This window comes from Plecotus auritus (assembly GCF_963455305.1).
Source record: "Plecotus auritus genome assembly, chromosome: 8".
NCBI classification, from domain to species: domain Eukaryota; kingdom Metazoa; phylum Chordata; class Mammalia; order Chiroptera; family Vespertilionidae; genus Plecotus; species Plecotus auritus.
In genome coordinates this window covers 99,560,361-99,632,449 of record NC_137782.1, presented here as the reverse complement: position 1 = coordinate 99,632,449, position 72,089 = coordinate 99,560,361, and the positions used below count along the sequence as shown (strand labels likewise).

Below are 72,089 nucleotides of genomic sequence, written 5' to 3'. Positions count from 1 at the left end.
GAGGACTTGGGAAGCAGAGGGTGAGGAACTCCTCTGGATAAAAAGTGCACTGGTTAAGGTAAGGGAGGAGCAATTTTTTGATAGTGGGGAGTAAAGCATGGGACAGCTAGAGTCTAGGGAAAATGCCCTTTATAGGCAAATGTTGAAGACTATGCGATCATAAAATAATGTGGTTTCTTATTCAAGTTAAAATCTTAGTTTGTATTTGGAATTTAAAATCTGTAATAAGTGAAACTCCACTGCTAAAACCGCCTCTGGTACAGAGAAATTCAAAGGTGGCAGGAGAGGGCAGAGCTATCTGCTCTCCCGCAATAAGATTACTTAAGGTTTCATTTAAAAATTATAGAAGAACTCAGAGGGAAATACAAATCTTGGCCAAATTGGGTATTAGTTATTACTTCAGAAAGCGAAAAAGAAAGAAGAAATTTAAGATCTGTCTATCTTTTAAGCATGAAAAGAAATTCGGCCAGATCTGTTACTAAAACTTCTCCCGAAGTAAGCAGGATGTGGAGGAAGGGAGACATGTGGAGAGCCAATATAGAAGCCCACTCTCCCAGTATACTAATTTAAAATTTCCTTTCTCGCCATGAAAAAGTAAAGATGGCATAAAGGAACCAAAAGGAGAAGACACAGGCTAGGTTCTAGCAGCAGGATTGGCATTTCCATAATAAAGAGTTTTTAAAATGCTAATAAACCTTGTTAAAAAGTTAACTTTTAAGGCCTTCAAGAAAATAAGTAAATTTGTCTCTGTTATAGAATTTATCCATAGTAAATACTTTAAAATAATTATAATTAACTCTAGAATCTCAAAAAAATTGTTAAAATATAGATAATATATTAATTATAAAAATCTAAATAGCCCAGGTGAGGGCTGGCTATACCTTTTGTAAATAGAGGAAGGGTAGACGCCCTTCCCCCAGGCAGGACAGGTAGACCAGTTCCTGCCAGTAGTCATTCTTTAAGGACAAATTTTGCATTTGAATACTTGCAGGCTTGCTACTCAATTTCCCCAGGCAAAGAAAAATCATAGCTGTTTTAAAAGGTCAAGCTGCTAGGCTAGGCCTGTTAATCAAAAGATAAAAACTTGTTTAATAATCTGAGTTTATTTCCTCATAAAAAACCTAGAGGACAGAATTAAAGCTATTAATTGATTGAGAAAATAAAAGCGTTATTAATCTAGGAACTACTGTTTAATTTACCAGCTTTAAAAGTTCAAAGTGCAAATTAAATTAGGAGAAATTATATAGTTATAGTAATTAAATATCTAAAGTATAAAAAATTATTAAGAAAATAAAAGATGATGTTTTCTCTAAAAATAATTAGGAATTTAAAATAAGTTACTTATTAGTCTAATTAAAAAAGAGTATTAATTCTGAAATCCCAACCAAAATTTTTCTATACAAAAACTAGTTTAAAATCTAATTAATATCTTAAAATAATTATAAAAGGTATTATAATCTTTAAATCATATATAGATATAGATATATATTTGATAGTTTTTTCCATGTTAAAAATTCAAGGTTTTAACAGAGATAATTCTTAGAAAGCTCCAAGGGCCCGGAGTAATAAAAGAAATTTATTCTCTCTTCTTAAAGGAAAATTTTAAATTTAACAGATCTAATATACTTGAAATTACATAGAAAGCCTTATCAAATAAAAATTAATAACTATATTTTAAATGTTATAAAGGTTTTAGCCTCTAAGCAGGGCAAAATATTTCTTAAAATTCAATAGCAAAATTTTAAGACAGAATTTAAAGTAACAAAAACCCTCCATTAATGAAAAAAAAAAGGGGGGGGGGAAATAGTGGAAGAATATCATATAAGGAAAAATATCCTGTAAGTAAATTACATCTAGAAAATTTTTACTTTAAAAAATTAGTTTTCATTTGTAATGCTAACAGCAAGACACCAATGAAAAACATACATGGTGTCAAAACAGGCAAAAGGAAAATTGTTTGGGCAAAAATAAAAAGAATCCCAAGTAAAATTTATAGAAAAGATTCCTTTATTAACTTTTGGTCGAGAATATGTTTGTATATTTTCAGAAAACAACTTCAGGACCATGTAGATTCCTACAACAGAGAGGAATTGAAGGTCTACTGCAACCACGAAGACAAGAGGAGAAACAGTCCAGAGATAGAAGATGCTGACGACACCTTGCCATGCTAGCAGTCAGCAGCTGCACATCGCTGCAGGTTACCCAGGACCAAACCAGAGAGGGTCGGACCTACATTGCCACCATTTGTCCACCATCCAGATATCAACTATTGTCTGTTTGCTTCCAGTTTGCTTCCGAACCGTCGGATCTAGCATCCGATCCCTACAAATAAGACTACATGAACTCCGCCTAAAACACAAAGAAGGGGAATCTGTTGGAGACCAGGTGTAAGCTGACAAGGTCCTTGCACCTGAGGGGACTACCAAGGCTGTCCCCTACCCACACAGTTTTCCCAGACTTGTTTGGATGGTGGTTATCAGTAGAATGAGAGCAACCTTTCATATATTACCAAGAAGTCTGTAACTATTTACTGAGATTTGCTGTACTGGGAATTTGTCCTTCTGCTCTGTCTCTCCCTTAGAGATTAAGAGGAACAAAGAATACATTCCTCTTGACAGACCGCCTATTCAGTGTTTTATGTATAAAAAGCATTACGCAGTTAATAAACTTGCTGCAGTCTCTCGATGACCTGTAGTTCTCCAGATCCCGCTTTCCTGTCTTTCTTTCTTTTCTCAATTCCCACCTCCCTACCTCAGCTCGGTTCATCCTGTCAGGCTGGCCCTGGCACCAGGGTTGTCTTAAAGGAGTGATGGGGGCACACTGCTGGCCACCATCCCACCGGTAAAGAGGCAGTCTGTGAGCACAAGGTTACCTGGGGCTGTGGGTGTTAGGCCCTTAAGCCCACTTCCAGAGATTGGGAAATCACCCCTGTTCTTATGAGCTAAGCGCCCGCCGGTGTGGTTAATTGGTGAGGTGATCCAGGGCCAGGGGAACAACGGTATATAGTCACATGACGAAGGGTTGGGACCCCGTAACCAGTTTAAAGTGTTCATATCCTCAATGGGGATGTGCCAGTTGGACAATCAGAAGGGCTGGGGTGACCAAGGATATGTTCAGGCCCAGGTGAACTGCCGGAAGAGCTCTGGTAAATAAATGGCTGGGGATCAGGGACAGGCTGGAAGTGCTAACGTCCTCATGGAGTAGGGGCCACGTGTAGAGGCTGAAGTGCTCAGGTGCTTATAAGTTTGGGGCCCGGGGACAAGCCAGAAGTGCTGACATCATTAAGGGGGACGGGCCACATCGCGAGGCTGAAGTGGTCAGGCGTTTATGGGATTGGGGCCAAGGTACCAGCCGGAAGTTGTGACGTCATCAAGAGGGAGGAGCCACGCGGACAGCTCGAGGTGTCCAGGTGTTTAAGATTTTGGGGCCTAGGACCAGCTAAGACTGCTGAGGTCATCAAGGGGTGGGGCCACGTGTACAGATAGAAGTGGTAAGGAGGCCGATTATTTGGGCTTCTCCAAGTGAACAACCAGAAATCCTCAGATAGACCAGGGCTTCCTGCCAGGTCAACAGCTGGAAGTGGTCAAGTGTAAAGTCTTGTAGAGCCAGGTGAATGCATTGGAGGATTCCAAGAGGTCGGAAAATCCCCAAATTCCTGTAGTTTATAATCTGGAAGGCAGCGAGAATGTACCTGTCCTCATGGAAGGACAGATCCCCAGGAATTAAGCAAAAAGCTGGCCCTCAGTTCGCTACAAAATTTGAGTGATCATGGAGGGGTCAGGTCTTTGCTCCCATTTTGGAAACGTTTTTCAGGGCCTCAACACTGCTGTTTCCTGAATTTCAAGCCCATATGCAGGGCTGTTATAGTCGCAGGTCACTGCAGGGTGTGATGCCCCCAGTTTGGGGAGCATGGGGTATCCCAGGTCATGGACACCCAGAGTTGTCTTAAAGGAGTGCTTGGGGTGCACTGCTGGCCACCATCCCACCTGGGAAGAGGAAGTCTGTGAGCATCAGTTTACCTGGGGCTGTGGGTGTTAGGCCCTTAAGCCAACTCCAGAGATTGGGAAATCACCCCTGTTCTTAGGAGCTATAAGACAGCCAGTGTGGCTCATTTGTGAGGTGAACAAGGGCCAGGGGAAAAACGGGAAATAGTCACATGATCAAGGGTACGGAACTGGTAACCAGTTTAAAGTGTTCATATCCTCAATGGGGATGTGCCAGTTGGACAGTCAGAAGGGCTGAGGTGACCAAGGATATGGTCAGGCCCAGGTGAACAGCCAGAAGAGCTCTGGTAAATAAAGGGCTGGATCAGCGACAGGCAGGAAGTGCTCATGTCTTCACGGGGGAGGGGCCACATGTAGAGGCTGAAGTGCTCAGGTGGTTATGGGTTTGGGTCCCGGGGACACACCGGAAGTGCTGAAGTCACTAAGGGTGAGGGGCCACATCGAGAGGCTGAAGTGGTCAGGTGGTTATGGGATTGGGGTCCGGATACTGGCCGGAAGTGCTGAAGTCATCAAGGGGGAGGGGCCACGTGGACAGCCCGAGGTGTTCAGTTGGTTAAGGTTTTGGGGCCTAGGACCAGCTGAGACTGCTGACGTCATCAAGGGGTGGGTACACGTGGCCAGGCAGAAGTGGTAAAGAGGCTGATTGGTTGGGCTTGTCCCAGTGAACAACCAGAAATCCTCAGGTAGACCAAGGCTGCCTCCAGGTCAACATCTGGAAGTGGTCAAGTGTAAGGCTTGTAGAGCCAGAAGAATACTTTGGAGGATCCCTAGAGGTGGAAAACTTCCGAACTTCCTGTCATCCAGAATCTGGAAGGCAGTGAGAAGGTAGCTCTCCTCACAGAAGGACAGTTCCTCAGGAATTAAGCAAAAAGCAGGCCCTCAGTTCGCTACAACATTTGAGTGATCATGGAGGGGTCAGGTCTTTGCTCCCAGTTTGGAAGGGTTTTCAGGGCCTCAACCCTGCTGTTTCCCGGATTTCAAAGCCCACATGCAGGGCTGTCAGAGTCGCAGGTCACTGCAGGGTGAAATGCCCCAGTTTTGGGGAGCATGGGGGATCCATGGCATCATGGTTATCCAGGATTGTCTTAAAGGAGTGCTTGGGGCGCGTTGCTGGCCACCATCCCACCAGGGAAGTAGGATTCTGTGAGCACAAGGTTACCTGGGGCTGCGGGTGTTAGGCCCTTCAGCCAACTCCAGAGATTGGGAAATCACCCCCTTTCTTAGGAGCTAAAAGACAGCCAGTATGGCTCATTTGTGAAGCGAACAAGGGCCTGGGGTACAGGGGGAAATAGTCACATGAACAAGGGTAAGGAACCGGTAACCAGTTTAAAGTGTTCATATCATCAATGTGGAGGTGCCAGGTGGAGTCAGAATGGCTGTGGTGACCAAGGATATGTTCTGGTCCTGGTGAACAGCCGGAAGTGCTCTGGTGGAAAAAGCGTTGGGGATCAGGGACAGGCAGGAAGTGCTGAGGTCCTCACAGGGGAGGGGCCACGCGTAGAGGCTGAAGTACTCAGGTGGTTATTGCTTTGGGGCCCAGGTACCGGCTGGAAGTGCTGAAGTCATCAAGGGGAGGGGCCCGGTGGACAGCCAAAAGTGATAACAAGGCCCAGTGGTTGGGCTTGTCCCAGTAAACAGCCAGAAATCCTCGGGTAGACCAGGGCTATTTGGAGGTCAACAGCTGGAAATGGTCAATTGTAAAGGTTGGTGGAGCCAGGTAAATTCATTGGAGGATCCCAAGAGTTCGGAAACTGCCGAACGTCCTGTGGTTTATACTCTGCAAGGCAGCAAGAAGGTACCTGTCCTCACAGAAGGACAGTTCCCCAGGAATTAAGCAAAAAGCTGGCCCTCAGTTCGCTATGAAATTTACGTGACCATGGAGGGGAAAGGTCTTTGCTCCCAGTTTGGAAAGTGTTTTCAGGGCCTCAACACTGCCTTTTCCCGGATTTCAAAGGCCATATGCAGGGCTGTCAGAGTCGCAGGTCACTGTAGGGTGAGATGCCCCCGTGTTGGGGAGCATGGGGGATCCCTGGCCTCATGGACACACAGGGTTGTCTTAAAGGATGCTGGGGGCACGCTGATGGCCACCATCACACCGGACAAGTGTGAGTCTGTGAGCAGAAGGTTACCTGGGGCTTTGGATGTTAGGCCCTTAAGCAAACTCCAGAGATTGGAAAATCACCCTTGTTCTTAGGAGCTAAGCGCCAGTCAGTGTGGCTCATTGGTGAGGCGAACAAGGGCCTGGGTTGCTGGGGGAAATAGTCACATGAACGAGGGTTGGGACCCGTAACCAGTTTAAAATGTTCATATCTTCACTAGGGAGGTGCCAGGTGGACCGTCAGAAGGGCTGAGGTGACCAAGGATAAGGTCAGGCCCAGGTGAACATCCGGATGTGCTCTGGTGGATAAAGGGTTGGGAATCTGGGACCTGCACGAAATGCAGAGGTCATCACCGGGGAGGGGCCACGTGTAGAGGCTGAAGTGCTCAGGTGGTTATGGGTTTGGGTCCCCGGGACCCACGGGAAGTCCTGATGTTATCAAGAAAGAGGGGCCACATGGAGATGCTGAAGTGCTCAGGTTGTTATGGGATTGGGGCCCAGGAACTAGCAGGAAGTGCTGACATCATCAAGGGGAGAGGCCACGTGGACAGCCAGAAGTTGTAACAGGCCTAGTGGTTGGGCTTGTCCCAGAGACCAGCCAGAAATCCTCAGGTAGAGGAGGGCTTCCTGCCAGGTCAACAGCTGGACGTGGTAAAGTGGAAAGGCTGTTGGATCCAAGTGAATGCATTGGAGGTACCCAAAAGGTCAGAAATTCCCCAACTTCCTGTGTTTTATACTCTGGAAGGCAGCAAGAAGGTACCTGTCCTCAGGGAAGGACAGTTCCCCAGGAATTAAGCAAAAAGCTGGCCCTCAGTTCGCTTCGAAATTTAAGTGAACATGGAGGGGTCAGCTCTTTGCTCCCAGTTTGGAAAGGGTTTTCAGGGCCTCAACCCTGCTGTTTCCCGGATTTCAATGCCCATATGCAAGGCTGTCAGAGTCGCAGGTCACTGCAGGGTGAGATGCCCCCATGTTGAGTAGCATGGGGGATGCCGGCCTCATGGACACCCAGGGTTTTCTTAAAGGAGTGCTGGGGGCGCACTGCTGGCCACAATCCCATCGGGAAAGAGGCAGTTTGTGAGCAGAAGGTTACCTGGGGCTGTGGGTGTTAGGCCCTTAAGCCCACTTCCAGAGATTGGGAAATCACCCCTTTCTTATGAGCTAAGCGCCAGCCAGTGTGGCTCATTGGTGAGGTGAACCAGGCCCCGGGGAACAACTGGAAATAGTCACATGAACAAGGGTTGGGACACGGTAACCAGTTTAAAGTGTTCATATCCTCAATGGGGACGTGCCAGGTGGACAGTCAGAAGGGCTGAGGCGACCAAGGATATGGTCAGGCCCAGGTGAACAGCCAGAAGAGCTCTGGTAAATAAAGGGCTGGGCATCAGGGACAGGGAGGAAATGCTGACGTCCTCATGGGGGAGTGGCCACGTGTAGAGGCTGAAGTGCTCAGGTGCTTATGGGTTTGGGGCCCTGGGACCCGCTGGAAGTGTTGATGTCATCAAGGGAGAGGGTCCACATCAAGAGGCTGAAGTGCTCTTGTGGTTATGGGATTGGGGCCCGGGTACCAGCAGGAAGTGCTGATGTCAACAAGGGGGAGGGGCCACGTGGACAGCCAGAAGTGGTAATGAGGCCGAGTGGTTGGGCTTGTCCCAGAGAACAGCCCGAAATCCTCAGTTAGACCAGGGCTGCCTCCCAGGTCAACAGCTGGAAGTGGTCAATTGTAAAGGCGGGTCTAGGCAGGTGAATGCACTGGAGGATCCCAAGAGGTCGGAAACTTCTCAACTTCCTGTGTTTTATACTCTGGAAGGCAGCAAGAAGGTACCTGTCCTCAAGGAAGGACAGTTCCCCAGGAATTAAGCAAAAAGCTGGCCCTCAGTTCGCTTCGAAATTTAAGTGACCATGGAGGGGTCAAGTCTTTATTCCCAGTTTGGAAATGGTTTTCAGGGCCTCAACATTGCTGTTTCCCGGATTTCAAAGGCCATATGCAGGGCTGTCAGAGTCGCAGGTCACTGCAGGGTGACATGCCCCTGTGATGGGGAGCATGAATGATTCCTGGCCTCATGGACACCCAAGGGTGTCTTAAAGGAGTGCTTGTGGCGCACTGCTGGCCAATATATCACCGGGGAAGAGGGAGTCTGTGATCAGTAGGTTACCTGGGGCTTTTTGTGGTAGGCCCTTAAGACAACTCCAGAGATTGGAAAATCACCCCTCTTCTTAGGAGGTAAGAGCCAGACAGTGTGGCACATTGGTGAGGCGAACAAGGGCCTGGGGTACAGGGGGAAATAGTCACATGAACAAGGGTTGGGACCCGGTAACCATATCATCAATGGGGAGGTGCCAGGTGCACAGTCAGAAGGGCAGAAGTGACCAAGGATATGGTCAGGCCCAGGTGAACAGCTGTAAGTTTTCTGGTGGATAAGGGATTGGGGACCAGAGACCTACTGAATTGCTGACGTCATCATGGGGGAGGTGCAACGTGTAAAGGCTAAAGTGCTCAGGTGCTTATGTGTTTTGGGCCTGGGAATTGGCCGGAAATGCTGACATCATCTAGGGAGAGGGGCCACATGGAGAGCCTGAAGTGTTCTGGTGGTTAAGATTTTGGGGCCTTGGACCAGATGTGACTGCTGACGTCATCAAGGAGAGGGGCCATGTGGACAGCCAGAAGTGGAATCGAGGCTGAGTGGTTGGGCTTGTCCCAGTAAGCAGCCAGAAATCCTCAGGTAGACCAGGGCTTTCTGCCAGGTAAACAGCTGCATGTGGTCAATTGTAAAGGCTAGTGGAGCCAGGTGAATTCATTGGAGGATCCCAAGAGGTCGGAAACTCCCCAACTTCCTGTGGTGATACCCTGGAAGGCAGGGAGAAGGTACCTGTTCTCTCAGAAGGAAAGTTCCCCAGGAATTAAGCAAAAAGCTGGCCCTCAGTTCGCTAAGAAATTTAAGTAACCATGGGGACTCAGGTCTTTGCTCCCACTTTGAAAAGGGATTTCAAGGCTTCAACACTGCTGTTTCGCAGATTTCAAAGCCCATATGCAGGTTTGTCAGAGTCGCAGGTCACTGCAGGTTGAGATGCCCCCCAGTTGGGGATTATGGGGTATCCCTGGACTTATGGACACACAGGGTTGTCTGAAAGGAGTGCTGGGGGCACCCTGATGACCACCATTCCACCGGGGAAGAGGCAGTCTGTAAGCAGAAGGTTACCTGAGGTTGTTGGTGTTACGCCCTTAAGCCAACTTCCAGAGATTGGGAAATCACCCCTGTTCTTATGAGCTAAGCGCCAGCCAGTGTGGTTCATTGGTGAGGCGAACAAGGGCCAGGGGAACAGCAAGAAATAGTCACATAAACAAGTGTTGAGACCCGGTAACCAGTTTAAAGTGTTCATATCATCAATGAGGATGCGCCAGGTGGACAGTCAGAAGTGCTGAGGTGACCAAGGAAATGGTCAGGTCCAGGTGAACAGTCTGAAGTGCTCTGGTGGATAAAAGCTTGGGGACCAGGTACCAGCAGGAAGTGCTGATGTCCTCACGGAAGAGGCGCCACATCGAGAGGCTGAAGTGCTCAGGTGGTTATGGGATTGGGGCCCGGGTACTGGCCGGAACTACTGACGTCATCAAGGGGGAGGGGCCACGTGGACAGCCCCAGGTGTTCAGGTGGTTAAGATTTTTGGGCATAGGACCAGATGAGACTGCTGACCTCATCAAAGGGTGGGGCCACGTAGACAGCCAGAAGTGGTAAGGAGGCCCATTGGTTGGGCTTTTCCCAGTGAACAAGCAGAAATCATCAGGTAGACCAGGACTTCCTCCCAGGTCAACACCTGGAAGTAGTCAAGTGTAAAAGCTTGTAAAGCTAGGATATTGTAGGATCACAAGAGGTGGGAAACTGCGGAACGTCCTGTGGTCCATACTCTGGAAGGCAGCGAGGAGGTAGCTCTCCTCAGGGAAGGACAGTTCCCCAGGAATTAAGAAAAACCTGGCCCTCAGTTCACTAAGAAATTTAATTGACGTTGGAGGGGACTGGTCTTTTCTCCCAGTTTGGAAAGGGTTTTCAGGGACTTAACACTGCTGTTTCCAGATTTCAAAGCCAAAGTCAGGGCTGTCATATTTGCAGGTCACTGCAGGGTGAGATGCCCCATGTTGCAGAGCATGGGCGATCCCTGGCCTCATGGACGCCCAGAGTTTTCTTAAAGGAGTGCTGGCGGCTCCCTTCTTGCCACCCTCCCACCAGGGAATAGGTAGTCTGTGATCAGAAGGTGACCTGGGCTGTGGGTGTTAGGCCCTTAAGCCAACTTCCAGAGATTGGGAAGTCACCCCTCTTCTTAGGAGATAAGTAGCCAGCCAGTGTGGCTCATTGGTGAGGTGAACAAGGGCCTGGGGAACAGCGGGAAATAGTCACATGAACAAGCGTTGGGGCCCGATAACCAGTTTAAAGTGTTCATATCATCAGTGGAGAGGAGTCAGGTGGAGAGTCGTAAGTGCTGAGGTGACCAAGGATGCGGTCTGGCCCAGGTGAACCACGGGAAGTACTCTAGAAGACAAGGGCTTGGGAACTGGGGACCGGCAGAAAATGCTGAGGTCATCAAGGGTTAGGGGCCACGTGGAGAGGCTGAAGTGCTCATGTGGGTAAGGGTTTGGGGACCGGGGACCACCTGAGACTGCTGACGTCATCAAAGGGAGAGGCCACGTGGACAGCCAGAAGTGGTAACAAGTCCCAGCGGTTAGGCTTGTCCCAGTGAACAGCCAGAAATCCTCAGGTAGACCAGGGCTTCCTGCCTGGTCAACAGCTAGAAGTTGCTAGTATAAGGCTTGTAGAGCCAGGTTAATGCATTGGAGGATCCCAGGAGGTCGGCAACTCCCCAAATTTCTGAGTTCCATACTCTGGAAGGCACAGAGAAGGTACCTATCCTCAGGGAAGGGCATTCCCCATGAATTAAGCAAAAAGCTGGCCCTCAGGGCGCCGGGAACTGTAAGTTACCCTGGAGTGTCAGGAGTTTGCTCCCAGTATGGAAAGGGTTTTCTGGGCCTCAACACTGCTTTTTCCCAGATTTCAAAGTCCAGAGACAGGGCTGTCTGCGGCGCAGGTTAGTCCAGAATGAGATGTTCCTATGATGGGGATCATGGGGCGTCCCTATGGTCATGTACGACCATGATTGTCTTAAAGGAGTGCTGGCGGCCCCATGCTTGCCACCCTCTCCACTGGTGATTAAGAAGTCTGTGAGCAGAAGGTGACCTGGGGCTCTGGGTGTTAGGCGCTTAAGCCAAATTGCAGAGATAGGGAAGTCACCCAACTTCTTAGGAGCTAAGTAGCCAGCCAGTGTTGCTCATTGGTGAGACGAATAAGGACCTGGGGAACAGTGGGAAATAGTCATATGAACAAGGGTTGGGGCCCATTAACCAACTGAAAGTGTTCATATCATCAATGGGGAGGGGCCAGGTGGAGAGTCTGAAGTGCTGAGTTGACCAAGGATATGGTCTGGCCCGGGTGTATAGCCGGAAGTGCTCTGGTGGATATATGGTTGAGGATTGGGGACAGGCAGGAAGTGCTGACGTCATCACTGGGGAGGGGCCACGTGTAGAGGCTGAAGTGCTCAGGTGGTTATGGGTTTTGGGGCCTGGGGACCTGCTGGATGTGCTGAAGTCATGAAGGGGGAGGGGCCACATCAAGAGGCAGAAGTGGTCAGGTGGTAATGGGATTGGGACCCGGGTACTGACCGGAAATGCTGACATCATCAAGGGGGAGGGGCCACGTTATAGCCCCAGGTGTTCAGGTGGTTAAGATTTCGGGGCCCAGGACCAGATAAGACTGCTAGTGTCATCAAGGGGAGGGACCACGTGGACAGACAGAAGTGGAAATGAGGCCAAGTGGTTGGGCTTGTCCCAGTGAACAGCCAGAAATCCTCAGGCAGACCAGGGCTTGCTTCCAGGTCAACAGCTGAAGTGTTCAAGTGTAAAGAGCCAGAAGAATGCATTGGAGGATCCCAAGAGGTCGGAAACTGCCGAACTTCGTGTGGTTTATAATCTGGAAGGCAGCGAGAAGGTACCTGTCCTCACGAAGGGTGTTCCCCAGGAAGTAAACAAAAACCTAGCCCTCAGTTTGCTACAAAATTTAAGTGACCATGGAGGGGGCAGGTCTTTTCTCCCAGTTTGGAAAGGATTTTCAGGGCCTCAACACTGCTGTTTCCCAGATTTCAAAGCCCAAAGGCAGGACTGTCATAGTTGCAGGTCACTCCAGGGTCAGATGCCCCCATGTTGCAAAGCATGGGTGATCCCTGGCCTCATGGACGCCCAGGGTTGTCTTAAAGGAGTGCTGGCGGCTCCCTTCTTGCTATCCTCCCCCAGGGAAGAGGCAGTCTGTGATCAGAAGGTGACCTGGGGCTGTGGGTGTTAGGCCCTTAAGCCAAGGTCCAGAGATTGGGAAGTCACCCCTCTTCTTAGGAGATAAGTAGCCAGCCAGTGTGGCTCATTGGTGAGGTGAACAAGAGCCTGGGGAACAGCGGGAAATAGTCATGAACAAGGGTTGGGGCCCAGTATCCAGTTTAAAGTGTTCATATCATCAGTGGAGAGGGATCAGGTGGAGAGTCGTAAGTGCTGAGGTGACCAAGGATGCGGTTTGGCCCAGGTGAACAGCTGGAAGTTCTCTGAGGACAAGGGCTTGGGGACTGGGGACCAGCCGAAAATGCTGAGGTCTTCAAGGGTGAGGGGCCACGTGGAGAAGCTGAAGTGCTCATGTGGGTAAGGGTTTGGGGTCCGGGGACCACCTGAGACTGCTGAAGTCATCAAAGGGAGGGGCCACGTGGACAGCCAGAAGTGGTAACAAGGCCCAGTGGTTAGGCTTATCCCAGTGAACAGCCAGAAATCCTCAGGTAGACCAGGGCTTCCTGCCTGGTCAACAGCTCCAAGTTGTCTAGTGTAAAGGCTCGTAGAGCCAGGTGAATGCATTGGAGGATCCCAAGAGGTCGGAAATTCCCCAAATTTCTGAGTTCCATACTCTGGAAGGCACAGAGAAGGTACCTATCCTCAGGGAAGGGCGTTCCTTATGAATTAAGCAAAAAGCTGGCCCTCAGGGCGCCGGGAACTGTAAGTTACCCTGGAGTGTCAGGAGTTTGCTCCCAGTATGGAAAGGGTTTTCTGGGCCTCATCACTGCTTTTTCCCGGATTTCAAAGTCCAGAGACAGGGAAGTCTGCGTCGCAGGTTAGTTCAGAATGAGATGTTCCTATGATTGGGAGTATGGGGCATCCCTATGCTCATGTACACCCATGATTGTCTTAAAGTAATGCTGGCGGCCCCCTGCTTGCAATCCTCTCCACTGGAGATTAGGCAGTCTGTGAGCATAAGGTGACCTGGGGCTCTTGGTGTTAGGTTCTTAAGCCAAGAGATTGCAAAGTTACCCCTTATCTTAGCCTGAAAATGTGGCTCATTGGTCAGGCGAACAAGGGCCTAGGGTACAGCCAGAAATAGTCACGTGAACTAAGGTTTGGGCCGGATTACCAGATTAAAGTGTTCATATCATCAATGGGGAGGGCCCAGGTAGAGAGCCTGAAGTGTTGAGGTGACCAAGGGTATGTGCTGGCCCAGGTGAACAGCTGGAAGTGCTCTGGTGGACAAGTGCGTGGGGACCTGGGATCGGCCGGAAGTGATGACGTCATAAGGGGAAGGGGCCACATAAACAGCCCAAAGTGCTAAGGTGGTTACGATTTTGGGGAACAGGACTGGCTGAGGCTGCTGACTTCAGTGAGGGTGAAGGGCCACCTGGACAGCCAGAAGTGTTAAGAGGCCTAGTGGTTGGGCTTGTCCCAGTGAACAGCCAGAAATCCTCAGATAGACCAGGGCTTGCTTCCAGGTCAACAGCTGGAAGTGGTCAAGTGTAAAGCCTGGTAGAGCCAGGTGAATGTATTGGAGGATCCCAAGAGGTCATAAACTCCCGAACTACCTGTGTTCTATAATCTTGACCTCAGTTAGAATGTACCAGTCCTCTCAGAAAGACGTTCCACAGGAAGTAAGCAAATACCTGGCCCTCAGTTCACTACGAAATTTAAGTGACCATGGAGGGGTCAGGTCTTTGCTCCCAATATGGAAGGGGTTTTCAGGTCCTCAACACTGCTGTTCCCACATTTCAAAGCCCTTAGGCAGGGCTGTCAAAGTCTCAGTTTTCTCCAGGTTGAGATGCCCTCATGTTGGGCAGCATGGGGGATTCCCTGGCCTCATGGACGCCAAGTGTTGTCTTAATGGAGTGCTGGCGGCTCCCTGTTGGCCACCCTCCCATCAGATAAGAGGCAGTCCTTGAGGAGAAGATGACTTGGGACTGTGAGTGTTAGGCCATTAAGCCAACTTACAAGATTTGGAAGTCACCCCTCTTCTTGGACCTAAGTAGCCAGCCAGTATTGCTCATGGGTGAGGAGAACAAGGTCCTGGGGAATTGCGGGAAATAGTGACATGAACAAGGGTTGGGGCCCCTTAACCAGTTTAAAGTGTTCATATCATCAATGCAGAGAGGTCATGTAGAGAGGCGGAACTGCTGAGGTGACCAAGGATGCGGTCTGGCCAGGTGAACCGCGGGAAGTACTCTAGAAGACAAGGGCTTGGGAACTGGGGACAGGCCGAAAATACTGAGGTCATCAAGGGGGAGGGGCCAGGTGGAGAGGCTAAAGTGCTCATGTGGGTAAGGGTTTGGGGACCGCGGACAACCTGAGACTGCTGACATCATCAAGGGGAGGGGCCACGTGGACAGCCAGAAGTGGTAACAAGGCCCAGCAGTTAAGCTTGTCCCAGTGAACAGCCAGAAATCCTCACGTAGACCAGGGCTTTCTGCCAGATCAACAGCTGGAAATGGTCAATTGTAAAGGCAGGTGGAACCAGGTGAATGCATTGGAGGATCCCAAGAGGTCAGAAACTCCCCAACTTCCTGTGGTTTATACTCTGGAAGGCAGCGAGAAGGTGCCTGTCCTGATGGAAGGACAGTTACCCAGGAATTAAGCAAAAAGCTGGCACTCAGTTCGCTACGAAATTTAAGTGACCATGGACGGGGTCAGGTCTTTGCTCCCAGTTTGGAAAGGGTTTTCAGGGCCTTAACACTGCTGTTTCCCGAAATTCAAAACCCATATGCAAGGCTGTCAGAGTCCCAGGTAACTGAAGGGTGAGATGCCCCCGTGTTGGGGAGCATGGGGGATCCTGGCCTCATGGACACACAGGGTTGTCTTAAAGGAGTGCTGGGGGTGCACTGTTGGCCACCATCCCACTGAGAAAGAGGGAGTCTGTGAGCAAAAGGTTACCTGGGGCTTTGGGTGTTAAGCACTTAAGCCAACTCCAGAGATTGCGAAATCTCCCCTATTCTTAGGAGCTAAAAGGCAGCCAGTGTGGCTCATTAATGAGGCCTACAAGGGCCTGGGGTACAGGGGTAAATAGTCACATAAAAAAAGGTTGAGACCCGGTAACCAGTTTAAAGTGTTCATAACATCAATGGGGATGTACCAGGTGGACAGTCAGAAGGGCTAAAGTGACCAAGGATATGGTCAGGCCCAGGTGAACAGATGGAAGTGCTCTGGTGAATAAAGGGTTGGGGATCAGGAACCAGCAGGAAGTGCTCATGTTATCACAGGGGAGGGACCTCGTGTAGAAGCAAAAGTGCTTAGGTGGTTTTGTGTTTGGGCCCTGGGACCCTCTGGAAGTGCTAATGTCATCAAGGGGGAGGGGCCACATTGAGTGGCTGAAGTGCTCATGTGGTTATGGGATTGGAGCCTGGGTACTGGCAGGAAGTGTTGACGTCATCAAGGAGGAGGGGCCACATGGACAGCCCGAGGTGTTCAGGTAGTTAAGATTTTGGGGCCTAGGACTAGCTCAGACTGCTGACCTCATCAAGGGGTGAGGCCACATGGACAGCCAGAAGTGGTAACGAGGCACATTGGTTGGGATTGTCCCAGAAGACAACCAGAAATCCTCAGGTAAACCAGGGCTGCCTCCCAGGTCAACAACTGGAAGTGGTCAAGTATAAATTCTTGTAGAGCCAGGAGAATACACTGGAGGATCCCAAGAGGTCGGAAACTGCCGAACTTCTGTAGTCCATACTCTGGAAGGCAGCGAGAAGGTAGCTCTCCTCTCAGAAGAACAGTTCCCCAGGAATTAAGCAAAAAGCTGGCCCTCAGTTCGCTACGAAATTTAAGTGACCGTGGAGGGGTCTGGTCTTTTCTCCCAGTTAGAAAAGGGTTTTCAGGTCCTCAACCCTGCTGTTTCCCAGATTTCAAAGCCCATATGCAGGGCTGTCAGAGTCGCAGGTCACTGCAGGATAAGATGCCCCCATGTTGAGTAACATGGGGAATCCCGGCCTCATGGACAACCAGAGTTGTCTTAAAGGAGTTCTGGGGGTGCACTGCTGGCCACCATCCCACGGGGAAAGAGGCAGTTTGTGAGCAGAAGGTTATCTAGGGCTGTGGGTGTTAGGCCCTTAAGCCAACTTCCAGAGATCGGGAAATCACCCTTGTTCTTCTTAGCTAAGTACCAGGGAGTGTGGCTCATTGGTGAGGTGAACCACGGCCGGGGGAAAAATGGGAAATAGTCACATGAACAAGGGTTGGGACCCGGTAACCAGTTTAAAGTGTTCATATCCTCAATAGGGAGGTGCCAGGTGGACAGTCAGATGGGCTGAGGTGACCAAGGATATGGTCAGGCCCAGGTGAACAGCTGCAAGAGCTCTGGTAAATAAATGCTGAGGATCAGGGACAGGCAGGAAGTGCTAACGTCCTCACCGTGGAGGGGCCAAGTGTAGAGGCTGAAGTGCTCAGGTGGTTATGGTTTTGGGGCCCGGGGACACGCCAGTAGTGCTAACGTCACTAAGGGGGAGGAGCCGCATTGAGAGGCTGAAGTGGTGAGGAGGTTATGAGATTGGGGCCGAGTACTGGCCGGAAGTGCAGACGTCATCTAGAAGGGGGGGCCATGTAGACAACCCAAGGTATTCAGGTGTTTAAGATTTTGGCGCCTAGAATCAGCTGACACTTCTGATGTCATCAAGGGGTGAGGACACGTGAACAGCCAGAAGTGGTGACGACGCCGATTGATTCAGCTTGTCCCAGGAACAACCAGAAATCCTCAGGTAGACCAGGTCTGACTCCCAGGTCGACAACTGGAAGTGGTCAAGTGTAAAGGCTTGTAGAGCCAGGAGAATACATTGGAGGATCCCAAGAAGTCGGAAACTAACGAATGTCCTGTGGTCCATACTCTGGAAGGCAGCGAGAAGGTAGCTCTCCTCACGGAAAGACAGTTCCCCAGGAATTAAGCAAAAAGCTGGTCCTCAGTTTGCTACGAAATTTAAGTGATTGTGGAGGGGGCTGGTCTTTTCTGCCAGTTTGGAAAGGGTTTTCAGGGCCTCAACACTGCTGTTTTCTGGATTTCAAAGCCCATATGCAGGGCTGTCAGAGTCGGAGGTCACTGCAGGGTGAGATGCCCCCATGTTGGGAGCATGGGGGATCCCGGCCTCATGGACACCCAGGGTTGTCTTAAAGGAGTGCTGGGGGCGTACTGCTGGCCACCATCCCACCGGGATAGAGGCAGTCTGTGAGAAGAAGGTTACCTGGGGCCGTGGGTGTTAGGTCCTTAAGCCAACTTGCAGAGATTGGGAAATCACCCTTGTTCTTATGAGCAAAGCGCCAGCCAGTTTGGCTCATTGGTGAGGTGAACCAGGGCCAGGGGAACAACAGGAAAGAGTCACATGAAAAGGGGTGGGACCAGTTAACCAGTTTAAAGTGTTCATATCTGCAATGGGGAGGTGCCAGGTGAACAGTCAGAAGGGCTGAGGTGAACAAGGATATGGTCAGGCACAGGTGAAGAGCCAGAAGAACTCTGGTAAATAAAGGGCTGGGGATCAAGGACAGGCAGGAAGTGCTGACGTCCTCACAGGGGAGGGGCCACGTGTAGATGCTTAAGTGTCAGGTGGTTATGGTTTTGGGGCCCAGGGACACGCTGGAAGTGCTGATGTCACTAAGAGGGAGGGGCCACATCGAGAGGCTGAAGTGGTCAGGTGGTTATGAGATTGGGGCCCTGGACCCGGCCGGAAGTGCTGACGTCATCAAGGCAGGGGGCTACGTGGACAGCCCGAGGTGTTCAGGTGGTTAAGATTTTGGGGCCTAGACCAGCTGAGACTGCTGATATCATCAAGGGGAGGGGACACGTGGACATCCAGAAGTGGTAACGAGGCCGATTGGTTGGGCTTGTCCCAATGAACAACCAGAAATCCTCAGGTAGACCAGGCCTGCCTCCCAGGTCAACAACTGGAAGTGGTCAAGTGGAAATGCTTCTAGAGACAGGAGAATATATAGGAGGATCCCAAGAGGTCGGAAACTGCTGAACGTCCTTGGTCCATACTGTGGAAGGCAGCGAGAAGGTAGCTCTCCTCTCAGAAGGACAGTTCCCAAGGAATTAAGCAAAAAGCTGTCCCTCAGTTCGCCACCAAATTTAAGTTACTGTGGAGGGGGCTGGTCTTTTTTCCCACTTTGGAAAGGGTTTTCAAGGCCTCAACACTGCTGTTTCCCGGATTTCAAACCCCATATGCAGGGCTGTCAGAGTCGCAGGTAACTGCAGGGTGAGATGCCCCCATGTTGGGAAGCATGGGGATCACGGGCCCATGGACACCCATGGTTGTCTTAAAGGAGTGCTGGGGGCGCACTGCTGGCCACCATCCCACCGGGAATAAGGCATTCTATGAGCAGAAGGTTACCTGGGGCTGTCGGTGTTAGGCCCTTAAGCCAACTTCCAGAGTTTGGGAAATCACCCCTATTCTTAAGAGCTAAGCGCCATCCAGTATGGTTCATTGGTGAGGAGAACCAGGGCCGGGGGAACAATAGGAAATAGTCACATGACCAAGGGTTGGGACGCCATAACCTTTTTAAAGTATTCCTATCTGCAATGGGGAGGTGCCAGGTGGACAGTCAGCTGATTCTAGGCGCCAGCAGTGACCAAGGATATGGTAAGGCCCCGGTGTACAGCCGGAAGAGCTCTGGTAAATAAAGGGCTGGGGATCAGGGACAGGCAGGAAGTGCTGATGTCCTCATGGGGGAGGGGCCACAAGTAGAGGCTGAGGTGCTCAGGTGGTTATGGGTTTGGGGCCCTGGGACATGCCGGAAGAGCTGACGTCATTAAGAGAGAGGGGCCACATCGAGAGGCTGAAGTTGTCCGGTGGTTATTGGATTGGGGCCCCGGTACTGGCCAGAAATGCTGATGTCATCAAGGTGGGGGGCCATGAAGACAGCTCTAGGGTTTCAGGTGGTTAAGATTTTGGAGACCAGGACCAGCTGAGAATGCTGACATCATCAAGGGGTGGGGACTCGTGGACAGCCAGAAGTGGTAACGAGGTCGATTGGTTGGGCTTGTGCCAATGAACAACCAGAAATCCTTAGGCAGACCCGGTCTGCCTCGCAGGTCAACAACTGGAAGTGGTCAAGTGTGAAGTCTTGTAGAGCCAGGAGAATACATTGGAGGATCCCAAGAGGTCGGAAACTGCCGAACTTCCTGTAGTCCATACTCTTGAAGGCAGCGAGAAGGTAGCTCTCCTCTCAGAAGGACAGTACCCCAGGAATTAAGCAAAAAGCTGGCCCACAGTTCGCTACAAAATTTAAATGACCATCGAGGGGTCTGGTCTTTTCTACCAGTTTGAAAAGTGTTTTCAAGTCCTCAACACTGTTGTTTTCCAGATTTCAAAGCCCATATGCAGGGCTGTCAGAGTCGCAGGTCACTGCAGGGTGAGATGCCCCCATGTTGAGTAGCATGAGGGATCCCTGCCTCATGGACAACCAGGATTGTCTTAAAGGAGTGCTGGGGGCGCACTGCTGGCCACCATCCCACCGGGAATAAGGCAGTCTGTGAGCAGAAGGTTACCTGGGGCTGTCGGTGTTAGGCCCTTAAGCCAACTTCCAGAGATTGGATAATCACCCCTGTTCTTATAAGCTAAGCACCAGACAGTGTGGCTCATTGGTGAGGTGAACCAGGGCCGGGGGAACAATGGGAAATAGTCAAACAAAGGTTTGGCCCAGGTAACCAGTTTAAAGTGTTCATATCCTCAATGGGTACGAGCCAGGTGGACAGTCAGAAGGGCTGTGGTGACCAAGGATATGGTCAGGCTCAGGTGAACAGCCGGAAGTGCTCTGGTGGATAAAGTCTTGGGGACCTGGTACCAGCAGGAAGTGCTGACGTCATCACCGGGGAGTAGCCACATGTAGAACCTGTAGTGCTCAGGTGATTATGGGTTTTTGGCCCGGGGACCTGCCAGAAGCACTGACGTCATCAAGGGGGAGGTGCCACGTGGACAGCCCGAGGTGTTCAGGTGGTTAAGATTTGGGGGCCAGGACCAGAGGAGACTGCTGACCTCATCAAGGGGAAGGGCAACGTGGACAGCCAGAAATGGTAATGAGGCCGAGTGGTTGGACTTGTCCCAGTGAACAGCCAGAAATCCTCAGGTTGACCAGAGCTAGCTGCCAGGTCAACAGCTGGATGTGTTCAAGTGTCAAGAGCCAGAAGAATGCATTGGAGGATCCCAAGAGGTTGGAAACTGTTGAACTTCCTGTGGTTTATATTCTGGAAGGCAGCGAGAAGGTATCCGTGCTCACGGAAGGACAGTTCCCCAGGAATTAAGCAAAAAGCTGGCCCTCAGTTCGCTACGAAATTTAAGTGACCATGGAGGGGGCAGGTCTTTGCTAGCAGTTTGGAAAGGGTTTTCAGGGCCTCAATACTGCTGTTTCCTGGATTTCAAAGCCCATAGGCAGTGCTGTCAGAGTCGCAGTTCTCTCTAGGGTGAGACGCCTCCATGTTGGGCAGCATGGGGGATCCCTGGCCTCATGGACGCCAGGTGTTGTCTTTAAGGATTGCTGGCTGCTCCCTGCTGGCCAACCTCCCACTGGGGAAGAGGCAGTATGTGAGCAAAAGTTGACTTTGGGCTGTGGGTGTTAGGCCCTTAAGCCAACTTCCAGAGATTGGGAAGTCACCCCTCTTCTTAGGAGCTAAGTAGCTATCCAGGTTCGCTCATTGGTAAAGTGAACAAGGGCCTGGGAAAAAGCAGGAAATAGTCACATGAACAAGGGTTGGGACCTGGTAACCAGTTTAAAGTGTTCATATCTTCAATGGGGAGGGTCCAGGTGGAGAGTCAGAAGTGCTTAGGTGACCAAGGATATTGTGTGGCCTAGGAGAACATCCGGAAGTGCTCTGGTGGATAAGTGCTTGGGGACCACAGACTGGCCAGAAATGCTGATGTCATCAAGGGGGAGGGGCTATGTGGTCAGCCCAAAGTGCTAAGGTGGGTAAGGGTTTGGGGCGTGGGGACCTGCAGGGAGTGCTGACATCATCAGGGGGTAAGGGCCTCGTGGACAGCCTGAAGTGTTCAGGTGGTTAAGATTTTGTGGCCCGGGACCGACTGAGACTTCTGACGTGATCAAGGGGAGGGGCCACCTGGACAGCCAGAAGTGGTAATGAGGCCGAGTGGTTGGGCTTCTCTCAATGAACAGCCAGAAATCCTCACGTAGACCAGGGCTTGCTGCCAGGTCAACAGCTGGAAGTGGTCAAGTGTAAATGCTTGTAGAGCCTGATGAATTCATTGGAGGATCCCAAGAGGTTAGAAACTCCCCATCTTCCTGTGGACCATACTCTGGAAGGCAGCGAGTAGGTAGTTTTCCTCACTGAAGGTTGATCCCCAGGAATTAAGCAAAAAGCTGGCCCTCAGTTCGCTACGAAATTTAAGTGACCATGGAGGGGGCAGGTCTTTGCTCCCAGTTTGGAAAGGGTTTTCAGGGCCTCAACACTGCTGTCTCCCGGATTTCAAAGCCCATAGGCAGGGCTGTCATAGTCGCAGGTCACTCCAGAGTGAGATGCCCACATGTTGGGCCGTATGGGGGATCCCTGTCCTCATGGACACCCAGGGTTGTCTTAAAGGAGTGCTGCTGGCTCCCTTCTTGCCATCTTCCCACCAGGGAAGAGGCAATCCGTGAGCACAAGGTGACCTGGGGCTGTGGTTGTTAGGCCCTGAAGCAAACTTAGAGATTGGGAAGTCACCCCTCTTCTTAGTAACTAAGTAGCCAGACAGTGTGGTTCATTGGTGAGGCAAACAAGGGCCTGGGAAACTGGGAAATAGTCACATGAACAAGAGTTGGGGCCGGTAACCAGTTTAAAGTGTTCATATCATCAATGGGGAGGGGCCAGGTGGAGAGTCGGAAGTGCTGAGGTGACCATGGATATTTGCTGGCCCAGGTGAACAGCCGGAAGTGCTCTGGTGGACAAGGGCTTGGAGACCAGGACGGGATGGAAGTGCTGATGTCATCAAGGGGACCGGCCACGTGGACAGCCAGAAGTGGTGACGAAGCCAAGTGGTTGGGCCTGTCCCAGTGAACACCTAGAAATGCTCAGGTAAACAAAGGTTTGCTGCCAGGTCAACAGCTGGAAGTGGTCAAGTGTAAAGTCTGTTAGAGCCAGGAGAATGCATTGGAGGATCCTAAGAGTTCGCAAACACCCCAACTTCCTGTGATCCATACTCAGGAAGGCAGTGGGAATGTACCTTTCCTCACGGAAGGACATTCCCTAGGTATTAAGTAAATAGCTGGCCTTCAGTTGGCAGCGAAATTTTAATGACCATTGAGGGGCCAGGTCTTTGCTCCCAGTATGGAACTGGTTTTCAGGGCTTCAACACTGCTTTTCCCGGAATTCATAGTCCAGAGGCAGGGCTGTCTGTGTCGCAGGTCACACCAGAAGGAGATGCTCCTATGTTGGGGAGCATGGGGCATCCCTGTGTTCATGTATGCCCATGATTGTCTTAAAGAAGTTCTGGCGGCCCCCTGCTTGCCACCCTCCACACCGGGGATTAGGCAGTCTGTGAGCCTAAGGTGACCTGGGGCTGTGGGTGTTAGACCGTTCAGCCAACTTCCAGATATTGGGAAGTCACCCCTTTTCTTAGGAGGTAAGTAGCCGGCCAGTGTGTCTCATTGGTCAGGCGAACAAGGGCCTGGGGAACAGCCGGAAATAGTCACATGAACAAGGGTTGGGCCCAGGTGACCAGCTCAAACTGGTCATATCATCAAGGGGGATTGGTCAGGTTGACAGCCGGAAGTGCTGAGGTGACCAAGGATATGGTCTGGCCCAGGTGAGCAGCCAGAATTGCTCTGGTAGACATCGGCTTGAGGTTCTATGACCAGCCTGATGTGTTGATGTCATCAAGGGGGAGATGCCACGTGGACAGCCAGAAACGCTAAGGTGGATAAGGGCTTGGTGCCCGATGTTGGCCCAGAAGTGCTACAGTCAACGAGGGGGAGGGGCCACTGGGACAGCCAGAAGTGCTCAGGTGGATAAGGGCTTGGGGTCCATGGACTAGCAGGAAGTGTTTATGTCATCAATGGGGTGGGGCCAGGTGGACAGCCGGAAATGCTGAGGTGACCATGGATATGGTCTGGCCCAGGTGAGCATCCAGAAATGCTCTAGTGGACAAGGGCTTGAGGTTCGGTGACCAGCCTGAAGTGCTGATGTCATCAACGGGAAGAGGCCCACATGGACAGCCAGAAATGCTCAGGTGGATAAGGGCTTGGTGCCCGATGTTGGGCCAGAAATGCTGCCATCCTCAAGGGGGAGGGGCCACTTCGATAGCCAGAAGTGCTCAGGTGGATAAGGGTTTGGGGCCCAAGGGCCAGCAGGAAGTGTTCACGTCATCAAGGGGGTGGGGGCACGTGGACAGCCAAAAGTGCTCAAGTGGATAAGGACTTGGCCCAGGGACCAGCCGGAAGTGGTGACGTCATCAAGGGGTGGGGCCACATGGACAGCCTGAACTGCTCTAGTGGACAAGGGTTTGGGGCCTGGGGACCGGCCAGAAATGCCGACGTCATCAATTGGAGGGGCCACGTGGAAAGCCAGAAGTGGTGACGAACGCTAGTGGTTGGGCTTGGCCCAGTGAACAGCTAACAGTGCTCAGGTGGCCAAAGGCTTGCTGCCAGGTCAACAGGTGGAATTTGAATTCACTCACCTCATGCGGCTTTCTTTCTGATGACTCATCAAGAATGTAGCGGCATGTCAGGTGTCCCTTGTCTGGCTATCAAGACCACCAAGAAGTGTCTCCAGGGCCCTGGTACTTCATCAGGTGGTACCTCCCCTTAGAGATCTTCATGGCCTGGTAGCCAGGCGGGCAAGGCCGTCCATCCAGGCATCTGAGACCAGGTGCCGAAAGGCACCTGTCTCTTATCTTGCTGGGGCCTCCAAATGTTGGATCATAAATCAGCGAGCTAGACAAGACACCATAATGGGTCAATTAGTTAGGAGTCATCTTTATTTCACACAGGTTCCGAGCAGAATACCTCTGTCAAATTCTGAACAATCACAGGAAGGAGTATTCTCTTTTTATATCATTCTAGGTCTTTGTGTAAGTTTTTTTTTTGCAGACAGCTTATAACCTTGAGTATATATCATATCTAACAAACACCTGTCATATCTATACAGACAACTTGTAACCCTGAGTACATATCATATCTATACAGACACCTGGTATGGGAGTACATATCAGTATCATTGTTTCAGCCCCTTATGTTGGATGGCTAGCCTAGAAGGTCAGGTAGTTAAGTTTATCTTTCCTATTACTTAAGCTAAAAAGCAAAGTTATTTTATAGAATAAAAGATCATCTAAAAATGACAGAGTTGACTTACAGAGCAAGGGACTATCTAAAAATATCAGAGAATTTCAAATAGCAGGTTTTCCAGAGGAGGAATTACTATTATGCTTCACTCTACCATGTCCCAAAACGTTTTATATACCAAATGTTTCCTCATTGTTTTTCACATTCATTTGTACGTGAATTAATTGAACAGAATAGAAGGTTTAGTAAGTTACCGAAATCCGTCAGTAAATTTTGTAAGATAAAGATGTCTCCTTAGATCAGTTGTGAAAATGTGCCTTTTAAAATAAGTGGTGTTGGGACACTGGGCAAACAGCAGGTCACAGATACAGGACAACCAGCAGGATTTTTTCTGATTTGAGAGACGGGGTAGCCATTAGTGAGCATTTCCTGTGGGAACACTTTTCATGAGCATATACTGCAGGCTGAACACCAGAATTCTGGAGTGTACTGCTTACCTGAGCTGCGTGGTCCCATCTTACAGTCTCTCTGGAGGCAGAGCCAAGGTGCTAAGGCTTGGATTGTCAGCAATGAATGAACTACACTATAAAACAAGAGAATTTGGCCTGATTGGTGTTGCTCAGTCGTTAGAAGGTCAGCCCGCACTGCGAAGAGTTGCAGGTTTGATTCCCAGTCAAGGACATGTACCTGGGTTGCAGGTTTGATACCCCATGAGTACAGGAGGCAACCAATTGATGTGTCTCCCTCATATTGATTTTTCTCTCTTTTTCCTGCTCCCTCCCTCCCTTCCACTCTCTAAAAGATCAATGGAGAAAATATCCTCAGGTTGAGGATTAACCAAAAAAAGGGGGTTTTTTTCCATGTTACAAAATGAAAACTTTGAGAAATCTGTTCTGTGTTAAAAAGAACATTGCTTGTGCCCTAACCGGTTTGGCTCAGTGGATAGAGTGTCGGCTTGCGGACCGAAGGGTCCCAGGTTTGATTCCAGTCAAGGGCATGTACCTTGGTTGCGGGCACATCCCCAGTAGGGGGTGTGCAGGAGGCAGCTGCTTGATGTTTCTCTCTCATAGATGTTTCTAACTCTGTCCCTCTCCCTTCTTCTCTGTAAAAAATCAATAAAATATAAATAAAAATAAAAACATTGCTTGTAAATCTTAGAACCAGGCTCAGGTAGATTCCAGGGACCCCAAGCTTTAGGGTTTCCCTTTCTCAGAACTGCTGGGATTGCACAGGAAGAGGTGCAGATTATGAAAGGAGCCACTTTGGGCTAAAAAATTAGGAAGAATTTTTATTCTCTTTAGTCTAAGAGAGCAGCTTTGGTGAGCAAAGGAAAAACTTGTTTTGCTATCACAACAGTCTATAAACTAGAGGCTCAGTGCATGAAATTCATGCATGGGGGCGGAGGTTTCCCTCAGCTCAGCATGCTCCCTCTCGCAGTCCAGGAGCACTTAGGGGATGTCCGACTAAGGGACCTAAGCTGGAAGTTGCACATCCTTAGCACTGCTATGGAGGCAGGAGAGGCTCCCGCCAGCACTGCTGCACTGGCCAGTGGTGAGCCCAGCTACTGGCTGACGGGCTCTCCCACTGTGAGAGCACACGGACCCCCAGGGGGCAGCTCTTGCGTTGAGCATCTGCCCCCTGATGGTCAGTGCGCATCATAGCGACCAGTCGTTCTGCCATTCAGTTGATTTTCATATTAGCCTTTTATAATATAGGATAGGACTAGGGGGCCGGTACATGAAATTCGAGCACTGGGGGTTGAGGTGTCCCTCAGCCCAGCCTGCACCCTCTGCAATCTGGGACATCCCTCGCACAATCCGAGACTGCTGGCTCCCAACTACTCACCTGCCTAGCTGCCTTATTGCCCCTAACAACTTCTGCCTGCCAGCCCGATCACCCCCAACTGCCCTCCCCTGCAGGCCCGGTCCCCCACAACTGCTCTCCCCTTCTGGCCATCTTGTGGCAGCCATCTTGTGACCACATGGGGGTGGCCATCTTGTGACCCCATGCGTGAGGCCATCTTGTGACCACATGGAGATGGCCATCTTCTGATGACATGGGCATGGCTTACTTATGACCACATTGGGCAGCCATCTTATGACCACATGGGGATGGCCATCTTGTGTGAGGGTGTGATGATCAATTTGCATATTATCTCTTTATTATCTAGGATTATCCCATGTTTTCCTCTAAAACATTTTTCCTAAAATGAAAATGGCTTTCTGTGTGCAGTTTACTTAAGCAATAAAATATGGAGTTAATTCAAAATTCTACCCCAAGAGTTAAAAAATACTGCTATCATTTTAAGTATATCTCCCTTCAGACATCTCTACGTGCACACATTTCCTTTCTTCTGTTTTATCTCTATATAATTTACTATTTTAGGTTCTTAATATGGATGCAAAACATGTAAATTTTCAACTTTTATTCCTAGTATGTGCATTTATGAGTGCACATTTTTTCATAAATTTTGGTATGTGGTATTATCATTTAGTTCAACTTATTTTCTAACTTGAATTGTGATGTATTGTTGGGGTTAGAAGTGTATTTGACAACTTTTAAATATAAGGAGTTTCTAGGTACTTCCGTTCTTGATTTCTGGATTAACTACAATGACAACAAGAAACATATTGTGTATAATTTCAATTCTTTGAAGTTAGTTTACACCTGCTTCATAGTCCAGCAGGTTCACTTGAAAAATAATTGAAATGCTGCTCCACTGCCATCTTGTGTGCATCTTGGGAGTAGCATGTCAGTGCAGGTCAGCAGGATAAAGGGGTGGCTATAGTGGAGCATCTCTAAGAGCTGAATGAAATGCTGTTTAGGAGTGTATTTCAGAACTTTTAAAACTAAGAACTTTCCTATCATCAACCAATCAAGAAAAGACAAGTGCTGGCAAGGGTGTGGAGTAAAAGGAACCCTCGTGCACTGCTGGTGGGAATGCAGACTGGTGCAGCCACTGTGGAAAACAGTGTAGAATTTCCTAAAAAAACTTAAATATGAAACTCCCATTTGACCCAGTAATCCCACTTCTAGTACTATATCCCAAGAAATCAGAAACACCAATCAGAAAAATTATATGCACCCCTATGTTCACAACAGCACAATTTACAATAGCTAAGATTTGGAAACAACCTAACAGCCCATCAACAGATGAGTGGATTAGAAAACTATGGTACATTTACAAAATGGAATACTATGTAGCTGTAAAAAAGAAAGAACTCTTACCATTCACAATAGAATGAATGGACCTGGAGAGCATTATGCTGAGCAAAATAAGCCAGTCAGGGAAAGATAAATATCACATGATCTTACTTATTTGTGGAATATAATGAACAAAATAAACTGATGAACAAAAATAAATCCAGAGACTTAGAAGCATCAAACAGACCGTCCAACCTCAGAGGGAAGGCAGGGGAGGGTGGGGGTAAGGGGAGAAATCAACCAAAGGAGTTGTATGCATGTGCAACTTGGGAATAATACCTTAGTGCCTTTCAGCAGGAAAGGTTGTTGGGTACAGTGGGTTATCTGATTGTTGAATGCAGTTTGCTGCTCAGGTTGTTGAAGTGTTTTACATCCTTACTGAAGTCTTTGTGTGAGGCTATTGGTTCTGAAAGAGGTATGCTCTGTCTCTGAATGAGAGAGGTGTGTTAAACTTATTACGATTACAAATGTATCTAGTTTCCCTTGTAGGTCTCTTCTATGTACTTTGATTTCATGTTATGAAGTGCTTGTGAATTTGGATATTCCTGGTAAAATGCAATTATTCATATGAAGTGCTCTTTATTTATAGTAATGCTTTTTGCCTTCAAGTCTCCTGTGTTATCATATACTTTTTATTTGGTTTATATTCGCTTAATATATTTTTTTCTGTTCTTTCACTTTTGATATCTTTGTGCCCTTAGGTTTTCGGTAGCTTTCAGTTTTTATATTAGTTATGAGTAAAATGAGTTAATTTTTGGTTCAATATTTTTCACCATTCAGTTGTTCCAACACTCTTTATTAATATAATGCATATTTTCCCACTGATCTAAGGAGATATTTTTATTTTACCAAATTTCCATATGTATTTGAGTCTATCACTGGACTTTGTTGTCCGTTCCATCAGTTTATCTATTCACAGGACATTATCCAAGTTTTTTAATTACTGTGGCATTATAACACAACTAGAGGCCCGATGCATGAAGATTCGTGCAAGAATGGGCCTTCCTTACCCTGGCTGCCAGCACTGCCTTAGCTCTGGAACTGCCTTTTTGCTCTGGCCTGGAGCCGCCTTTCTGCCTTGCCACACTGCCCAGAGGCCCGGAGTGGCTGGGGCAGTGCAGAACACCTGCATCGTCGCCATGGCAATGATGCAAGTGTCCCACCCCACCCCCGGCTGCTTGGTGCCTGCAAATTAACCCGCCATCTTTGTTGGGTTAATTTGCATACTCACTCCTGATTGGCTGGTGGGCATCACAAAGGTATGGTCAATTTGCATCTTACTCTTTTATTAGTGTAGATACATTATTCTATCTGTTTGGGTAGCTTTTATTCATTCATTTTTTTCAGAATTTTATTTAAAAAATATTTTTATTAATTTCAGAGAGGAAAGAGAGGGAGACAGAGAAACATCAATGATGAGAGAGTATCATCGATCAGCTGTCTCCTGCATGCTCCTCACTAGGGAGATCAAGCCAGCAATCAGGACGTGTGACTTGACCAGGAATCAAACTGTAACCTCCTTATTCATGGGTCAACTACTGAGCCATGCTGGCCAGGCCAGAATTTTCTTTTACGATTTTCATTTGAACATGTGAACTTAAATGAGCTTGTTTTGGTCTTAAAAATCTTGCTGATATTTTAATCAAATCATAATAAATTTATAATCAACATAGGGAGGTTGACACCATTATGGTTTGTTGTTGTTTTTTACCCAAGAATACGATGTTACTGTCCAGTTGTTCAAGTGTCAGTTATTGGGTAGCATTTAAAAATTTTATTTACCCAGATTGTGCACATTTTTGTTAAGATCATTCCTAGGCATCTTATGTTTTGTTGCCATAGTACATTTTCTTTGGTTATATATTTCATGTACTGTTTTAAAGGCTATGTATTTATATGCATGTTATCTCTCTCTTTCTCTCTGAAATAAATGAAAAAATATGAAATGAGTAAGATTATTGATTGTTAGCAAAAAAATCAATATGAACTTTTGTTTCTTCACCATATAAGCAAGTATTCAGACATTTTGGGAGTACATGTCTATCACCATTTTCTGAACAAAGATTTTAAAAAATATATGGTAATACTGATTTTCAGAGAGGGAGGAAGGGAAAGGGAGAGAGAGGCTGAAACATTGATGAGATAGAGATATCACTTCAATTGGCAGCCTCCTGCATGCCCCTTTCTGGGGATTGAACCCACAACCCTGGCATGTGCCCTGACCAGGAATCAAACCAGCAGCCTCTTGGTGCCTGAGAGAATACTCAATCCACTGAGCCACACCAGCCAGGCCGAACTGAGATTTAACAATTAAACTAAAGTAACTTATTCTCAACTGAATGATTATGTCAATGAATGAGGACCAATCTACTAATTTATCTTGTGGATGTAAAACTTTTATTTAAAGTTTCAAAGGTGGGAATGCAGCATTGGACTTGTAAGGATATGGGCTGCTTGAGGAAGGGGGCAGGCAGACCGCCTGGGACAGCGCCGGAATTGGTCGTGCTGAGTAGAGGTAGGGAAGAGGCGGCCAGCCAGTTCATTTGGCTGCAGCTGGCCACTTGGTAAGATGCGCTTTCATTCCCCTTTGAGAGCTGGCCCATTTTATCCAGTTTGGTCAACATGGATTTCAGGGAAATTCTCATGATAGCTTCTAAAGGACAAGGAGCCAACAGCATACTGAAAAGGTATAGTTTGGCAGTGGGTCCTCCCCCAAAAGACCCCAAAGTTAAGGGTGTCCAATCAGCAGCATACAAGCTTTTCTCAGAAGAAAAGTGGAGGAACTCAGACAAAAAGCCTTAGAGAAAAAAAAAAAGGAGAAAAGAAGAACTAGTGAAAAAGTGAATTGAGCTAAAACATGAGAAGAAAGCAAGAGCTATAGCCAAGAGGACAAAGGAAAATTTTCATGGTTAAATGGGATTCCTGTTGAGGAAAAGTTAAAGAAAAGACAGGCAATGGAAAGCCACTAGTCAGGGAAAAGACCAAGAGTATGAAACGGAAGAATTCTTAGAATACAATCAAGCAGCACCAGAGCAAGAACCTCCTCCCAAAGTTGAAAGTAAACCAAAGGTCCCCCTTAAAAGTTCCCCACCATCATGAACTTCACTGACCTACTCAGTCTGGCTGTGAAAAAGCAGTGTGATGTGAGAGTCCATGTCCCACTTGGTTCTGGGTTTGGGATCTGCAGAAGGGCTGTGGGAAAATAATGAGACAAGACAATAAATAATAATTTGGAAATAATGGGGGCCAGGCGGAGAGTCCAATGCAAGTGCAAGGACTTCACTGGTGCCCAGGCCCTGACAGCCTTTTATTCAATTTTAGATACACATATGGCCCTTAGGCAGGCAATTCTGGTAACAGACAGACTATCTTAAAGGTCAGTAAATATTAGTAAAGATTTACTTTGAGACTATTTGGTCAGGAAATTGCTTGAGCCAGCATTGTCTCAACTAAACAATCAGTGCATAGCTTTGGCCCTTGCCAGAGCTCAAGGTTCACGAGCCTTCTGCATTCCTTGTTTACACTTTTCTGATAGGGAAGGCAATGGGTAGCTTCCAACATCTCCCCCTTCTCTTTTTCTTAATAAATGTTGAAAAGTGCATGCCACCTGAAGGGTTCAAGTCCTTTTAAGACTCTTCATTCCACATCTGCAGACTAAAAATAAACATAAGAATAAAAATGAGACAAGCAATAGTGGTTATGCTGAGAGGCAAATGTAAGGAGATCCAGTGGAAGAGATTAAATTCATTCATGTCTTTTTAAAATTTCTGCCAGGCATCTAAGGAATTAGTTTATAAGTTTGCTTGGGATAATTGTACAATATGCTGTTGTAATTCTAAAATATCAAGGGTTGTGTTATTTTACCTCAAGCACCAAGGTGATTTTTTATTGATTCCCAATAGGGAACGGGGCAGGGGGCGGGGTGGGTGTGTAACACAAATCTGGGGAAAATTATAATGACACTACAAAGATATTCTTTGCTCTAAGCTGTGGATTTTATCACCCATCCACAAGACTGTAGACTTTAATGCTGATAATTGTATCTCAACATGGCTATCAATTATTTTTTGTATAGACCGGTTGTACAAACTGAGAAGTTTGAACATTTTGTACTATGCATGAAGCAGCAATGCCCACAGAAGTCAGGAATGTTATGAGGGCAAAGAGTCCTGCAATTAACATTCCAGGAAATCTTTTTTTGTCTTTTTAAGATTTTTTTTCTTTTCTTTTATTTATTTATTTAATTTCTTTCTTTCTTTCTTTCTTTCTTTCTTTCTTGCTTTATTTTAATAAAGCTTTATTTTTCAGATTATTACAATTGTTCCTCTTTTTTCCCCCATAGCTCCCCTCCACCCGGTTCCCACCCCACCCTCTGCCCTTACCTCCCCCTCACTGTCCTCATCCATAGGTGTATGATTTTTGTCCAGTCTCTTCCTGCACCGCCCATAGGGAATTATCAGTCCGCTCCTTTTCTATGTCCCTGATTCTATTATATTCACCAGTTTATTCTGTTCCTCAGATTTTTAATTCACTTGATTTTTAGGTTCACTTGTTGATAGATATGTATTTGTTGTTCATAATTTTTCTCTTTACTTTTTTCTTCTTCCTCTTCTTAAAGAATACCTTTCAGCATTTCATATAATACTGGTTTGGTGGTGATGAACTCCTTTAGCTTTTTCTTATCTGTGAAGCTCTTTATCTGACCTTCCATTCTGAATAGTAGCTTTGCTGGGTAGAGTAGTCTTGGTTGTAGGTTCTTGCTATTCATTACTTTGAATATTTCTTGCCACTCCCATCTGGCCTGCATAGATTCTGTTGAGAAATCAGCTGACAATCGTATGGGTGCTCCCTTGTAGGTAATTAACTGTTTTTCTCTTGCTGCTTTTAATATTCTCTCTTTGTCTTTTGCTCTTGGCATTTTAATTATGATGTGTCTTGGTGTGGTCCTCTTTGGATTCCTTTTGTTTGGGGTTCTGTGCGCTTCCTGGACTTGTAAGTCTATTTCTTTTACCAGGTCGGGGAAGTTTTCTGTCATTATTTCTTCAAATAGTTTTTCAGTATCTTGCTCTCTCTCTTCTTCTGGCACCCCCAAAATTCTGATGTTGGTTCGCTTGAAGTTGTCCCAGAGGCTTCTTACACTATCTTCAACTTTTTGGATTCTTTTTTCTTTTTGCTTTTCCAGTTGAGTGTTTTTTGCTTCTTTGTATTTCAAATCTTTGACTTGATTTTTGCTTTCCTCTAGTCTGCTATTGGGTCTCTGTATAATATTTTTTATTTCAGTCAGTGTATGTTTAATTTCTAGTTGGTCCTTTTTCATATCTTTTAGGGTCTCGTTATATTTATCGGCTTTTTCTAGGATATTCTTGAAAAGCCTTATAACCGTGGTTTTGAATTCTATATCCAGTCGTTTGTTTTCCTCCATTTCTTTCGTTTGTGATCTGTTTCTTTGTCTCCCCATTTTTCATTGCTTCCCTGAGTTGGTAGGGTAGCTTTGTGTGCTAGGTTTCCTATATGGCCCAGTGGGTCAGCCTCCCCAGTTAACCTGAGGTGGACACTCTTGGTGCACCCCTTTGTGGGCTGTGTGTACAGCCTTGTTGTAGTTAAGTCTTGATTGTTGTTGGTATCACTGGGAGGAATTGACCTCCAGGCCAGTTGGCTGTGAGGATCAGCTGTGTCTACACTGGGAGATTTTCAGTGCTAGAGACAACCTTATAGGATTAGCCTTGCCAGATTTCAAAAGCCTCTGTGCTCAGCTTGGAAGGGGTGGAGTCTCAGGGTGGAGTCTCAGGGCGGAGCAGACAGTCTTGGCTTCCCGTCAGCCCTGCCCTTGCACGCGCGTCTCCAGACCTCTGGCTTCCACGGTTCCCGAGTTTCCACCTTACAGTCCAGATTTCCATCGTAAGAGAGTGGGTCCCCAGGGGCTTGCCCGGAACCAAGGTTCAGTGCAGTCAGAACTGGGGTTCAGTGCAGTCAGGAGCTTCCGACTCCCTTCCACTAGGGAAAGCCTGCGGCAACCTCCGCAGTCAGTCTTTGTGCGCACTCGCGCATCCAGACACCTGCCGCCATGGGCTCCCCTGAGTCTCCGAGTCTCTGAGTCTCCGTGTGCCTTTCTCTCTACCTGACAGTCCAAACTCCCCCTGAATGAGCCTGGGTCCACAGGGTTTCGCCCGGAACTGAGGTTCAGTGCAGTCGGAACTGGGGTTCAGCACCGTTGGGGGCTTCCTTCCCCCTACCACCAGAGAAAGCCAGCCAGGCACTCCGCCGCCCTTCCTCTCTGCGTGCACGTGTCTCTGTACCTCAGCCCTTTTCCGCTCCTTCTCTGTGAGCTTTCCTCTTTTCTTCTAGTTGTAGAATTTCCACTCAGCCAGCTTTCCTGTGGTTCTGGATGGTGTCTGTTCTGTCTTTTAGTTATAGTTTTGAAATTGTTGTGTGGGTCAGCAGTTTAGGTGCTTACCTATGCCGCCATTTTGGTTTCTCCTCTTTTTAAGATTTTTACCAGATCATGTAACAGTTAGTAGGTTTGATGAGATTCCCAAGGCTCGGTTAGGTTAGTAGGAAACTAAGCGAAAGCCGGTTGTTTTAAAATCATGAGGGAATCCTTTTGAAATGTGAAATTAATACAATGGGATATTGTGCAGCCTGTGCATGACACCTCATACAGATCACTTGTAATATTAAGATGCATCTGGATGGGGCCTGAGAGGAGTAAAAACGGATCAAATACACAGGCAGTGGCAAATACTGTCTTATTGGGAGTTCCCCATAAGGTACGAATGGAATTATCTGAGCTATAGTTAAAACTATACTATTTAATAGGTGCAAGTGCAGCAGCTAATTTCCATTATGTATTTTTTAGGGGCCAATTGTCATGTTGAAATTGAGATCCAACAAATCCTCCTCCATGCCATGAAATGGAGTGATTAGCTTCAACATATGGATAGGATGCATTCCCCTTCCATTTAGGGTGTGATTGTTACTATATGCAAAACCTTAGGGGCTCCAACCCACAAAGGAAAAACTGTTATTAAGTTTGCTGCTGGTGGGGTGGTCACTATAACAGTCTTGCCAATTAATTTCTTCCTCGGTAGGGTGCCATTCATAAGACTTTTTACATAACGGCTTAGTGTGGTGGGGTGTCTTAGTAAAGTTACATTTTCTGCACCTCTCCCCAGAGCAAGTAGTGATAGTAGATATACTTCGGCTTTTGCTTCCCCCTTCTTTGGTGTCCATGTTAGTCAGAAGCCTCTTTTTTAATTTTACACACAAAGGAGCTGTGGTTTGGTTCTGTGTCATACAAAAGGGAAGCTAGGTGGTGATACCCATGTAATTATACTTTGCCCATATACTTCCTTGCCCCACCCGTGGTCCTCTTGGGTGACCAAGGTGTTTGGTGTTATTGGTGACTACATTAGGTGGGGGATCAGCCCTCGTAAGGTGTCTTACCCATGGAGGGTCAGGAACATAAGTCCAAAATACTTCCCCATTTGCCCCAGTAGCATTACCGCACAGCTGATGACTGCTAGCAGGGCAAGAAAGACGTTCTCAGGCATTCTTGGGGTTCTGGTCTCCTCACAAATTCTCTCAGCTTTCTGGACCATCTTCTTCACCATCTCGCAGGTGACCTCTGGGCTATTTGTCTCGTCCTCCTCCCATTCCTTATCTTCAGTGGGTTGCTTGGGGCTGCTGCTATCTGCGGCTGGGGTAGTCGATTGTCTGCAGCTGTTAAGACATGGCTCCAGGTACAAGGTCCTCATTAACCTGGCCAGTTCCTCCCTCGGATCCATGTTGAAGTTTAATATTTCTTGTGGGAATCCACATGGGCTTTGAGAAATTTTCTGGAAATATACAAGTGTAGCCTTGACCAAATGTTAACAGGGGGATGGGGCCCTTCCATAAACCAGACACGGGATCTTTCCATTTAACCAGACCATTTTCCTTTGGCTTCTTCTGACACCAATTTATTTCCATGGGTGTCTTGCCATCGGCATCACAAGTGAAAAAATTTAAAGCAATTAAGGCTTAGTGTAGTCTACCTACAGGCGATTTCTCCATATTCCCCCTTTTCTGTTTTTCAAGTTGGGATTTTAGCCTATGATGCTGGCGTTCTATAATTGCCTGTCCCTGCAAATTATATGGTAGTCATGTAATGTGCTGAATTTTCCACTTTTTACAAAATTGCTGGAAATGACAGGTTGTGTAAGCTGGTCCATTGTCAGTTTTAATGATTTTTGGAATTGCCATGACGGCAAAAGCATCTAGGCAATGATTAATAATCTGTTTTGCCATTTCCCCTGTAGATGCAGTATCCCATAAGCCCTTTGAAAAGGTATATACAGAGACATGCAATGCCCCAAGGTGTCCAAAAGGAGTATAATGTGTTACATCCATTTGCTAGATATGTTCCCTTATCAATCCTCAAGGGTTAATTCCTATATTAGACCCTTGAGGCAGATGTAATATGCAAGTGGGAAATTCTCTGATAATCTGTTTTGTCTGCTGTCGAGTGATCGAGAATTGTTTGGACAACATTTTGGCAGGTTGATGAGATTCTGAGGCCTGTTTTAATAAAGCAACCAATTGATCAGCATGTGCATTTCCTTTTGTTAGCCGGCCAGGTAATACACTGTGAGCCCTGATGTGAGTGTACAATCTGCTGAACTTGTTTAAATAGTAAAAAATAAACTTTGGTCACTGAGCCATTTTAACTGAGCAGTTTCAATTCTATTCACTAGGCCCACAGCATAAGAAGAGCCAGAGATAATATTAAGAAGCTCTTGGAAATCCTGCAATGCAGCCTTAATAGCCTCTAATTTAATTCTTTGTACAGAAGTATGACTGGTCAGTATGACTCGGTCTGAATTCATTGTATGATAGGAAGCTTTACCATTCGATGATCCATCAGTAAAAACAGTTAATGCTCCAGGAATAGGTTCCTGCCTAGTATTTTTTGGTATAATAAGGAGGTATAATATAAAAATTGTAGTAATTTGTCTTTTAATAGGTGACAACTAAGTTCCCCTGAATATCCACTTAGTCCAATTTGCCAATTCAAATCAGTTTGAAATAGTATTTTTAATTGCTTCCCAGTGAGGGAAAGGTAAATGCATTGGGGTTCTTCTCCTCTAAGCTGCCTGCAGCACTTTCTAAATTGAGGTATCAACTGAGCCATAAGTTCTACATATTAACCGCAGTTTTAGAGGATTGATGCCCTAGGTGGACCCATTCAATAATAGCAGGAGAGTTTTTTGGAAGATGACTCCAGTGGGACTATTTGCAGTAGGGTTAATCTGTCCCAATAAAGGCAATTCAGACTCTACCCATGCTACTTGGGCTGAGGAGATTGCCTGCTCAATTCTTAGCAACTCCTTTCTAGCTTCATCTGTAAATGTTCAGGATGAGGAATTGTCATTTCTCCTGTAGAGATTTTCAGATAAGGTCTTAACCAGTTAATGTACCCTAATACTTTTTGAAAATCAGTTAAACTTTTAAGGCAATCTTATTTCCACCTTTTGAGGCCTGATACGTTGCTTTTCAATTATGGTTTCCAGATATTTGAAAGGCGTTTTTTTCTGTACCTTTTCTGGAGCAATTTTTACATTGCCAAAGTCTGCTCTTCCCATGGACTTGCTAAGAGCAAATCATCCATGTAATGAATAATGTAACATCGGGAATATTTGTCCCTTAAAGGCTGAACAGCTTGAGCTACATATTTTTGACACTAGGTAGGGCCATTGGCCATTCCTTGAGGCAAAACTTTCCATTGATATCTTTTCATGGGTTCTATATTATTAATAGCTGTCACTGAAAATGCAAATCTCTGTTTATCTTGAGGTGCCAAGGGAATGGTCAAGAAATAATCCTTAAGATCTACTACTATAAGAGACCAATCTAGAGGGATTTGCAAAGGCGCTGGGAATCCAGGCTGTAAAGCTTCCATAGTATGCATAGTAGTGTTAACTGCTCTAAGATCATGTAACAATTGCCATTTTCCTGCTGCCTTCTTAGGTATAGTAAATATAGGTGTATTCCAAGGAATATTGGAAGGCTCTACGCTCTATTTGTTCCTGTATTAATTCATGAATATGACCTAATTTCTCCTTGGTTAATGGCCACAGATCCACTCATATAGGTCTATCATCTTCCCATTGTATAGGATCTGCATGAGGGTGAGGAGATTGAGCAATAACCACTCCTCAAAATGTTGATACCCTAATCTTCGTCTTTCTAGGTTTCCTTTGGCTTCACTGGGCTCTTTAATTCCCTGATTATTTTTTCCTAAGCTTTGACCAGTCTGATATCCCATCTGAGTTATTAACTGCTGTCCTTTGCCGGTAATAATACAAGCTTGTAAACCTTCTAAAACATCCCGGCCCCATAAGTTGACTGCAATCCCAGAGACTATGTAAGGCTGAAACCATCCTGTCTGTCCTTCTTCATCTTGCCACCTTAACACTGCAGCACTGCATTGTGTATTATCAGGAACTCTAACCCCCATGATAGAGCTTATAGCTTCTACCATGGACCAACTTGGAGGCCAGAATTCTTTGCTGATAATGCTGACATATGCTCCAGTGTCTCTTAAACCTTTAAACCGTTTTCTCTCTATTCTTAAATTAATCATAGGATGGGTTTTGCTAATTTCATGTATCCAATAGCGATCTGAGCTTACAAATCCTTGTGTTCCTCCTTTCCTATTTATAGCTTCACCTTGCTGAATAAAAGGTAGAAGTAGTATCTGAGCAATTCTTTGTCCTGAAGTAAGTTGCATAATATGATTATATTCTAATATTACCTTAATTTCTCCCTCATAGTCTGAATCTATGACTCCAGGCAGAACAGTTAGTCCTTTCAGAGTTTTTCCACTTCTCCCTAAGATTAATCCTAAAGTTCTTGATGGTACAGGTCCCCAGATTCCTGTAGGAACAGCTTGCCGAACCATATCAGGGGTCAAAGTGACCGCTATAGTACTGTTAAAAACTAGGCCTGCGCTCCCTGGAGTGGCTCAGATGAGGGAGTCCACTGTGGGCCTTGCAGGGCAAATTTCCCCTATTGATGATGGGACTGGGGGGCCGTTTCCCTGTGGCTGTCCATTCCCTATGTCTTGATCTAATGGCTGCCCATTTTTATGAAATTTCGATCTACGTTAACCAACCCAATGGTTTCCCTTCTGACTTCTAGGACACAGAGAGGTTTAATCTGTGTTGATTGAATTGGGAGGCAGAATGCTCACGCCTTTCACTAGATCGCCATCTTGTGTCCTTCTTGGTTGCTTACATTCTTTTTTAAAATGTCTTGTTCTTCCACAATTATAACACCTTTTATTCCCCACTGTTATGGCGGCAGCGAGTAAGTTTGATTGAAAAGTGCCTCACCCCACATTCTGACATGCTCAAATCATTTCTGTAATGGTACTATTTTTTCTCAGAGGCGTCAGGCATTTCTTACAATCAGCATTGGCATTTTCATAAGCTAATGGCTGAATTAAAATGTCTCCTGCTGTTTCATGTTGAATCTGTCATCTCACTGTTTGAGTGAGGCAAGCCATAAAGTCAGAAAATGACTCTGTAGGCCCCTGCATACATTTACTAAAAGCTCCCTCAGGGTCCCCTTTTGATGGTAAAGCCCACCAAGCTCTTCTTCCACAAAGTCTAATTTGCTCATATGCCTGTTGCACATAATTTAGCTGATTTTGCATGTCATTATATTGTCTCAGTCCTGACAGCATTTCATAAGTTATTTGAGCATTCAGCCCGCAGTTTGCATGGGCTTGCTCCTGACATTTCTCCAAAAATTCTCCCTTCCATAGTAAATAATCTCCTCCATGAGCCAGAGAATACCAATCGTAAGAAGCTAAGAATGCTTCAGAAATATTAGTCATAATTTCTCTGGTAAAAGAGCTATAGGACCATTCTGGACTATGCTTTCACGCAAGGCCTTTATTATTTTAAAGTCAAATTTTTCATGCTATCTTATTATATGATTTAGGAGCTGTGGGTCAGCTACTTGTATAATAGGAAAAGCGAGTTGGTCCTCCACCGTCATGTCCTTTAATCCTTCTCGGATAGCTCTTTGCATAGGTGATTCTATTAATGGTGAATTAAATGTTTCAGGATTAGGACATGGAGGTGGAGGGGGCCATGAAGGCCATTCCTCCAATTTTTCTTTTTGCTCCTCTTTAGGAGCGGAAGGTGCAAGGGGAGGGGGTTTATCCTGTTTTGTTTCTCTAGAAGGCTCTAGCAAATGCAATACCATGTTCCACAAGGAGAAACAATTTGGAGGAAAATTTTTCCCTGCTGCTGAGGTTTTTTCAAGTTATGACTAACTCTTTCCCAACATTCAACATCTAATGTACCTTCTTCAGGAAACCAGTGATTATGTTCTATAATAACATGCAAAAACTGTAAGAGAACACCTTCTGACACTTTAATTCCTTTATCCTTAAGCATGCAAACCAACAGTCTACAATAAAGCTTCTCCCTTTTTGACAAATTCTGCCCATTAGCCTGACTAAAAAAAGATGTTCCCACCCTACTTACAGATCTCGACTTCTGCAGCTGGCTGTGGGCTTTGCATGCGGTGAATTTCCCCACCTATCTGGTGAATTCTTTTTCCCCACCTCGCTGGTGAAACTTTGTTTTTCTGCTCCAGCATAAATCTTCTTTTCCAGATATCCATCATTCAAGGTGCCAGATGTGAGAGTTCATGTCCCGCATGGCTCAGGGTTTAGGATCTGGAGAAGGGCTGTGGTCAAATGATGAGACAAGATAAGAAATAATAATTTGGAAATAATGGGGGGCCAGGCAGAGAGTCCAATGCAAGGGCAAGGACTTCACTGGTGCCCAGGCCCTGACAGTCTTTTATTCAATTTTAGATACACATATTGCCCTTAGTCAGGCAGGCAATTCTGGTAACATAAAGACTATCTTAAAGGTCAGTAAATATTAGTAAAGATTTACTTTGAGTCTGTTTGGTCAGGAAATTGCTTGAGCCAGCATGGTCTCAACTAAACAATCAGTGCATAGCTTTGGCCCTTGCCAGAGCTCAAGGTTCATGAGCCTTCTGCATTCCTTGTTTACACTTTTCTGATAGGGAAGACAATGGCTAGCTTCCAACAGTATGAACCAGTGGAAATCAAGGTAGTGGAAAAAAAACACAGAAAAGTGGCCTATGATTGCACAAGAACTTAGGGAGTGAAAACTTCTTGAATGAAGACATATGAAAAAGAAGCCTGAAGCAGATGCAGGACTACCTCTGACCAAAATGGTGCCCTCTCATACAGAAAGTATGGGCACAATACCTAGCAGAGTTTCCAGGGACAAGCATCCTTCTCCCAAAGGTACTCCCCTTCTTCATACTGAGAAGAAATCCAGACCCAGCACAGATAAGAAGAAACATTTAGGTTTGTTTTCATCCAAATCCATGCCAGGAGAGAGGACCAAAGTAAGATCTAGCAACTGCTCCTAAGCCTCACTTCGGAAGGACCATGACAGGCCTGTTGACAATGGGGCTGGAAAGACCCACTTGAGCACCTTTTCACCAAGTGTTCCAAAGACTTCTGCTAAAGGGACTCAGAAATCTGTTACTGAGCACACAGTCAAAAATCTCCTCTCTATCCTAGCCATTCCAGACCTGGACCTGTGGTCTCCCCACATAAGGCTAAGAGTCCAAGTGTCAGGCCATCAGGCAGCAGCTCCAGCCTAGCTCCTGGGCAGCCCATCACAGGGAGTCTTCAGCCTATGGTTAGTTCTGGCTCCGTGCCCAGGCACCAGAATGGCAGCTCCAGCTCAGAACCTGAGCGATCAATCAGTGGGACCAAGAGGCCAGCCAGTGACTTAAGTCCTCCTGGAAGGACAGTCAGCAGTACAGGTGGCTCTGGATGACCCATCAGTGGCCCAGGTGGTTCTAGGAAGTCAGTGGTCAGTTCTGGTGACTCTGGGTGGCCTGTGCACAATCCACATAACCGACGACCAATGAGTGGCTCAGTGCCCCCCAAGCGGTCAGTCAGTGGCTCTGGGCGATCAGTAAGTGGCACAGTTTCAGCTGGACAGACTGTCAGCAGTTCAGGCCCTAGAAGACCAGTGAGCACCTTGGGACCTGGGTGATTAGTTAGTAGCTTAGATCCCCCCATAAACCCAAATGCACTTTTGTCTCAGAAACAATATCTTCTAAGAATATCATTACCTGGCCCACCAATGGACAGATGAATGGAATGAAGCCTTCTTTAGCTGGTTACAGATCTGCCCAACGTTCTCAAGGGTTTCCCTTCCCTGGTGGTTACAAAAGACAGTAAGAATATGAAAAGGAGGAAGATGAGAACTATGACTCCAAAATGGAAGATTTTATCAGTGAAGGAGAATATCAGGAAGAAATATCTAAGCACATTCTTTGGCTATGACGAAAATAAATTACAAAGATGAAGAAGCAAAGTGTTTAAGACCAGGTATGCAACATGACTTAGAGGAAATGAGATAGGAGGAAGAAGCAACGAAATGCGGAGAGGTCAAGAAGCTGAAAAGATGTTAGCTGCTGCTTTTATTTATTTTTGTGAAACACTGGAGACACTCTACTGCAAAGAAGTCCTGCCTTTGGACTGAAGAAGCCCATTATCATGTTAGATTTACTAGTGGCCCAGTGCATGAAATTCGTGTACAGGGGTGGGGGGAAGGTGTCCCTCAGCCCAGCCTGCACTCTCTCCCATCTGGGACCCCTTGGGGGATGTACAGGATCAGGCCTACGCCGGCAGTTGGACATCCCTCTCACAATCCAGGACTGCTGGCTCGTAACCGCTTGCCTGCCTACCTGCCTGCCTGCCTGATTGCCCCTAACCACTTCTGCCTGCCAGCCTGATCACCCCCTAACCACTCCACTGCCGGCCTGATTGACACCCAACTGCTCCCCTGCTGGCCTGATTCCCCCCAACTGCCCTCCCCTGCCTCAACCTGCCTTCTCCAACAGGACCCGCCTGCTCTTCGTGAGGCAGAGGAGATGCTGGGACCCCCAGGCCTCACCACACGAAGTTGCTGCTGGGCCCCGCCTCCTCTGTGCACTTGGCCATATTGTGGCAGCCATCTTGTGGAAGCCATCTTGTGGCTACGTCACATGCGAGGGCCACCTAGGTTTATATTAGTATAGATACTTGGATCCTCAAGGACAAGGAATGGATACTATACACTGAGTGGCCAGATTATTATGATCTCTGAACGCATAATTTTCTGGCCACGCAGTGCAAATTGAACGTACCTCCGCTATACCACAAGCCATGCCCACCAGCCAATAAAAAGCGAGTATGCAAATTAACCCAACCAAGATGGCTGCGGCCACAGAGAGAGCAGGAGGCTTGGGTTTCCCCAGCAAAAAAGGAAGCCAAGCTTTCCGCCTGCCCTGGCTGGCCCAGGCCTCCACTCAAGACTACAAAGTTTCAATTATAGAAGATAAATAAATCCCAACAAAAATGGCGGCAGCCATGGAGCTGGAGAGAGCAGGAGGCTTGAGTTGCTCCTGACAATGGAGGAAGCCAAGTTTCTGCAGCCCTGGCCTGCCTTGGCCTCCACTCAAAGCTACAAAGTTTAAATTATAGAAGATAAATAAATCCCAACAAAAATGGGGGCGGCCACGGAGCGAGCAGGAGGCTTGGCTCCACTCAAGGCTACAAAGTTTCAATTATAGAACATAAATATATCCCAGATTCCAGGGCCTCCTCTTGGGTAACTGGGGGCCGTGGCCAGCCTGAAAACCACCATAGGCCCCTCACCCGGGTGGCCCCACACCCCAAGAGAACCTGCACCCTGATCCGAGACACCCTCAGGGCAAACCATCCAGCCCCCATCCATGCACCAGGCCTCTATCCTATCTAATCCTATCTAATGAAAGAATAATATGCAAATTGACCATCACTCTAACACAAAAGATGGCTTCCCCCATGTGGTCAAAGATGATTGCCCCCATGTGGACACAAGATGGCCACCACAAGATGGCCAGCAGGGGAGGGCAGTTAGGGGTGACCAGGCCGGCAGAGCAGGGAAGTTAGGGGTGACGGGGTCAGCAGGGAATGGCAGTTGGGGGGGACCCAGGCCTGCAGGGGAGAGCAGTTAAGGGTGACCAGGCCTGCAGGGGAGGGCAGTGAGGGGCAAACAGCTGGCAGGGGAGCCGTTAGGCATCAATCAGGCTGGCAGGGGACTGGTTAGGGGGTGATCAGGCTGGCAGGCAGAAGGGGTTAGGGGCAATCAGGAAGGCAGGCAGGCGAGTAGTTGGGAGCCAGCAGTCCTGGATTGTGAGAGGGATGTCCGACTGCCCGTTTAGGCCCGATCCTAGGGTCGGGCATAAAGGGGCAGTCAGACATCCCTCGAGGGGTCCCAGATTGGAGAGGGTGAGGCTGGGCTGAGGGACACCCCTCCCCCATGCAAGAATTTCAGGCACTGGGCCTCTAGTGTGTGTGTGTGTATATATATATATACACACACACACACACACACACACACACACACACACACTAATATATATATATATTAAAGGTCCAGTGAGTGCATGAATTTGTGCATGGGTGGGGTCCGGCCAGCCTGGCCAGGGGGAGGGGATATGGGTGGTTGGCCAGCCTGCCTGCTGGTCGAGGGGACAATTTGCATATTAGCTTTTTATAATATAGGATATACACTGAGTGGCCAGATTATTATGCATTCAGAGATCATAATAATCTGGCCACTCAGTGTATATTTTGAGCATAAAGTATTTTCAAATACTTTACACGGTGAAAGCTGTAGTACAGATGACATAATGCCCAGTGAGTGCTCTTAGGAAGTTAACTGCTCACAGGTGCCAGCTTTGATCCTGATGAGCTATGCACTCTAATGTGGGGCCCACTCAACAGACAGCCAATCTTCTTTTGTTCCTTTGCTATTTTAAAAAGGAAAAAATATTGCCTCTTGACTTCCATAATTCTGTTGATGGGTGAGTAGGGCAATGGCCAGCTCCCAATCAAACTTATTTTGTCTTTTTATGAGGAATCTGGCCCTTCCATGAATGTTGTCAGTAATAAAGTGACCTGTTCTAATCTATATATTTGGATTGAGAACTTGAAAATGTAGAGTAGGCTTTATAATTATACTAGAGGCCCGGTGCACGAAATTCTTGCACGGGCGTGTGTATCCCTCAGTTCAGCCTGCACCCTCTGCAATCTGGGACCCTTGAGGGATGTCCAACTGCCTGTTTAGGCCAGATCCTGGTAGAAACGGGCCTAAACGGGCAGTCAGACATCCCTCCCACAATCCAGGACTGCTGGCTCCCAACTGCTCGCCTGCCTGCCTTCCTGATTGCCCCTAACCCCTTCTGCCTGCCAGCCTGATCACCCCCTAACCAGTCCCCTGCCAGTCTGATTGATGCCTAACGGCTCCCCTGCCAGCCTGTTTACCCCTAACTGCCCTCCCCTGCAGGCCTGGTCACCCCTAACTGCTCTCCCCTGCAGGCTTGATCACCCCCAACTGCCCTCCCTTGCAGACCTGGTCCCTCCCAACTGCCCTCCCCTGCTGGCCATCTGTGGCGGCCATCTTGTGTCCACATGGGGGCAGCCATCTTTGACCACATGGGGGCAGCCATCTTGTGTGTTGGAGTGATGTTCAATTTGCACATTACTCTTTTATTATATAGGATAGAGGTCTGGTGCATGGGTGGGGGCCGGCTGGTTTGCCCTGAAGGGTGTCCCAGATCAGGGTGGGGGTTATCTTGGGGCGTGGGGCAGCCAGGTGAGGGGCCTGCGGTGGTTTGCAGGCCGGCCAAGCCCCCTGCAACCCAAGTGGAGGCCCTGGTATCTGGGATATATTTATGTTCTATAATTGAAACTTTGTAGCCTTGAGCAGAGCCAAGCCTCGTACTTGCTCCGTGGCCACCGCCATTTTTGTTGGGATTGATTTATCTTCTATAACGGAAACTTTGTAGCCTTGAGCAGAGGCCTGGGCTGGCCAGGGTGTGCAGGAAAGCTTGGCTTCCTCCATAGCCGCGGAAACCCAAGCCTCCTGCTCTCTCCGTGGCCGTGGCCATCTTGGTTGGGTTAATTTGCATACTCACTCCTGATTGGGTGGTGGGCGTGGCTTGTGGGTGTAGCGGAGGAATGGTCAATTTGCATATCACTCTTTTATTGGATAGGATGGATGTCATCTCTGTAACCTTGAAGCAAAATGTAGAATAAATTATATTGTATTCTATATTCATGGATTGGAAGCTGAGCATTCTTATTCACTGATTTAGGTGATTAGGCAATTAACAAAAAAATTTCAATTAAAAAAACAAGTTATGTTATATGGTGTAAGAATATTCTTTTCCATATTTTCCTTTCAGATTTATTGTAAAATAGACAATGTTACTGTGCTCATTTTTATCGAAAAAGTCATTTTATATTGTAGAAAAAATATTTTATTCAAAGATTAGAATTGAAAGAGTAATAGTTTAAAAAATAAGCAAGTGACACGTGAGGTTCCCCTTACTTACTCCCCCATTATAAAGATATTTTGGAATCCAAAGTGCCCTTGTGTCTCTTGATGTTAATGACTTTGTATTTTTATCTTAAAATTCCTTAGCAATCAATGGCAATAAAACAAAAGCTAAATTCATGTGTACCAAGAGAAAATAAATAAAGTTTCAAAGAGTACCAAAATTTTGCATTGGATGTACTGATTTTAAGCTCACTGTTAAGAAATAAAAATTGTCTCCCATTCCTTTCTAAAAGATTTAGTTGGAAAACACTGGTGTTAGAAGAGAACTTTACCAGGGGTTTCTTTTAATTTTTTAAAATTCTTTATTGTTTGAAGAATTACATATGTATCCATTTCCCCAATTGGCCTCTCCCTGGCAGCTCCCACCCCCTCAGCACATGCCCTCACTCCCTATTGTCTTTGTCCATTGGTTATGCTTATATGCATACATACAAGTCCTGTGGTTGATCTCTTACCTCACTCTCCCACCCTCCCCTGCCTTCCCTCTGAGGTTGGATGGTCTGTTTGATGCTTCTAAGTCTCTGGATTGATATTTGTTCATCAGTTTATGTTGTTCATTATATTTCACAAATGAGTGAGATAATGTGATATTTATCTTTCTCTCCAGGACCATCCATGCTGTGGCAAACGGTAGGCGTTCCTTCCTTTTTACAGCAGTATAGTATTCCATTGTGTAGATGTACCACAGTTTTTCAATCCACTTATCTGCTGATGGGCACTTAGGCTGTTTCCAAATCTTAGCTATTGTAGATTGTTCTGCTATGAACATAGGGGTGCATATATTCTTTCTGACTGATGATTCTAGTTTCTTGGAATATAGTCCTAGAAGTGGGATCACTGGGTCAAATGGCAGTTCCACTTTTAGTTTTTTGAGGAAACTCCATACTGTTCTCCACAGTGGCTGCACCAGTCTGCATTATCACCAGCAGTGCATGAGGGTTCTTTTTTCTCTGCATCCTGCCAACACTTGTCATTTGTTGATTTGTTGATGATTGCCATTCTGACAGGTGTGAGATGGTACCTCATTGTCGTTTTGATTTGCATCTCTCGGATGATTAGTGACTTTGAGCATGTTTTCATATGTCTCTTGGCCTTCCTTCTGTCCTCCTATGAAAAATATCTATTTAGATCTGTAGCCCATTTTTTGATTGGGTTGTTTGTTTTCCTTTTGTTAATTTGTATGAGTTCCCTGTAAATGTTGGAGATTAAACTCTTATCGGTGATAACGTTGGTAAATATGTTCTTCCATGTAGTGGGCTTTCTCGTTGTTTTCTTGATTATTTCTTTTGCTGTGCAGAAGCTTTTTATTTTGAGGTAGTCCCACTTGTTTATTTTCTCTTTATTTTCTATTGCCCTAGGAGCTATATCGATGAAGATATTGCTTTGGCATATGTCTGAGATTTTGCTGCCTGTGGATTCCTCTAATATTTTTATGGTTTCCTATCTTACATTTAAGTCCTTTATGCATTTTGAGTTTATTTTTGTGTCTCATGTAAGTTGGTGGTCTAGTTTCATTTTATTGCATTTATCTGTCCAATTTCCCCAACACCACTTATTGAAGAGACTGTCTTGACTCCATTGTATGCTCTTGCCTCCTTTGTCAAATATTAATTGAACATAGTGGCTTGGGTCGATTTCTGGGTTCTCTGTTCTGTTCCATTGATCTACATGTCTGTTCTTGTGCCAGTTCCAGGGAGTTTTGAGAGCAGTGAGTTTGTAATACAGCTTGATATCTGGTATTGAGATCCCTCCTACTTTGTTCTTCTTTCTCAGGATTGCTGCAGCTATTTGGAGTCTTTTTTTTTCATCCCAGATGAATTTTTGGAGAGTTCATTATAGGACTGTGAAATATGCCATTGGCATTTTAATGGGGAGTGCATTGAATCTATAGATTGCTTTGGGTACTATGGACATTTTAATGATGTTGATTCTATGGTATGTTCTTCCATCTGTTTATGTCTTCCTCTATCTCTTTTTTCAGTGTCCTGTAGTTTTCTGAGTACAGGTCTTTTACCTCCTCAGTTAAGTTTATTCTTAGGTATCTTAATGTTTTTGGTGCAATGGTAAATGGGATTTTTTAAACCTTTCTTTCTGTAAGTTCACTATTGGTGTATAAAAATTCCATAGATTCCTTGCATTAATTTTGTATCCTGCTACATTGCCAAATTCATTTATTAAGTCTAATAATTTTTTATGGAGTGTTTGGGGGTTTTTTACGTACAGCATCATGTCACCTGTGAATAATTGCAGTTTTATGTATTCTTTTTCAATTTAGATATCTTTTATTTCTTCTTCTTGTCTAATTGCTATGACTAGCACTTCTGGTACTATGTGGAACAGGAGTGGTGACAGTGCACATCCCTGTCTTGTTCCTGTTCTTAGGGGAAATGGTTTTATTTTTTGCCCATTGAGTATGCTGTTGGCTGAGGTTTGTCGTATAAGGAAGTCTTTTATTATGTTGATGTATGATCCCTCTATTCCCACTTTGCTCAGGGTTCTTATCAAGAAATAATGTTAGATTTTGTCAAAAGCTTTTTCTGCATCAATTGACAGGACTATGTGATTTTTATCTCTTAATTTGTGTGATGTATTATGTTTATTGATTTGTGGATATTGTGCCATCCTTGCATCCCTGGGATAAATCCTACTTGTTCATGATATATGAATTTTTCTGATGTAATGCTGGATCTGATTTGTTACAATTTTGTAGAGGATTTTTTGGAATAGTCTGAGGAGGATAGGTTTTAGTTCTTCTTTGAATGTTTGGTAAAACTCCCCTGTGAAGCCACTTGGACCTGGGCTTTTGTTTGCTGGAAGCTTTTTGATGACTGCTTCAATTTCCTCCATAGTTATCAGCCTATTGAGATTTTTAGATTCTTTCTGATTGAGTTTTGGAATCTTGTATTTTTCTAGGAATATGTCCGTTTCCTCTAGGTTGTCTAGTTTGTTGGAATAGAGTTGTTCATAGTATTTTTTTTTTACAACCAGTGGCCTGGTGCATGAAATTCATGCACATTAAAAGGGAATTAAGTAGAGGAAATATTTTAATATTGCTATTTGACCTTTCTCTATAATAGAAGTGTCAGAGATGAAAGAAAATTAGTAAAATGTATATGGAAATCTCAAATCTTCCTCCTGTCAGTATCTGGGGCATGCCACAAGACCCAGAGTCAAGTCCCCACCCACCCGTGTGTGCTTTGAAATCACTCGAGACCCAGACCCGGCTGGCCCAACCCCTATCAAGCCCCACATTGGCTGGTGTTGCAGCCTCAGGTCCCCCGGCCTGGCACTGGGCAGGAGGCACAGACTAAAGTCCCCCATCAAGCCCCACTCGATGGGGGGCATGGACTCCGGTCCCCCGACTCAGTCTCAGGTCCTCTTTCCTGGCCTCCAGTCCCCTAGTCTCGGCACTGGGGAAGGGGAGATGGCTTCAGGGCCCCCTGGCCTGGCCTCAGGTCCCCCAGCCCTGGTGTGACGGCGTGATGGCATGACTGCGTGATGACCATTTGCATATTAGCTCTTTATTATATAGGATACTTTGTATTTCCGTGAGGGCTGTTGTTATTTCACCTCTTTCATTTCTGATTTTGTTTATTTGGGTCCTCTCTCTTTGCTTCTTGATGAGCCTGGCTGGAGGTTCATCCATTTTGTGTATACTTTCAAAGAAAGAGCTCTTCGTTTCATTGATCTTTCGTATTGTGTGTGTTGTTGTTTTTTTGTCTCTAAGTCATTTATTTCTGCTCTGCTCTTTATTATATCATTCCTTCTGCTCACTCTGGGATTTTCTTGTTCTAATTCTTTAAGTTGTAGAGTTAGATGATTTATTATCATTTTTTTCTTGTTTTAAGGTAGGCCTATAGAGCTATAAACTTCCCTCTCAGAACTGCTTTCACGGTGCCCCATAGATTTTTGGATTGTTGTGTTTTCATTATCATTTTTTTCAGAATGTTTTTAATTTCTCCTTTATCTCTTTGGTAACCCAATCATTGTTTAATAGAACGCTATTCAGCTTCCAAGTGTTTGATTTTTTAATTGTTTTTATTGTAGTTTATTTCTAATATTATGCCATTGTGGTCTGAGAAGATGCTTGATATAATTTCAATCTTCTTGAATTTGAAGAGACTTTGCCTGTGACACAATATGTGGTCTGTCTTTGAATATGTCCCATGTGCACTTGATAAGAATGTATATTTACTGGCTTTGGGATGAAATGTTCTGCAGATGTCAATTAAGTCCATCTGATCTAGTGAGTCATTTAGGATTGCTGTTTCTTTACTGATTTTTTGACTAGATGATTTTTCCAGTGATGTCAAAGGGGTATTACAGTCCCCTACTATGATTGTATTGCTGTCAGTCTCTTCCTTGATATCTTCAAGGAGGTTTCTTTTTAATGTATTTGGGTGCTCCTGTATTGGGTGCATATATGTTTATCAGGGTTATATCTTCTTGCAGTACCGATCTTTTTAGTATTATGTAGTGGCCTTCTTTATCACTTGTTATGGCATTTATTTTGAGGTATATTTTGTGATATATAAGTATTGGTACCCCAGCTTTTTTTTTTTCATTTGCCTGGAAGATATTTTCCCATCCCTTCACTTTCAGTCTGTGTGAGTCTCTTGTTCTAAGGTGGGTCTCCTGTAGACAGAACATGTATGGGTCATGTTTTCTTATCCATTCAGCCACTCAGTGTCTTTTGATTGGATCATTTAGTCCATTTATGTTTTAAGTTATTATTGATAGGTAGTTGTTTGTAGCCATTTTTATTATTTGTGCCTGTGTTCCTCCTTCCCTTTTTATTGTTTATTTTTATACCATTCCCTTTAGCATTTCTTGCATTGCTGGCTTGGTGGTGATAAACTCCCTTAACTTTTTTTTTTTTTTTGTCTGTGAAGCTCCTTATTTCCCCTTTAATTTTGAATGTTAGCCTTGCTGAATGTAATATTCTTGTATTCAGTCCCTTGCTTTGCATCACTTTGTAAACTTTCTTCCATTCCTTTCTGTCCTGATGTATTTCAGTAGAGAAGTCATTTGATAATCTAATGGGAGATCCCTTGTACATAACTTTCTGTCTCTCTCTTGCAGCCTTTAAGATTCTCTCTTTGTAAACTAGAAACACGAATCAGAAAGGATATATGCACTCCTGTGTTCATAGCAGCACAATTCACCATAGCTAAGATTTGGAAACAGCCTAAGTGCCCAGCAGCAGATGATTGGATTAACAAACTGTGGTACATCTACACAATGGAATGCTACGCTGCTGTAAAAAAGAAGGAGTTCTTACCATTTGCAACAACATGGATGGAGCTGGAGAGCATTATACTAAGTGAAATAAGCCAGGCAGAGAAAGATAAATATCACATGATCTCGCTCATTTATGGAATTTATGGAATACAACATAAACTGATGAACAAAAACAGATCCAGAGACAGAGAAACATCAATCAGAATGTCAAACCTCAGGGAAGGTAGGGGATGGTGGGGTAAGGGGAAGAGATTAACCAAAGGACTTATATGCATGCATATAAGCCTAATCAATGGACACAGACAACAGGGGGGTAAGGGCATGAATGGGGGGGTTGGGGGATAATGGGGAAATAAGGACACATATGTAATACCTTAATCAATAAAGAACTTTAAAAAATATTCTCTCTTTGTTGTTAACAATTGCCATTGTATTTACGATGTGTCTTGGTATGGGTCTTTTTGGGTTCATCTTGTTTGGGACTCTCTGTGCTTGTGTGACTGTTTTCTTCCCCACATCAGGAAAGTTTTCTGACGTTATTACTTCAAATATGTTTTCTAAACCTTGTTCCTCTTCCTGTCGTTGTGGCACCCCTATTATTTGTATGTTGCTTCATTTAATGTTGTCCAAAAGTTCCCTTAGGCTCTCCTACTGTCTTTTAGTTTTTTTCCCCAATTGCAGTTCAGTTTGGGTGCATTTTTCTTCCCTGTCTTCTAATTCATTAATTCAGTCTTCCACTTCTTGTAGTCTACTGTTGAAACTTTCCTCAGTGTTGTTTACTGAAGCTACACACTGTTTATTTCTTCTTGGTTTTTACATAAGTTGTTGATTTTTTCATCTATCTGGTTTATGAACTGTATAACACTTATTTTGAATTCTTTTTCTGACATATTGCATACCTCTGTTTCACTTAGCTCAGTTTCTGGTAATTCCTTCTTTTCTTTCCTTTGGGGATTTTGTCTCCCCATTTTTGCTCTTGCTGAAGGACCTAGGTGTCGAGTCATGCAGGGGCTGCGCCTCAGGCAGCAGTGGCTCCTTGGGTGGCGGTTGCTCCTCATTTAGCAGAAGCTCCTCTAGTGGGTGCTGCTTGTGCCGCTGCTCACAGCAGTGGTGGCTCCTCTGGCTGGTGTGGCTGGGTTGATCTTCCATCTGCTGCTCCTTGGATAGGAGGAGGCTGTTTACAAAGCTGCTGATCCTTGGATTGTGGCGGGCAGCTTATGCAGCTGCTGCTCCTTGGATGGGAGCAGGCTGTGCAAGGCTGCTGCTCCTCGGATGGGGGCACATTGCTCGCAGGACGGCTGCTTCTCAGTTCTGAAGACTAGAAGGCCAATATCAAGGTGTCACTGTCAGGGTTGAATTTCCATAAGGACTCTTTTCCTGGTATATAGATATCCGCTTCTTCACTGTGTCCTCACACAGCTTTTCTTCTCTCTCTGGGCTTCTACTAGTATTTCCACCGTGATGAAGTGGCTCTCACTTCTTCCTCAAGTTGGCAGAGAAGAAGCGTGAGGGTGCTGAGTGGCTCTCAAAGTTGCAAAACCAGCCCGGTGGCCACATCTCTTCCAGGATGTGCTGAAGGTTACCCCAAGATGAGTGGGCAAAACTCAGATCTCCATGGCGGCCACCCTGGTCTTGGAGAGGAACCCAACCCATGCCCTATGGAAGCTGCACGCCCTGGGTCTACCTGTGCACTAAATGGTATGCTTTTGCCTCCTTTGTCAAATATAAATTGAGCATAATTGCTTGGGTTGACTTATGGGTTCTCTGTTATGTTCCATTGGTCAATATGTCTGTTCTTGTGCCAGTACCAGGCAGTTTTGAGAACAATGGCTTTGTAATATATCTTGATATCTGGTATTATGATTCCTCCAAATTTGTTTCTCTTTCTCAAGATTGCTGCAGCTATTTGGGGTCTTTTTCAGCACCATACGAATTTTTGGAGAGTTTGTTCTAGGTCTATGAAATATGCCATTGATATCTTAATGGTGATTGCATTGTATCTATAGATTGCTTCAGGTAGTATAGACATTTTAATGATGTTGAGTCTAGCAGTCCATGAACACGGTATATTCTTCCATTTGTTTACATCTTCCTCTATCTGTTTTTTCAATGTCCTGTAGTTTTCTGAGTACAGGCCTTTTACCTCTTTAGTTAAGTTTATTCCTAGGTATCTTTGTTTTTTTGTTGTTGTTGGTTTGTTTTTGCAACGATAAATTGAATTTATTTTTTACTTTCTCTTTCTTGAGTTCAATATTGGTGTATAAAAAGCCATACATTTCTGAGTGTTAATTTTGTATCCTGCTACATTGCCAAATTCATTTAAGCCTCGTAATTTTTTGATGGAGTCTTTAGGGTTTTCTATGTACAATATCATGTCATCTGTGAATAATGACAGTTTTACTTCTTCTTTGGCAATGTGGATGCCTTTTATTTTTTCTTCTTGTATGATGGCTATGGTTAGCACTTTCAGTTCTATGTGGAACACGAGTGGTGAAAGTGGGTATCCCTGTCTTGTTCCTGTTCTTAGGGGAAATGGTTTTATTTTTTGCCCTCTGAGTATGCTGTTGGCTGTAGGTTTGTCATATGGCCCTTATTATGTTGAGGTATGATCCCTCTATTCCCACTTATCTGAGAGTTTTTATCAAGAAAGGGTGTTGGATTTTGTCAAGTGCTTTTTCTACATCAATTGATATGACTCGGTGATTTTTGTCTCTCAATTTGTATATGTGATGTATCACGTTGATTGATTTGTGGATATTATACTAGCCTTGCATCCCTGGAATAAATCCCAATTGGTCATGGTGTATGGTCTTTTGAATGTAATGCTGGATACAATTTGCTAGAATTTTGTTGAGTATATTAGCATCTATGTTCATCAGGGATATTAGCTTGTAATTCTCTTCCTTTGGGGTGTCTTTATCTGCTTTTGGGATTAGGGTAATGCTGGCTACATAGAAAAAGCTTGGAAGTGTTCCTTCCTCTCGAATTTTTTGGAATAGTCTGAGGAGGGTAATTTTACTTCTTCGAATGTTTGGTGAAACTCCCCTGTGAAACTGTCCAGCTCAGGGATTTTGTTTGCTGGAAGGTTTTTGATGACTGCTTCAATTTCCTCCATAGTTATTGGCTTTTTCAGATTTTTTTATTCTTCCTGATTGAGATTTGGAAGATTGTACTTTTCTAGGAACATGTCCATTTCCTCTAGGTTGTCCAGTTTGTTGTAATGGAGTTGTTCATAGTATTTTTTTTACAATCGTTTTATTTCTGTGGGGTTGGTTATTACTTCACTTCTTTCATTTCTGATTTTGTTTATTTGGGCAATCTCTCTTTACTTCTAGGTGGTCCTCGCTAGAAATTCAACAATCTTGTGTATCTTTTCAAAGAAATTGCTCTTGGTTTTATTGATCTTTTTTCCCTCTATGCCATTTATTTGTGCTCTGATGTTTATTATCTGCTTCCTTCTGATTACTCTGGGCTGTTCTTGTTGCTCTCTTTTTAATTCTTTAAGTTGTAGGGTTAGATAATTTATTACCTGTTTTTCTTGTTTTCTGAGGTAGACCTGTAGTGCTATGAACTTCCTTCTCCCGACTGCTTTCAATGTGTCCCATCATTTTTGGATTGTTGTGTTTTCATTGTCATTTGTTTCCAGGATGTTTTTAACTTCTTATTTGATCTCTTTGGTAACCCAATCATTGTTTAGTAACATGCTATTTAGCCTCCAAGTGTTTGATTTTTATAAAATTGTTTTTATTGTAGTTGATTTCTAATTTTATGCCATTGTGATCTGAGAAGATTCTTGATATGATTTCAGTCTTCTTGAATTTGTAGAGACTTAGCCTTTGTCCTAATATGTGCTCTGTCTATGAAAATGTCCCATGTGCACTTGAGAAGAATGTATATTCTGTGGCTTTGGGGGTGAAATGTTCTGAAGATGTCAATTAATTCCAACTGATCTAGTGAGTCCTTTAGATTGCTGTTTCTTTGTTGATTTTTTTGTCTAGATTTCTCCAGTGTTGTCAATGGGATATTAAAGTTCACTACTATGAATGTATTGCTGTGGATTTCTCCCTTAATATCTTCCAGAAGTTTTTTATGTATTTGGATGCTCCTGCATTGGAGCATATATGTTTTCCAGGGTTATATCCTCTTGTTGTACCAATTCCTTTAGTATTATAAAGTAGCCTTCCTTATCTTTTGTTATGGCCTTCACTTTGAGGTCTATTTTGTGATATATAAGTATTGCTACCCCAGCTTTTTTTTATTCATTTAAATGTGCCTGAAAAAATTTCTTCCATTCCTTCACTTTCAGTATTGTGAGTCCCTTGATCTGAGGTTGGTCTCTTGTAGACAGCATATGTATGGGTCATGTTTTCTTTCCATTCAGCCACTTGATGTCTTTTGATTGGAGCACTTAATCCATTAATTTTTAAGGTTATTATTGATAAGTACTTGTTTGTAGCAATTTTAATTTTTATGCATGTGTTCCTTCTTCTCTTCCTATTTCTTCTTTTTACAACAGTCCCTTTAGCATTTCTTGCATTTCTGGCTTGATAGTAATAAATTTCCTCAGCCTTTTCTTGTCTGTGAAGCTCCTGATTTCCCTTTTAATTTAAATGGTAGCCTAACTGGAAAGAGTATTGTTGAAGTCATTCCATTGCTTTGTATCACTTTGTATGCTTCATTCCATTCCCTTCTGGCCAGATGTGTTTCTGTTGGGAAGTAAGTTGATAGTCTAATGAGAGATTCATTGTTGGTAACTCTATTTCTCTCTTGCAGCCTTTAAGATTCTCTCTTCGTCACTAACAATTGCCGTTGTAATTATGATGTGTCTTGGGGTGGGTGTTTTTGGGTTCATCTTGTTTGGGACTCTCTTTGTTTGTGACTCTCTTTGTTTGTGTGACTTTTTTCTTCCCCAAGTTAGTTAAGTTTTCTGTCATTATTTCTTCAAATAGGTTTTCTAATCCTTACTCCTCTTCCTCCCCTTCTGGTACCCTTATTATATTGATGTTGCTTCATTTCATGTTGTCCCAAGTCTCCCTTAGGCTCTTCTCCTGATTTCTAAAAGTTTTTCTCCAATTGCTGTTCTGATTGGGTATATTTAAAACCCTGTCTTGTAACTCACTGATTCGGTCCTTTGTTTTTTCTAGTCTACTATTGAAACCTTCCATTGTGGTTTTTATTTTAGCTATATCATTCTTCATTTTTTCTTGATTCTTACATATGTTGGTAATTTTCTCATCCAGTTGGTTTAGGAACTGCATGACCCTTACTATGAATTATTTCTCTGACATAATGCTTGCCTCCATTTCCTTTTCTGGTGATTTCTCCTTTTCTATCCTTTGGGGGTTTTTCTTTGTCTCCTCCTTTTTGCTGTCTCCTCTTCCTGACGCTGGACTCCCTGCTTGGGATCCAAGGGGTTGAATCCCCTAGTGGTCCAATGATCTGGGACTCGCTAGACCAGAGGCTGGGTGTGCCTTGAGTTTCACACCTTTATCATCTGCTCTGAATTGTACTTCCTTCTCCCATGATTCTGGTCCTTCAGTTGTCCACTTCAGATTCTCGGGGTGGTGGGGGTGCATGCACAGTTCCTCTGGCCTGCAACTCCCCATGAGGACCCAGAGCCCTGTGGCATGCAATTCACTCTGCAGCCCCAGCACTCAAGGCAGGATGGCGCCCTAGGACCCTCTCACACATGCAGCATGGTCTTGTGACCTGTGGCTGGGCATACCAGGTCACACCAGCAGCTCTGACCTGGGCTCGGGGTAGAGCATGTGCTGTGTGACAGCTCTGTGGGGAGCCTGAGGGTAGAGCACACACTGACTAAAGGTGCTGTCTGTGTGGGGGGGGAGGTCAGGAGTTTCTTTACAATATATATTTTTATTGATTTCAGAGAAGAAGGGAGAGGGAGAGATAGAAACAATGATGAGAGATCGGCTGCTTCCTGCACACCCCACACTGGGGATCAAGCCCACAAACTGGGCATGTGCACTAACAAGGAATCAAACCATAACCTGGTTGTTCATGGGTTGATGCTCAACCACTGAGCCACACCAGCCAGGCAACCAGGAGTTTCTTGATATGCCTATCTTACCCCCCTCATCATATAGTTTTTGGGATTACCTAACTAAAATTAACATGCCACATAGCCTGTGCTTTTCCTAAATATTACCCATTTCACCTCTACAATCTAAGACTCTGTTTCCCCATTTTCCAACATTTTCTGTTCCTAATATTACCTCATTGTCTTTGGTATTCATTTGTATGTGAGTTTTCCTTGTGCATGGATTAAGCGTTGTACATCTCTTGTTAATTTGATCATGTCAGTTTGGTTATTAACCCAGTTGTTAGAATTTATAATGTATGAGGTAAATAAGAGCCGGCCTTGTGAAATTATTGGCTGTGACATGGTTAACTTCTGACACCACTGCAGCCAAGAGATCATGGATACCTGCCAGCAAAGGTAATCATTATTCTTATTTTTTCATTCTGTTAGCCTTTTGTGTGTAGTACTGCAGGGTTTGGTAGAATTTTGAAGTTCTGCAAGGTACTTTTTCCTCTTATACATTCACATTGTCATACAAAAAGTATTTGTGAAACTAGCTGCTTGGGCTTAGAGTGACATGGGTTCCCTTTATTGAATCATGGATTTGTGTACAATGTGAGGATCTGGTTCAGTTCATGCATCTGGCATCTGGCAACTGAGGTCTGTTGTCTGTCTCTAACTCCACATTGTGGCTATGGCATCTTAGTTATAGATCCCTGTTATATGTCCAGGGTCTGTGGTTTCAGATCAAATATGTATTCGGCTCTGTGTCTGGCGTTTTGGGTCTCTTTGGGTATGACTTTGTGTCCGCGGTTCTTGTGTGGAGTCCAAGTGCAGCTATAGATTCAAATTCTGGTGTATGGAATCTGGTCTTAAGAATTAGCTGTCAGCCGAAACCGGTTTGGCTCAGTGGATAGAGCGTCGGCCTGCGGCCTGAAGGGTCCCAGGTTCGATTCCGGTCAAGGGCATGTACCTTGGTTGCGGGCACATCCCCAGTAGGGGGCGTGCAGGAGGCAGCTGATCGATGTTTCTCTCTCATCGATGTTTCTAGCTCTCTATCCCTCTCCCTTCCTCTCTGTGAAATATCAATAAAATGTATTTAAAAAAAAAAAGAATTAGCTGTCAGTCTCTGGCATCTGGTTTCTGGCTTTTGTGCTGCATAGTATGCTTGAGTCAGGGAAATCGCTTTGAGTTTGAGTCCCAGGGCCGGGGTCCAGCTTTTGGTTTGTAGTTGCTGTAGGGTACAGCTTCTGGAGTCCAGGGTGTGTGTTTGGGGTCCTGATTTTGGCTCTGGTGTCTAGTGTCTGTCAACTGATGGTCATTGTGTTGAGTTCAATACTAACAAGAGTCCCCAAGTTTATAGAGTTGAGGCATGTTATTAAAAAGCTAGGTAAATTCCTTGACAAGTGGAATGGGAAATCTGAGACTCTAACAGGGCCTAGTAATTTATAGGCACAACTACTAAATCACAAGAACTTATCTTCCCTAACCTAGGATGCTTAGGAGCAAATGGGGTACATGTTCCAGACCATGCCCAGCAGACCCATGTTGCTTCAAATCCCTTTCCAGTGACATTTTTTAAGGTGAAACTGATCAGAGAATGACCCACATCACTGTATACATTCATTGTAATACATCAGCATATCAAATGACACACCTGGAGAGTTGATGAATATTCTATTGAGATATTCCATTGAGGCCTCCTCTAAAATTGCCACTGTTAAACACCAGGTAAAAAATCTTTGTCCTGGCCATTGTGACTACCTTCACTGAATGTTGTCCCATGCATCAAAAGGTCACCTGTTCAATTCCAGGTTTGGACACATGTCCAGGTTGTGGGTTGAACAAGAGGCAACTGATTGATATCTCTCTCACATCGATAATGTTTCTCTCTTTTTTCCTCTCTCTCTGAAATTAATAAAATCACATTTCATTGATTCATTCAGCTCTGAAGATAAGGGGCACATCCTCCCTCCAGCCCGAATCTCAGATGCTCTTAGATGAGTAAGAATCTTTATGGAGGTGTCAGAGGTCATTCCTCACGACGTGTAGGGTCCCCATAGGGAACCTCCAACTCAACTGTAATTAAGAAATTGACTCATCCAGGGGTGCCCGTATAAAGGTTGGTCACCTAGTGGTTGGAATCCTCACTCACAGCTGTATGAGACAGCCAGGGAGAGAAATCAAGGCATGTAAGAAGGTTGAATACCACTTGAGGACTAAGAGCCTCATGGTGCTCATAAGCAGCAGACTTTGACCCACTACATTACCTCCCTAGAGAATTTACTCAGACTGCCAATGTTCAAAACAGAAAACCCACTACAATTAATACGGGAAATTGTGCTTCCAAGGCCAGAAACTTCCGGAGCCCAGCTCTCGTTAAATAATACTCCTGAAAGAAATCCTGTTACTGGTAATTGCTTTACAGAAATAACAAGATCTCACTAGAAATCTCATTTTAAAATGGGCATATTGCAGTGGTCTCTGGGTGCCTAAATTTAAAATAATAAAATATGTTAATAAAAGTTGTAGGAAATATTGGTTGCTTAATGTTTCACTATCATTGAAAATTGAGGTTTCCATACATTAAAAATTCTCATACATTAAATTACTTTTAATTTAAAAAATGAAAATACAGCCATGTCTGGTGCGCTCAGTGGTTACAACATTGTCCTATGCATCAGAGGGTTGCAGGTTTGATTCCCAGTCAAGGGCATGTATCTGGGCTGCAGGCCGGATCCCACTTTCAGTCAGGGCATGTGTGGGAGACAACCAATAGTTGTGTCTCTGTCACATTGATGTTTCTCTCTCTCCCCCCCCTCACTTCTCCCATTCTCTAAAAATCAATGAAAAAAAAAATATCCTCGCTGCACAGGATTAAAAAATATGGAAATATATATTTAAGGAAAAAAGGTGAATTACTCTTGAATTATGTATATGGTCTGTAGCATTTGTATGATATGTATTCATCTTTGTATTATGTGTTGTGCATTTTCTCTCTCCAAATGGCATTACAGGATATAATCATTTACTGGCCTAAAAAATTAAATACTTATGTAAATTAAAGAAAATCTTGTAGTCTGGATAAAATATTTAATACTAACACTATTTTAAAGTTTAACTGATGCATTACCCAGTTTTTACAAAATGTATATCATAATAATTACTAGAGGCCCCATGCACAAAATTCATACAAGAGTAGGCCTTTCTTCCCCTGGCTGCCGGCACTGGCTTCCTTCTGGCACCTGGAACCCAGGCTTCCCTTGCAGCCCTTTGTTCATCTGGAAGGTTGTCTGGAAGGACGTCTGCTCTAATTAGCATATTAAGCTTTTATTATTATAGAAGCTTGTTTTACAACCTTTTCATATTTAAAATTTAAGAGACTTTTTAATTGACTGAAAAATGACTTAAGTTATTCCAATGGATCCTGAAATACCTCCAAAATTTAATCTCTCTCTTTACAAAAAGAGTTTTAAAAGTAATTAGTACTGGAGAGGTGCTGCTCCTGCCTGCAGTGGGAGGGCAGAGGGGGCGGTGGAACCGCCAGGCCAGGGCTGGTGCTGTTTCTCTTTCACTTTCCTTGTATTTTAATAGGTATTTGGTATTTTACTAGGAATTGCATTGAATCTATAGATTACTTTGGGTAGTCTGAATATTTTAATATGTTGATTCTACCAATCCATGAACATGGTATATTCTTACACTTGTTTGTATCTTCCTTATCTCTTTTTTCAATGTCCTATAGTTTTCTTAGTACAGGTCTTTTACCTCCTTGGTTAAGTTTATTCCTAATTATCTTAATTTTTTGTTTAAAAATATTTTGGTAAATGGGATTGTTTTCTTGCTTTTTCTTTGTGAGAGTTCATTGTTGGTGTATAAAAATGCCATCAATTTCTGGGTGTTAATTTTGTATCCTGCTACATTCTGAATTTATGTATTGAATATAGTCATTTTTTGATGGAGTCTTTAGGGTTTTCTATGTACAATATAATGTCATCTGCGAATAATGACAGTTTATTTTCTCCTTTCCAACTTAGATGCCTTTTATTTCTTTTTATTGTCTAATCACTATGGTTAGGGCTTCTAATACTATGTTGAACAAGAGTGGTGAAAGAGGGCATCCATGTCTTGTTCCTGTTCTTAGGAAAAATGGTTTTAGTTTTTTTCATTGAGTATGATGTAGTCTTGTCATATATTGCTTTTATTATGTTGAGATATGATCCCTCTATTCTCACTTTGCCAAGAGTTTTTATCAAGAAAGGGTGTTGGATTTTGTTAAGTGCTTTTTTGCATCAATTGATATGATCATGTGATTTTTGTCTTGCAATCTGTTTATGTGATGCAACACGTTTATTGATTTGTGAATATTGTACCAGCTTCCATACCCAAGTGGAAAAATCCCACTTGGTCATGGTGAATGATCTTTGTGATGCATTGCTGGATCCAATTTGCTAATATTTTGTTGAGGATTTTAGCATCTATGTTCATCAGGGATATTGGTTTGTAGTTCTCTTTCTCTGCAGTGTCTTTATCTGGTTTTGGAATTAAGTTAATGCTGGTCTCATAGAAAGAGCTTCAAAGTGTTCCTTCTTCTTAAATTTTTTGCAATAGTTTGAGGAGTACAGGTGTTAGTTCTTAGAATGTTTGCTAAAACTCCCCTGTGAAGCCATCTAGGCCAGGGCTTCTGTTTTCTGGAAGTTTTTATTATTATTATTATTATTATTATTATTATTATTATTATTGCTTCAATTTCATCAGTCATTATTGGCCTATCAGAATTTTCTGATTCTTCCTGATTGAGTTTTGGAAGATTGGAATTTTTCTAACAATATGTGCATTTTGTCCAGGTCCTTTATTCCATTACTTTGGAATAAAGGCATTCATAATATTTTTTATGATTCTTTGTATTTATGTGGGGTCAGTGGTTAATTCACCTCTATCATTTCTGATTTTATTTATTTGGGCTCTCTCTATTTCTTGATGATTCTGGCTCAAAGTTCATCAATCTTGTTTATGCTTTCAAAGAACCAGCTCTTGGTTTTATTGATCTTTTGTTGGTTTGTTTTGTTTTGTTTTAGACCCTATGTCATTTATTTCTACTCTGATCTTTAGTATTTCCTTCCTTCTACTTACTCTGGTCTTTTCTTGTTGTTCTCTTTCTAATTCTTTAAGTTTTAGGGTTATATAACTAATTACAAGTCTTTCTTTCTTTCTTCTTATTTTTTTTTTATTTATTTTTTTTAGGTTGGCCAGTAGTGCTATGAACCTCCCTCTTAAGGCTGCTTTTGCTGTGTCACATAGATTTGGGTTTGTTGTGTGTTCACTTTCATTTGTTTCCAGTATGTGTTTTATTTCTTCTTTGATCTCTTTGGTAGCCCATTTATTATTTAATAGCATGCTATTTGGTCTACATGTGTTTGATTGTTTTTGAGTGTTTTTATTGCAGCTGATTTTTAATTTCATGCCATTGTGGTCTGAGAAGATGCTTGATATGATTTCAATATTCTTGAATTTGTAGAGACTTAGCTTGTGTCCTAACATGTGGCCTATCTTTAAAAATGTCCCATGTGCACTTGAGAAGAATGTATATTCTTTAGCTTTAGAATTAAATGTCCTGAAAATGTCAATTAATTCCATGTGATCTAGTGTGTCACTTAAGGTCGCTATTTCTTTATTGATTTTTTTTGTCTAGAATATCTATCCTGTGATGTCAGTGGGGTGTTAAAGTCGCCTACTATGATTGTATTACTATTGATCTCATCCAGGAGTTTTTTTTATGTACTTGGGTGCTTCTGTATTGGGTGCATACATGTTTACGAGACTTATATTTTCTTGTTGTATCAATCCCTTTAGTGTTATGGAGGGGCCTTTATTATCTCTTATTATGGCCTTCACTTTGAAGTCTATTTTGTCAGATATGAGTATTGCTACCCCAGCTTTCTTTTCATTTCTATTTTCCTGGAATTTTTTTTCCCATCTCTTCACTTTCAGTTTGTGTGAGTCCTTTTTTCTAAGGTGGGTGTCTTGTAGACAGCATTTATATAGGTCATGTTTTTGTATTCATTTAGCTACCTTGTGTCTTTTGATTGGAGCATTTAATCCATTTATATTTAAGGTACTTGATAGGTACTTGTTTGTTACCATTTTTATTCTTTAAGCCTGTGTTCCTCCTTCTCTTTCTATTTCTTTTTTTTACAACAGCCCCTTTAGCATTTCTTGGGTCAAAACCACATTCATAAGGGCTTGATTTTTTTGGCATAAACATTTGTTTGGGGAAGATAAAATGGGATTATTACAAGTAAAGATGCTAGTATTGATAAATAAAGTAAGTACAAGGTTAATTATTCTTTTTTGGATTTTACCAAAACTGGTAAAAATTGTAAGTCAGTTGTACTAATTAATACTAAAAGAATAGGATCCTCCTCGATAAATAGGGACATATAAGAGTAGTCATATGACATCTACAAGGTGTCATTATCAGGCAGCAGCTTCAAATTCAAAATGATGAGATGTGACATGGAATTTTAGTTGTTGTAGGAGGCATACAATAAGGAAAGTAGAGCCAATAAAGCCTGTGGCTATAAAGGACGTTGACCTGTAGACACTGTCTGAGATAGAAAATGATGTTTCGTGGTATTCTGAGGTTTGAAGTAATGTGAAGTACAAGGCTACACAAATCATAATGAATAGTGTTGAACCATGTGCTTGCAACTCCCTAATATTAAACTATAATGAGCTGAAGTGATAGAGATGCCAGAGCAGATGTATGTAGATGAGGTACTTCTAAGGGATTAAGAGGGTTGATGCCTGATGGGGATCAATAATCACCTAGTTCTGGAGTATGGACTAGCTTTGAATGATAGAAAACTCAGAAAAATCCTGAAAAGAAAAATACTTCAGAGACAATAAATTAAAAAGTTATGTTGTAATGGAGTCCTTCTTGTACAATTGGTGTATGATGGCCTTAAAATGTGCTTTCTCAAACAATATCTCATCATCACTGGTAAATGGTTAATATATTAGTAACCAGATCTACAGTTAATAATAATGGTGTGTTAAAGTGAAATCATATAACTAAGCCTGCTGTTATGACGAGGGCTGATAGGGCTCCTGTAAGTCATAAGGGTCTTGAGATGACTATGTGGTATGCGTGCATTTGGTGGGTCACTAACCATTGTCATGAAGATGAAGACTAACCAGTAAGGTGAATACATAAGCTTTAATTAGAGCTACTTGCAAATTCTAGAATAGTTAATAGGATAAGAACAATCAATGTCATGAGGGCGCTGGTTATACTAATGCTTATTACAGCTGGGGTTGCTCTCCCATTAAGTGGATAAGTAGGTGATCTGCAGTAATGTTGGCTGTCAGTTGTACTGCTAGTACTATTGGTTGAATGAATAGACTGATTGTCTTGGGGATTACTAATATGGAGATAAAGGGAATTGGGGTTCTTGTAGTAAAAAGTGTGCAAGTGTGCTTTGGTTTCATGTCAAAAGCCAAAAATTACTGTGAACTCATACTAGTAGAGGGAAAGCTATTCCAAGATTCATTGAGAGTTGAGCAGTAGGAGTAAATGAATGGGCTAAAAGATCTAATGTTTGTTAAACCAAAACATATAATTAGTAAGATTAATATAAGCTTTCAAGTGTGGCCCTTTTTACTATGAATTAATATTTGTGTTGTTGTTAATGAATAAGTCATTGCTGAATTGTGACTAGGAGGTTATTAATGCAAGCTATGTAGTTGATGGAAAGAGCATATTTGGAAATATAATTAAAATGACAAAGGGTAAGCCTATTATCATAGGGGTAATGAAAGAGGCAAATAGATTTGAGTTCATTTAGTTTCTCAAAGGGTTGAAAGTTTTAGCAATTTAGTTGTTAGAGGTTCTTGGTTTGAATAGTAAGTGTTTTGAAATTTTAAGTTGTATTATCCTAATATATAAAAACCCTGGGTCCGTCACATCTGCGACAACTGGGAGGCTTGACCATTCACCAGGATGTGCGTGCAGCAGGTGAACGGGCTGAACTGCTTACTTCTCAGAGAGAGAGGTGGGGCTGATCAGCAGTGGCAGCGGCTGCTGGTGAAGCCCGGATAGAGAAGCAGGGTGATCACACCCTGCTTCTCTCTCCCTCGCCAGCAGCCAAGCCTCTCTCTCTCTCTCAGAGGTCAGCAGTACAGCTGCTCACCAGCAGCCTGGGGCAGCTGCTAATCAGCCATGCCTCTAAGATCAGGCCTGGAGATAGGCCCAGAGATGCTGACTGGCATAGAAACCGACCAATCAGAACTAAATCTGGGTGAATTGCGAGGAGCCAATGGCTGCCTAGGAGGTGGAGTTTTTGATGCTGACTGGCATAGAAACCGACCAATCAGCCCTAACCGATTTGGCTCAGTGGATAGAGCGTCAGCCTGTGGACTGAATGGTCCCAGGTTTGATTCTGGTCAAGGGCATGTACCTTGGTTACGGGCACATCCCCGGTGGGAGGTGTGCAGGAGGCAACTGATCGATGTTTCTCTCTCATCGATGTTTCTGGCTCTCTATTCTTCTCCCTTCCTCTCTGTGAAAAATCAATAAAATATATTTTTTTAAAAAAAAGAAACCGACCAATCAGAACCAAATTGGCCAGCAAAGGAGGGAAGTTGGGGGCGAGATCAGGCTGGCAGAGGAGGGCAGTTAGGAGTGATCAGGCAGGCAGAGGCAGTTAGGGGTGATCAGGCTGGCAGGGAAAGGCAGTTGGGGGCAACCATGCCAGCAGGAGAGGGCAGTTGGTGGGGACCAGTCCTGCAGGGGAAGGCAGTTGGGGGCGACCAGGCCGGCAGGGGAGGGCAGTTGGGGGCAATTGGGCCAGCAGGGGAGCAGTTAGGTGTTAATCAGGCTGGCAGGCAGAAGCGGTTAGGGGCAATCAGGAAGGCAGGCAGGCAAGCAGTTAGGAGCCAGCAGTCCTAGATTGTGAGAGGGATGTCCAACTGTCGGTTTAGGCCTGAGGGATTGGGCCTAAACCGGCAGTCAGACATCCCCCAAGGGGTCCCAGATTGAAGAGGGTGCAAGATGGGATGAGGGACACTCCCCATGCAGTGCACGAATGTCATGCACTGGGCCTCTAGTTATAAATAATCTAAGAATTATTGATAAAATTGTGATAAATAAGTTGATGTATCTAATTGAGGCATATCATTAATAGGTTAAAAATAAAAAGGGACATATGTAATATTTTCAACAATAAAGATTTAAAAAAGAGAGAAAGAAGGTTTAAATTTCCAATCTCCAACTTGAATGGTTAATGCTAATTAGCTTCTTAATGAAATTATAGTAAGGAGGATGATCATTTTTGAAATATTTTAGTGGGGTTATTTGAATAATGATTGGCATAAAACTATGATAGATCCACAGATTTCAGAGCACTCCCAGTAATATAAGCCGTGTTGGGTGGATAGGAGTGTTGTTTGATTTGGGCAGGGCCCAGAATAGCATCTGCTTTTAATCCTAGTGCAGGGATAGCTCATGAGTGTAGTACATCTTTGGGTGAGATTAATATTCGAATTGTAATCTCTATAGGCAATACTACTTGGTTATCAACCTCTAGAAGTCTGTGCTCTCTGGGTTTAGGTCAGAAGTGGGGATTATGTTTGAGTCAAAATTAAGGTCTTCATAATCTGTATATTCATTGCTTCAGTATCATCGGGGGCCTATTGTTTTAATAGTTATAGAAGGGTTGTTAATTTTGTCTATTATATAAAGAATTCATAGGTAGGGCAATTGTAATTAGAATAGTAGCTGGTAGAATTGTTCCGATAGTTTCTACTTCTTGTGCATCTACAGTACTTGTATGAGTCAGGATGGCAATATAAGTGAAATAATGTATAGTACAAGAGAGCTAATTAGGAAAACAACTATTAAGGTCTGATCCTGGAAGTGTGATAATTCTTCCATAATTGATGATGCTGTGTCTTAAATGCCTAGTTGAAATGGATATATCATAGAGATATATAGGGGTTCCACTTATAATTTAATTTTAACAAAGTTATATAAATTTTACTAATATCTCAATTTTAGAGAAAGACAGTATGCCTATGACATTGGCTTGAAATCAATTTAAGAGGGCTTGATTCCTTCCTTTCTTTCTTGGGATTTATGTCTGTAGGCTCTTCAAATGTGTGCTAAGGTGGAGGACATCTGTGTAGTCATTCAAGATTAGTTGTTGGTAATTTTACTATTAAGACTTATGGTTTAGATGCAAATGCTTCTCATATCATGAAGACTGTAAGTATAACAGTAATTAGTGAAATGAATGAACCTATAGATGATACAGTATTTCAAGTTGTATAAGTGTCTGAGTAATCAGAGTAGCATCATGGTATTTTTGATAAGCCTAAGAAATGTTGAGGGGAAAAAGTTTATATTAAGGACTACAAATGTAATCAAGAAATGGATCTTTGCTGTCAAGTTGTGTTTAATGTATAACCTGAAGATGAGGGAAATCAGTGCATCAATCCACCTTTAATAGCAAGTACAGCTTCCATAGGAAAGCCATAGTGCAAATGTGCTACTACATGAAGTAAGTATATGGTGCAGAGCGGGCCACAGTCCAGGCATCCAGGGCCGCTGTGGACAGAGGGTGCACAGAAACACAGAACGCAGCTATTCTCCCAAATTCAGGGAGGATAAGGATATAAACTTCTGGATGACCAAAAAATCAGAATATATGTTGATATAAGATGGGGTCTCCTCCTCCAGCAGGATAAAAAACAGTAGTGTTTAAGTTCCAGTCTGTTACTAGTATTCCAGCAGCTACGACTGGGAGAGAGAACAGGAGTAAAACAATTGTAGTTAAAACTCATCAGACAAATAATGGTGTTTGATATTGAGAAAGGGCTGGTGGTTTTATATTAATAATAGTGGTAATAAAATTAATAGCACCCAAAATTAATGAAACGCCTGCTAAGTGCAGGGAGAAAATAGTTAAGTTGATGGAGGTTCCCATGTCAGCAAGGCTGCGGGCTAAAGGGGATAAACTGCTCAGCCAGTTCCTGCTCCAGCTTCTGCTATAGAAGAGGCGAGTAGTAGTATTTCTGAGTGACTTCCTGGGTTAGAAACTTAATTTAATATATTAAATACAGGTATACACACTCGTGATATATATATGTGCTGCAAGGTGTCCCCAAAATATATGTGCTACAGCAGCCATGGGCAAACTACGGCCCGCGGGCCGGATCTGGGCCATTCGGCTGTTCTATCCGGCCTGCGGAGCCGGAAGAGCGGAGCATTCTCTTGCTCTCCCCTCCACTCCTTCACCAGCAGGCCGCAGCTCCTTATTCTGAGTAGGCGGATTTATATCCGCCCATTCAGTAGAAGGAACAACCTCTCAATCTTCCAGAGGCTCCTTGTAATGCCCACGGACGCGTCTCCTGACATCACCCTGGGAATGCGTAGACACGGTGATGTAGGGAGACACGCCCCTGGAGAGCACAGTATCAGAGCCTTTCTGAGGTAAGTTTAAGAGCTCTACTCAAACACAATTTTTTCCTGTTCCCACATTCTGTACATCACAATGACTTGTTAATAAAACAACAAAGACTTTCAGATTTTAGGGCTTGTATCCACTGCAGTTTTTTTTCCCACTGCGGACGCGCACAGCAGGGAAAAAGACACACAGAGGACATGTCACACTAGCCATGCTGCGGCTGCATTTTTTTGCTGATACGGATGCAGTATTAGTAATGCTACCGTGGCCACTAACCGCATGTGTTAGCAGCAAAACAAATGCATTTTGCGCTGCGTTTGCTTCTTCCCCTTGCGCCTGTAAAAATGCGTGCTACAGGGCATTTGTGTTAACATGCACCACTGCACATTAGCATCAATGCAAACATGATGGAAACCTGTGTACCCTGCATTAACCCTAGCTGCGCTGCATTGCAGTACTGCACCACACTGCAACGGCAGCACGGCTAGTGTGAACGAACCCTAATTCAGTGGGTTGAACAAAAAGATTGTATAGAAATGTGATGAGCTAAAGATTTTATTACAAAATCGCTTAATTTCAGGGTTTCAGAAGTAATTGGACAAATGAAAAACTGAAAATCAAACGTTCATATCTAATACTTGGATGAAACCCTTTCCTGGTAATGACAGCCTGAAGTCTTGTACTTATGGACATCACCAGATGCTGGGTTTTCTCCTTTGTAATGCTCTGCCAGGCTGTCACAGTAAGGGTATATATATATATATATATATATATATATATATATATATATATATCCTGCCATTTCCAGCTTTTAATAAGAAAAACTGTTGCAATGGGCATTTAAAAGTGGCACTTGGTTGTTTTTATAGAGTCCAGTGGATGCAATCTGACATTGATAATGGGCTCTTTCACACTATGTGCATTGCGGCTGTTTTTTGCCAGTAACGGAAGTGCTAGTGGTAACTACTGGTTATCCATGTTTTGCACTGCCCTAGCACCTCCCATACAAGTGTATCTGGAAGACACAGAAATGTGCAGCTATGTGTGTTACCATAAAGAAAGGGCCTGTGTGAAAGATATACAGGTTTCCTATGGAGGAAAGGGGTTGTTCTCTATGGTCAGGGTGTGCCTCTGTCCCATGTCTGAACTTTTTCAGATGATTTTGTTATATATATATATATATATATATATATATATATATATATATATATTTTTTAGAAGACCAAAAATGTTATAGTAGAGCAAATTTAACCACTTTTTTTTATACTTTACTGTCTTATTTTAGTAAAGAATTTAATAAGAGAACGGTACTGTTGGTTTTAGCCCAATATTAAACATGAGTGGACCAAAGAAAAGAAAAGTGGACAGTGAATGCCGAGTGTTTAAGAGGGAGTGGACAACAAAATATTTTTTCACCGAAGTCCGATCAATGCCGGTATGTCTGATATGCCAGGAAACACTTGCAGTCTTCAAAGAGTACAATCTCAGCCGTCACTTTGCCACAAAGCATGGCAACTATGCTAGCAAGCAGTCACCTCAAGAACGGGAGGCTACTGCACAGAGGTTGATGGCTAAATTACAGGCTCAGCAAAATGTCTTTCACAGACAAACTGCAATTCAAGAGACAACTACCAAAGCAAGTTTTATGCTATCATTCAAATTAGCAAAAGCTAGCAAACCTCTCTCTGAAGGCGAGTTTTTGAAAGAATGTATGATAGAGACAGCAGGTCTCTTGTGTCCAGAGAGCAAAGGCAAGTTTGAAAAACTCAGCTTATCGCGCAGGACAGTGACTCGTCGAGTGGAACTGATTGATGAAGACTTGGCCAGCAAGTTAAATAGTAAGGCAGAGTTCTTTAAGTTTTATCCACTAGCATTGGATGAAAGTAATGACGGAAAGGACACTGCTCAGCTCTTAATTTTTATCCAAGGGATTAGTGACAATTTTGAAATTACAGAGGAGTTTTTAGCCATGGAGCCACTGAAAGGAAAAACACGGGGAGAGGACTTGTATGACCGGGTGTCTACTGTCATCGAGAAAATGAAGCTACCATGGAGTAAACTTGCTAATGTCACTACAGATGGATCTCCAAATTTAACTGGAAAAAATGTTGGACTGCTAAAAAGAATTCAGGATAAAGTGAAAGAGGAGAACCCTAACCAAGATATTATTTTTCTTCACTGTATTATTCACCAGGAATCATTGTGCAAGTCTATATTACAACTTAATCATGTTGTTAATCCAGTCGTAAAGCTTGTTAATTTCATTCGAGCAAAGGGACTTCAGCACCGTCAGTTTATTAAGTTTCTGGAGGAAACTGATGCGGATCACCACGACTTACTTTACCACTCTCGTGTCCGCTGGTTGAGTTTGGGCAAAGTTTTCCAACGAGTGTGGGAGCTCAAAGAAGAGATTGGTGCATTTTTGAAATTAAAGGGGAAGTCTGACGAATTTACTGAGCTGAGTGACAAGAATTGGCTGTGTGACTTTGCATTTGCTGTAGATATATTTTCACATTTGAATGAGCTAAATGTGAAGCTACAGGGAAAAGATCAGTATGTACATGACATGTACACTAATGTGAAAGCCTTTAAATCGAAGCTGATTTTCTTTTCCAGACAAATTTCACACAAAGTCTTCACTCATTTTGCCACACTAGCCACACAGAAGGAGACCATCCAAAACGTGAAGAAATACAGCAAATCACTGGATGACCTGCATGCAGAATTCTGTCGTCGGTTTTCTGATGTTGAAAAAATTGACCAGTCACTTCAACTGGTGGCCTGTCCTTTGTCACAAAACCCTGAAACAGCACCAGAAGAGGTTCAACTGGAACTCATCGATCTTCAGTCTGACTTTGTCCTAAAGGGGAAATTCAGCTCTCTTGAACTAAGAGACTTTTATGCTTCACTTAATGAAGCCACTTTTCCAAACATCCGGAGGATGGCACAGAAGATACTGGTGCTGTTTGGGTCAACCTATGTTT

The 72,089-nt window shown here is 44.3% G+C and overlaps 2 pseudogenes across 2 annotated transcripts; both read left to right on the top strand.

Moving 5' to 3' along the window:
* The first annotated feature begins 30,499 nt into the window (after positions 1 to 30,499).
* LOC308256628 (protein SPT2 homolog) lies at positions 30,500 to 41,757 on the top strand (annotated as a pseudogene). The gene is made up of 2 exons: positions 30,500 to 31,014; positions 40,993 to 41,757. The product of its transcript is annotated as a protein SPT2 homolog (transcript).
* Positions 41,758 to 41,847: 90 nt separating this feature from the next.
* Positions 41,848 to 42,400, top strand: LOC308256627 (protein SPT2 homolog; annotated as a pseudogene). Its single transcript has one exon. The product of its transcript is annotated as a protein SPT2 homolog (transcript).
* The last annotated feature ends 29,689 nt before the right edge of the window (positions 42,401 to 72,089 follow it).